Genomic DNA, 62,661 nt, shown 5'->3' with positions numbered 1-62,661 from the left:
ATTTTGTAAATAAAAAAGGGACAAAACAGCTGATATTCCTCAAAGTAAGGTATCGGCCTGTATAGCGGCACTGTAGCCGGGATTTTAAAGTCATGAGCCACCCCTTATTTTTCACCAGCCGTTTATTCTTTTCCCTACATTCACTTATTCACCTGCTGAATGTGCAGATATCTAAAACTTTGTATTAAAAAACATATCATGAAACCACAGATAGAGAGAGGTTCCTGCGCTTTGTGATCAATAACTCATGAAACCAAAAAGTACCGAGGCACATTACTTTGCAAAAATGTAAAAAGCCTTTAATAATTTGAAACAGCTACAAGTCACAGTCTTCTTCAGGTCAGGGCCAAACCTCTCTCTGTAGGTTTGGTTTCATTACTTAGGCCTGGACTTTAATTTTCAAGAGTCTGTATTCTGTTTCAAAGCTCTCAACACTCTCCAAGAAATATATAACTGTGGAGGAAAAATAATAAACCTGTAATTTTTCATTTCATTCACCTTGTTACCTAAACCTCTGAAATTTAGAGATACTGTCAGAATCTGTTATTGTGTATTTTCGTCTCCTCAGGTCGATAAAACCAGAGAAATTCCCAGAGAAAATACTGATGCCATGTTCTCAGTGATAAAAACGGTCTTATATGTAGACAGCAGAGCTCAAAATACACCCCTAGTTCTTTATTTATTTAATTTTTGTTGACATAAAAACAGTCAAATTCAAGTATAATGACTATTAAGATACTAAAACCAGCCTGTGACACATCCACCATGTGTAAGTTTTCCATTGCAGGATTTATATGCAAGTGAATCAGGTGAGATGATTAAAGATTAAATCCAGAGGAAAAAGTCGTCCACACTCTGTCTTCATCACCTGCATAAAAAAACAATGTTCTCCTCCTTTGCTTCACCCTGAAGTTAAATGGTTGCATGTGTCCCTCTGTCATGTATATGGACTCTAAATCATTGCTGCTGAATAGAGCTGAGGTGTAGCAAAGGTTGAGGGCAGACCAGGTGATGGATCACAGCGGGGCTTGTCATGCACTGCCTTACACTGCTCTCATTAAGCTGTAAATCTTTCACAACAACACCCACTCAGACAATGCCACAGAGGCTTTTCCTTGTTGCTCCACCTTGTCATTGGTGTAACAATGAAATTGCCGACTGAATCACTTTGTCAGGACGCACAATGGCCTCGGTACTTCAAGCAGCCAGTAAAAATGTTGGACAAGACATCAGGGGATAGATACAGTACAGGTGGTGTGAAATACAGCTCTAAATAAAAATATCAATATATATAAGAGACTTCTAGGGGTGTAAATCAGAGATAGTAAGATAATGACACATTTCAAACAAATGAACGTACAGCAGGTGATTTTTTCCGCCTGTTTAAGTGGTGAAAACACAGAAAATGTTGATTACCACATGAATATAATGTAATTAAAATGTACAAAAGCAGTAAAAGTGCAGGATTAAGCATGCCACTGCTGTTGTAGTTGTCATAGATCCTAGATTTAGCATTGTTTTGACTCACAAGTAGACAAAAACAAGTTTAAAAAGATGTACAGCAACATATATTGTTATCATAACAACATGTTGGAAGGAAGAGGTGGAGGTGTAAAGAGTGTCCACATTATTTGTGTTTGATAAAATTGTGCAGCACAACACAACTTTCATCATTATGTCCAGAATAACAACAGACAGGTCTCCCAGACACTCATCTGGCTCAGCTCTAGTGTGTCTTCACATGAACAAAAGATGTAAACAAGCTAAACACTTACATCTGCTGGATCCCCTCAGCTACTGCAACTAATGACATGATGTGGTGGGAATGTGCTGCCCTGTGTTCTGCCTCTCAGGTCGTCCTGCCCACCCAGAGTGAGTATCAGTCCAGCAGGATGACCCCTGTCAGTGTCACACTATGTTAATGCATTATCATTTTTTACAGATGCATTACTGTGTAGTATTTATGTTGTAGCTGGTAAAAGTTAGGTGCATTTCAACTACCTTTGGGTAGTTGGGTATTGTGTATAATCAAATATGTAACAATTAATCTGTAGCAAATCTTTCAAGTATTATATTTTATGAACTGAAAATGTAGTTATTTGAGTTTGTGTTGAAAATGCAGAGCAAATCAACCGAGAGTCAAAGGCTTTACATGAGGCATAAACTCCACTAAAATGTTTAAATGAAAGCAGAAAGGAAAACAAAACAGAGTCAAAAGCCAACAAAAGACAAATGAAAGAGAACATTTAACCTCAAGTTAAAGTATTTAAGCATTTGTGAGCTAAATGTACTTAAAGTATGATAAGTAAAAGTACTCATTGTGCAGTAAAATGCTCCCTGTCAGTGTTTTACTATTAAATATGATTTATTTTCTTCTGCATTAATGTATATGTTGCATTTTACTGCTGTAGATTATGAGGATTGATCTTATTTATATACTGTTGGGTAGTTTGATCTCTAAAATATGTTGATTCAAAATCAACAAATGATTTTAAAGGGTTTGGATTATTGTAATCTGAAAAGTTACAAGTAACTAAAGATAGTGGAGTAAAAAAGTAGCATTACCTGCCTCTGAAATATAGTGGAGTAGAAGAATAAAGTAGCATAAAATGGACATATTCAAATAAAGTAAAAGTACCTCAGATGTGTACTTGAGTAGAGTACTTGGCAGGAGCAGGTTGTGGGCTGAGCCTGACAGACAAGCCTCAGGGCCAAACAGCCCACGGCTAATCCTCCGTCACTTGCTGACGTCATCTTCCTACTAGTGACTGCTGTTATCAAGATGGCGCTGCGGCCAGGATCTGGGGGAGGCAGCAGGTATTATAGCCTTTTAAAACCAACTCTGTCGCTAGGCTGTGAACATTTTGAGACATATCCGCCTCTGAGCGCCGGTTGGGAGCACATTAATCCCACAGGAGGAGCTCAGAGACGGCGGTGAAGGCTGGTTTTGTTGTCGAGGCAGGCTGATGAGATGAGATGGCTGGTTGTCAGGTGTCACAGCTAACGCTAGGTTACTGGGGAAGCTAATGGTAGCTAGCTAGCTGTTTGTGCTGCCTCTTCGTGCTCAGAGTGGACCAAAATAATGCGAACAGTGTACGTGTACGAGCAAATTTCACGTGTCATGTCGTCTTTAGTCGTTATTGTGTCTACAGCTCATGGATACAGTCAGAAAAATCTAATATTTATTGAGAAGAAATGGCTCTGTTTTAGCATTGTTAGAAAACAGCTAGCATCTGTGCAGACAGGCCTTTGGAGGGTTGATATTGTTGATATTTGGCCTCATCAGCGTTGGCTTTCTGGCTAATATATTATCCGCCATGGGGGTATTTAATGTCATGTTGATGCAGTGCTGAGTATTTAAGAAAATGAAGCAGATCAAAACAGAAAATCTTACAAAAGGTGCCAGATTAGTCAAGTTTTTCTCCTCTAATGCAACAGCTGCAGAAGGGCTTGCTCTCTTTTAACTCCTCCTCAGGTGTCAGACTGCTCTGCTTTTATTTTAAACTCACAATCATACACTGAATCACACAGTAAACCCTGTCACACATGCATACTCCACATCTCTACCCAGTAAACAGTTCAGCTATCTTATTAGAGCAGTGTGATGGTGGTCTACAGAGGAGATGAAAAGGCCGGACTCATGATTCTTTCATTAACTGAACTCGAGCAGCTTGAATAATGAATATGATCTGGGTACAAGCATCTCGACTAGCCAGGTGATACTGATCTGACAGGTGAAACCAAAGCCCTCAAGACTCTAGATGAGTGTGGGCAGCAGCAGTAGGAAAAAGCAGATGTAACGTGACGACCTGGAGATAATTGTAGGTCTCTTTTATTCGCTCATCATTCTGCTGACATCTGAAAGACAGTTATTGACGTGTGCTGTCATGTCTTAGTTTTGTTTACTTGTGTTATGTCCACTTGATTGTACCATACTTTCACCATGCCAGTTGTTTCCATGGAGGGAACTACGTTTTGGATGGTGTTAGTGCAGTGTGTGTTAGGCTGCCAGACATGATTATACAGCAATAATAAAGTAAAATGTGTCAGGAGTGCCAGAGTGGAAATCCAGGAGGTGGAGCAGTAGTGCAGCTTAAAAAACTACCTGACAGTTGAAACAGCTTTTGTAAGTGTTGAATACAGTTTATAATGATGCAAAGCTGTTTAGTCAAAGATGCAGTGGCTGTATATCCCCCGTGGATACGGTGACAGAGATGCATAACATCAATCCTTTTAGCGTACAATGGCTCCATGCAAATTTCTCTGTCTCCAGCGAGCCATGTGATCACACCATATGTCAGACATTTGACTTCATGAGTGTCAGATGATGTCCTATTGCCTGTCTGTCAAAAGTGTATGGATGCAGGGTGGTGTGTTTTGTAACTGTTGGTATTTCCAGCTGGAAATATAATTTCTCCCTCACTGGTTTGGAGGACGTGAGTAATGCATTTAATGTAATTTACTGTATGGCAGCCAGAATTGAGTTTATGTCAGGTCACAATGTTTGTAGTGGGACTGCAGCAATCAGTTATCTTCATTATTGATCAGTTTGCTAATTGTTTTCACGATTAATCGTTTAGTGTATAAAATGTCAGAAAAATGTGGAAAATGCTGATCACTGACACGAGTGGCGTGTTTAAGTTGCTTCTTTTGTTTAACCAACAGTCCAAAACCCAAAGACTTTTCATTTACTTTCATAAAAGACAAAGAAAAAGGCAAATCTTCTCATTTAAGAAGCTGGAATTTTCACTTGAAAAATTACTGAAAAGATTAATCGATTATTAAAGTAGTTGGCAATTAATTGTTCTTTTGACTGACTGATTGGTTAATCTAGTAATGGTTGCAGCTCTAGTTTCAAGGTAGGGCAGTTTGTCTTTGCCATTTTAGTGTACAGTAGCAGGAAAGGGGCCTTTAGATCTCGTGCCCATGGTGGACTAAGAGGGTCACTTAACTTGACCTGGTCCCTGGATTGATTCTGGCAAAAAGAAAAGTGATAAACATGAATCCAAGCAGATAATTTATGGTGGTTGGGACCACAAACAACTATTCTAATTATCAATTATCTTTAGATTAATCTTTGTGGTCAATTATTTTGCAGGTTATTTTCTCAATTCAGTCGAACACACACTAAAACGTCCCATTTTCCCAAAGACATTTTATTTACCAATATAAATGACAGAAATACAGCAATTCGTTTAATTTTGCAAAACTGGACCATGCATACTATTTATTAATATAAAGGATTAATCAGTTATCAAATAGTCAATAGTTGTTCATTAACTTTGTTATGATTGGCTGATCAATCAAGCAACATATTAAATGTCAGAAAAAAGTGAACAATACACATCAAAATTTCTCACAACTCTTCGTGACTTCCTTATATTTCTTTATACAAGATATTCAATTTACAATGATAATAAACAGAGAAAAACAGCAAAACATTTAATTTGAGCAGCTAAAACCAGTGAATCTTTGCATATCTTTCTTGATTGATGACTTAAAGATGAATAGATGATCACAATTTTTGATAGTCAAGCATGAAATTAAATATGGTTCAATTCAGTTAATCAGCTGATTGAGTTGTATTATTTGATGCTACTGCAGAAAACAGATTCAGTGACTGTCAATAACTTTATATGTAACCTGTATTTCTTGTGATTGTATGTCTCCTGTATATTCACTATAAGAGCAGCTTGTGGACTATCTAAAACATTTTTAGTTTTAGCTCCTCAGTGATGATGACATTGACTGAAACTCCTCACCCTGCCGTCTGCCTCACAGCGTTCAAAACAGTTTGATGATAGCTGTTGGATGATTACAGGCCTTTTACAAGGCACTGGTCTGCCCTGGTCCACAGCTGCTATTACTGCTTATCTCCCTCTATATTAATCTGCCCAGCCATGACCTGTTATTTGCTGCAGGATGGTGGGCAGCACTGCTGTGGTGCTCCTATAAAAGCTTTTTAAGCTGCAAATCTTACAGGGAGCAGATGTGAGAGTCCCTCCAAGTCAAGCATCATCACTGAAGATAACAGCCAGTCGTATTACATCAGTACTCTGTGAAGGACAGCTTATTTTCTTAAAGGTTAAATGTTTTTAAATTATGACTTAGCAAAACAAAATAACTGAATTTAAACATTAGAGATGACACTGCAAAGTCTTTCAAATCATCTTATATGATATCAGAAAGCTTTATTGACAACAGGACACATACATTGACATCAGAAGGATGATAGTTTTTATCAGCAGATCCAGGGCAGGATCAGTAAAAGGACAAACAACCACAGAACAGAGTACAGTCGCTCTGGTGATCAAAGCTTTATTTTGTGAGGGCGTCACCGCACTCTCTTTGAAAATGTTGCCCACCTTTCTTTCTGTTATTACACCTGCTATTAAGGCAATTAAACCTGTTTTTTTTCCAGTTGGGGGCATCAGAAACAAGCTGTAAACACAACACTGACTTATTATCACTCTACAGAAAACTGTCGCTTTGTTACACACCTATCAGACACGGAGCAACATTAGCATTGATTTAGATTCGTGAATATGACAACTGGTTGTATCTCAGTCCAATATTTATTCTACTTTTAGCTCAGTTTTGCTCTTGATGATGGCGGGAAAAAATAGATTCTTGAATGCATTGTGATTCTCTCTTAAAAAGATTATGTCTCGATGCAGAAGAGTCGATAACTGGAAATTTAAACCAAATTCTTGACATTTTGATCACTTCTAACAATTTAATGAGACCACAAGAGCTGCAACGATTAATCAATTAATTGACTGTTAAATGAATCATCAGCTATTTTGATAATTGATCAGTTCATGTAAAAAACAAAAGTACAAACTCTGATTCCAGTTTCTTAAATGTGAATGTTTTCTGGTTTCTTTGCTCCTCTCTGACAGTAAACTGAATATGTTTGGATTGTGGTCAAAACAAGACATTTTAGGACGTCACCTTGGGTTGTGGGAAACAGTGGTTGGCTTTTTTCACCATTTTCTGACATTTTATATATTAAAAAACAAATTGATTAATCGAGAAAATTATCAACAATGAAAATGATCATCAGACTACAAGCCTGGATGTAAACGTGTGCATGGTGTTTAGGTTTTGAACTCGGCTACTTCTTGAGTTTTGACGAGGGTGGTTCCCACCTCTGCTTGCTCTCCTCACTTTCTCCTGAGAGGAATACCTGTCTCTTTAGCCTCACCAGCTAGTTGCTGTATGTGTTTTTAGAGATTCTTCACAAAAAAATAGCTGCCGGTTGCTGCTGAAAACTGGCGAGGGAGTTGAGACTGAACCAGAACAGTTAAGTTTTTGGCCAGAAAACAAAACAACACTTTGAAAGACACCATGAAACTCTGCAGAGTCTGGTAATAATTCACTTCGACAGCCTCCTTCCTCATTACACAGTCATTTGATCCATTGTTAATCTTAAATTATTGAGCCCTGGTGTACAGTTTCTAAAACTCACACTGTACAAAAATACACATCCTCTTTATAATGATGAATTATCAAAGCTGCCAAAAGTTAATTTGCATTTAGGAGTCAAACTCAAGTCAAAATTATTCCATGTTTGCCATCGGGAGTTGATAATTGCATTGGTAAACGCTTTAAACTGTGTTACAATGAGTTCCCTGCCTCCCTTTAGTTAGCACAGTTGTGTTGGTACTGAAGTTATCGGTATGATAATGTCACTCACCCACTGGATTCGTTAGAAGCTCAAATTTAGCTCTGAGTCAGTTGGGGAAGCAGAGACCCGGCTGGCTCTTTCTTCTGTTTGTTTCTGCATCATCAGTTCCAGCCTGAAAAACTGAGATGTAATAAGTTATTCGACAAATAGCTGAAGGCTTGTTTGGGTTGGCTCTGGTGATGAGAGACTTGGCCGACTCGTGGTGGCTTCCTCTGATTATTTCTTAAAGGCCTGTTTCTCAGCACAGACAGACCCAGTGACAGTGAGTCCAAGTCGCCTGTGGAAATTAAACTGCACTAAGTGTGCTTCTTTGAGGCGTAAATGATCAGAAAAGTCACCTTGAATCTAGTCTTTGTGGATTAGCTGAAACTACTTTAAGTTTGCAGAACAAAAGGCTCATTGCGAGGCTTGTTCTGTACCTGCTGCTGACAGCAAACTGAGAATCAATGTTTCCTTTTACCTGCCAGATTTAGTGCTTATCGTGAAAGCAGCTTTTATTTACCTGGTGTTTGGGGAATGACGTCAATTGCACAATAAAATACAGCATGAATTCAAAGCAGTCTGTGATGAAAAAGACACATCAAGAACGGAACAAGTTGTTCTCAACTGGGTCAACAGCTATGAATAACAAATAAGGCTTTTGTTTACTAAATGCAGTCATAGCTCTCACATTACAAAGGGTTCTTGAACTGATTGTACTGGATGTTTGATTATTATGGTCTTAGATCTTCCCTGTAGCTGTTTTACACTTTTCTTTAATGTGTGTTGAGTGTGGATGCAGTGATCGTGGAAGTCCGATCCAAATTTCCTGTATAAGATAGTTTGTTGAGTCTCATTCCCAGGTTGTCAAATCCTGATGCTTTGTGTCGGTGATGTTGTCTCTGTAAATTGTTTTTAAGCACAATAAACTAAGATCATTTTCAACCTGAATTTCTACCATTTGGTCAGGACATTGAAATCTTCCAGGACGTGTTCACATAATGAAGTTACAGCTGCTAAGCTAAAGTATTAGGCTATTATCTTTATGTTTCTTTACTGTAGCCTTTGTGTGAATGTCATAACCTTCATTTCTTCTTTTTCTTTCTCTTTAGTTTTATGTATCCTGTTGGAGGGGGTCTAGGACCGCCACAAGGTGAGTCAGTCAACAATCAACATTATCAGTCTATTCCTCCAAACTCTTTACTTGAAATATATTTAACCAGTTTCATTATCAGAATTAGGTTTGTTATGATATCTACTTTTGGTTCTTCCCAGAAGTAATCGTGATAAACACAATTATTGTCATATTAAGACCATTATATGCCACTGATTTAATAGTAATAAAATTGCATAATAATTTAGATACACCCTACAAAGAACAACAAACTTTTGAATTGAAAAAATACTAAAATGTCCTAAATAAATACAACACAAATAAAATATAACCATGTAACCAAAACAATAAATATAACATGGAAAAACACTCAAGCTAGTTAATTTGGCATCATGTTGGCTAAAAGACATTCTTATGTAAACTAACACATGTAACAGCGACGGGCAACATCAAGGTCTGAAAAAATGATTAAGAGACTGTACAAACATCAGCAGTCCATAAAATAAGATACTGTAACGTAAGATATATATGCTATGTCGATGATGTAATCATTTAATTTGATCAGGTACTGAGGATTTTGCTTTTTTAAACTTAGAGATGTAATCCTTGTGAAACGTGTCATGAACATTTCTTGATGTTGCAACATGTTTAAATGTGATTGACTTAATGCAACAAGATAATGAAAAAGTGGTTTCCAAACGAGTGAATAGTTAACTTTTGATAAATTTAGATGCAGCTACTTTCACTGATCAGGCACAAATGCAGAACGTGTTCAGCTGTTGTCGTACTGGGTTCTCTCATTAAAGATTAAGAATAGATGTCTATAAAACTCCAGCCAGATTGTTTCTATTTTGCTTCTCATTAGTGTTTCCTGTTAACAATTGGCTTGCCATTTAAGATCACTTTAAGTCATTAGGTAGAAGTAAATAGCAGCAAGGATCTGGCACACTGGAGCTCATAGCTTTTGTTAACCATGCCCAGAATGGTGCATTTCAAGCCTCAGATATACTATCATTTAGCTGTGTGTGTTTGTCATATTTAGGCTGTTGACTTTGCAGTAACACTCCTGATAAACCATCCGCAGACCATCGGGATAAGCGTCTCTCAGGGGTCATTACATGCTCCCATTAGCCGTGTCATTTTAGACAAAGTAGATTGTGTGCAGCCTCCTAAACAAGCCACTTATTCAGCCCTGTTGAGCCCTAACACGGTGAATCATCTGGAGGCTGCAGGAGGAGCTGGCTGCTCAGCTCTGGCTGTCAGCTCACACAGCATCTGTGAAAACAAACAGACACTTTTCCATTTTTTCTCCCCTCACTGCTCTTGTTTTGCTGCAAGCTGTCACAGTAGTCACCAGAAAAACAGATTTGGTTGTTGCTGAGCCCCTGTCTTTTTCCAGCTGTCCAAGAAATTGATTTGCAATAGTGAATTATGTCCAGACTCTGGAGGCTTTTTTCAGACTCCAGACTTGTATTAAGTTTTCTTCAGTGTACTTTAAATTGGGGTTACTTTTCATGCTTCAAACAGTAATTGAATGCTCTATTCTTTCTCATGTCTACAGTACATCATAACAGTGTGTGTGTGTGTGTGTGTTTCTGCAGGCATGGTACCCATGCAGCAACAGCAGCAGCAGCAACAGCAGGGCTTCCCCATGGTTCCTGTCATGCAGCCGAACATGCAGGGCATGATGGGAATGAACTTTGGGGGACAGATGCCCCCAGGAGCCATGCCAATGCAGGTGAGATTGTGTATCTGCAGTGGGTGTGCTGTATTTATTTATCCTCGTGATTCTTTGTTTATCAGTTTGTTTGTTTTTTTAGGTGAAATTGTCCTTTTTCTGTCCTTTTTCCTCATTTGTAGTATTTGTGTGGGCTTCCATTAATGAATACATGATACTGAAGCAGTTCTGTATTGATTTAACAGATTTCATTCAAGTGGAAGCCTGGGACCTCTTAACTATATTAGCTTTCGAATCAATCTTCTCGCAGACTGTTTTAAACATCAGCACATTAACAGGAATTTATCGCAGCCTGGTGATTTTTAAGTCCATTAACATCTTTCTGAATTGCATTGCTGTCCCCTGGTGTGAGCATTTAATATCAAGTGAAAAGGAGTGTGACAGTAAGAATCCTAATAAGGTTTCTAAGCTGCTGTTTGTGTGTTTTTTTGTGTCTGACAGGGTGGCATGGCTATCGGGATGCAGACCCCTGGGATGCAGTTCTTGGGTCAGCCACAGTTTATGGGTATGAGACCAGCTGGACCCCAGTACACTGCTGACATGCAGAAACAAATGGCAGAGGAGCACCAGTAAGACATCACGGTTCATCTTTGTGTTTGTTTGAGTGGAGTCTGTGTGTAAGCTTGAATGCTCACTACCGCATTTGTACATTTTAACCAGCTGAGTAAGTCTACGGTAGATTTTTAAAACAAACACAAAAAAACTGGCAAACTCATCTAACGGCAATGTAAAAAAGTCAAAAGCCTACTTTTTGCACTAATTTTGGTGTAAAAGTGGTACAAGTGTTTTTGTTCTCACCCTCAAAAATGACACTTTATGGTACATTATTTTGTAGTGAGGAAAATTAAACAAATAAAGAGACTTGTTGGCACAACTGGCAGAGTGTTGGCCGAACAAAAACAAAGGAGAAGAAGAAGACTTGCTTTCATAAAGTACAGAGATATTACATTTTTTCCGTTTTGGGTTCAGCTAAGCCAAGTGATGCATGCTGTTATTATTTTCTACTGTGTTATTTGTTTACTGTATTATTTATACAAACATTTATTTATAATTTTAAATATTTACATAAAGGAAAAAGTTTACAACAAAAGCACACAAACCAGTGACCAAAGTAAAACTACATTGTCATTGTAGTTATAAAACAGACCAGAGTTATGATTATTTTATTGACGGGAGCCAGAAGAACCCACTGTTTTTGAAGAGCCTCCTTTTTACAATTTTGCTACTCCATTTATTTATGTAATGATGAAACTGCATACAGTTTTCCCCCTGCATTTTCCCGATGCGCAGTCTGCCCTCAAAACCCTTCAGTTCTTCAGTTTTGATCTTTTCACGTCTGGATTTCTGTATACAGAAAATTGTGTGTGCCCCTGTCTTGCCCCGTTCCTAACCTGTTGAAGAATATTATTTACTCAGCTCTACATATAATGTCTGTACTCGTCCTGCCCTTTTAGAAAACGTCTGGAGCAGCAGCAGAAGATGCTGGAGGAGGACAGGAAAAGAAGACAGTTTGAGGAGCAGAAACAAAAGCTGAGGCTGCTCAGCAGTGTCAAACCCAAGGTGAGTTTCTCTACCCGTCCTATTCATTTTATCATTTTTCTGGCATGTTCAACTCTCATCTGTGTTACCCTCTGGGCTCTTAATACTCTATTGTTCTGTACTCAGACAGGAGAAAAGAGCCGCGATGATGCCTTGGAGGCAATCAAAGGCAACCTGGATGGCTTCAGCAGAGACGCAAAGATGCACCCCACTCCATCATCACAGACCAAGAAGCCAGGTACCTTCACCTCAACGCCTTTAGATGTAACCCCTGGGTTTTTACTGTCGTGCCTCTCCATCAGCAGATCAGCTTTGTGTAGCTCCTTGCTGAGAATAATAGGAGGATCAGAGGCAGGTCAGCGTGACGACGGCCCAGCTGGCAGCAAAATGAGCCAAAATTGGGATTATCTTTCTGAGTACATAACATGCAACACACAATCTTAATCACATTTCTTTTATTACATTGTTTTTCACATCTGTTGCTTCGTCTGGTCACCTGTCAGTATTGTCATTATCACTTAATCACTTATAAGTAAATATAAGTAAGTTTTTATAAGTAAAAACAACTTGAAGTAACGCTTTACCACAAAACATCCCGGACTTTTTGTTCTGTCAGACCTTAAGATGAAGCAGTGTCTTGTTAGCAGCTCCTTGTCATAACTTTTATACATCTATGAGTCATGAAGATTGATTTTTACCTTTAAACCTGTCAAATCTGGTTTAATTTGAATGATTATTAGCAACTAGACAAGCAAGAACTGTCTAGTATTTCCCCAGAAAAAAAAGCTTCATGTCGCAGAACAGTGTTTTTTATTCTTTTTTATCGTGTTAATCATCTCAGGACCCCTCAGATTGATATTGTGATCCATTGAAGGGGTCCCGACTAGTGCTGCAACAAATGATTATTTTCGTTACTGATTAATCTTCTGATTATTTTTATGAATAATTGGTTAGTCTATAAAGTATAAAAAATGCTCAAGTGCTCCTCAGTATTTCCCAGAGCCCAACATGACACCTTCAAATGGCTTATTTTGCCCAACCACCAGTCCAAAACCAAAAGATTTTAATTTACTATCACAAATAACAAAGAAAAGCTGTAAATCTTTACATTTAAGAAGCTGAACGGATTGATCGATTATCAAAATATTTTCTTTTGATCAACTAATCAAATAATCCTTGCAGCTCTAGTCCTGACCCACAGGTCAACATTCTGGTGTTGTTCGTTTAAATTTTAAAAGTTTATTTTCATTAGTTCAGTTAAATACATTTTATTTAATCAAAATATTAATTGATCACTGTATGTCAAGAGATTTTGGTTTAATTAGCAGCTCTACAATTTCTGGTCGTGCACAAAATAGTCTTATCTCACTCTTGCAATGTGAGACGCTTGATTCATTCTCCATTGTAGTGTGTGTGTCACGTGTTGTGCCATCATCATTATTTCTTCATTTTTGCAGACTCATCGCCATCACACCCGTCTGTCACCACTCACTCCCTCCCCCCGGCTTTGTCCGAGGACAATGACGAGTTTAGTGACTTTCAGGGGCCTTTAGACGCCCCCGCCTCCTTCCCTCCACCCTCGTCCACTTCCTCCACCTTTGGCCTCTCCTCTCACACCCACGTCCAGCCTTCGTCCTCTGCCCCCAACACAGGTTTCACTGAGGACGATGATGACTTTAGTGACTTTGTTCAGGGTCCTGTAAACGCTTTCCCTTCCTCCAGCCTCCACCTCTCCTCTCAGGCCCAAGTCCAGCCTTCACCCCCTCCCCTGAGGGCAGGCCTGTCCTCCTCTTCCTCCTCCCTCCCTCAGTCCCTCCCTGCCTCTGTGTCCATCCCCACTGTCACCCAACACTCTGCTGTCAACACCAGCTCCCAATCTACATTTCAAGGTAACTCTTCTTCTGCTTTGTTGACACCTCCCCTCCCGTCCTCATAATTTATACTCACCCATTTAAACTTTGAATGAATCTGGAGGATTTTTTTTTTACTTGTGGTGCTGTTTTTTTTATTGCTGATGCTGAATATTTTTACTGGTACGTCTGGATTTTGGGTTGTTTTTGGCCTGTGTTGCAGTGTTAAAGCATGCAGTCAGCACAGCAGATGGCCTCATTACCTACACCTTTAAAGCTACCAGACAAACAAGGATGCAAAATAAATAAGAAATCCAATTTAAGACTGTTTACTGCCACTAAATGGTTAAATCTACTGATTTAACCATTTAGTGGCTGAATCAGCCACTAATGCTGAATTGGTTTATGGTCTGTGCACTAATAGAAGACTGTCACTCTCACGTGTCATCTGCCGTCTAATCTCTGGGATGAGCAGCTGCTCTGTGACAGCTCTTGGCCTCTAGACTATGAATGACAGGACAGAGAGATCACCTGCTGTCCAGAGAAATGCAACAGCTCGCCCTCCATCGAGTGTCATCCCCCAATCCTCTGAGACATTTTTGACCTAGTTGTTTAGCATCTGGAATAAGCAGATTAGATGGCCTTGGGATCGCTTGCCTCGGATAAAAGAGAAGAAAGACCACAGGAATACATTTTTTTAGCTTAAATTTATCTTGTTCAGATACTGTAGATTCAAAAATAGCAGAAATTAGACATGGTTAATTGGCCCTGACAAAATCTACGCAGTGGTGATACAGGATAAATAAATTATGTGTAGGCAGGAATGTACGATGCAAAAATAAAAAAATACAAACTGTGTGACAGTAAACCAAATATAAACACACTTAGGGGGATATTTAGGGGATAAAATTTTAAATCACAGCTTTTTTTCTTTTTAGTGGTATTTACTACAGATGGATGTTAATGAGTCCTCCCGCAGTTCATCTGATTTTCATACATGGCTGTTTTTAAACTAATGTGCAGCGATAAAAGCTCACCAAAGAAAGTTTTTCTCTGCTGCTGAATAGGGCTGCAACTAACAATCATTTTTTCGATTAATTAAATGAATCTTTTAATCTTTAAAATGTCAAACTAGGACCAAAAAAAAAGCATCCTCAGACTTTCTGTCTGAGACTTTCTTCGAGGTTTGAACAGGCAGCAAGAGGTTGCTGTAATAAAACGGGTTAAAAGAACAATTTCTATATAATGTCGAAAATTCTGAAAAATGGTCATCAGGATTTCCCAGAGCCCAAAGGGACATCTTTAAATTGCTTCTTTTGTCCAGCCAACAAGTCAAAACCCAAAGACTCTGCGTTCTCTTCAGACTCCACGGCCAATGTTGCCATTTTAAAAGTTAATAAACTATCAAAATAGTTGATGAGTAATTTTCTTTCGATCAACTAATCGATTGAATTGTTGCCACTCTACTGCAGAACTTAACGTAACAGTGTTTGAAGATAAGACACTGGCATGTATTCATACCAGATAAGCCTGGTAAAACTTCTAAACTCCTCTGATGATTATTTCTGTAAACTGATAAAGAAAAAATAATTGCAGAGCTGATTAAGTAATTATTACTGGCAGCTTCAATTGTATCAAACTGTACTGGACCTGCTATGATTAAGTAAAAGTCAGTCTCTCACTCATTAGTTGGACCTGGCTTTAATCTCTTCCTCTTCTCTCAGTATCTGATAAAACAGTGCAGTAGATTTTACCCCTAGGTTTTTCATATGTTAAATTTCAGATGCAATTTCCTCTGCCGCAGTGATAAATCAGGTGCAGCAGCTGTGAATTTCCATTCCCTCCTCCCATATTTTGCACCTCTGAACGGGAACACCTCTAAATACATATTACATGAGACCAAACACACAATTTTTATTGATGCTGTTTTCTCATTTAAGCCTTTAGTAAATAACTGTTATGTGTGTAAAAAGGGCTACAAACACATTAAATATCCCCCTGAATGTATAGCAACAAGTGTATTTGTCAGTTTAGCTTCTGAGAAATAGGAAACTTCAGTTCCTGTCTGTAAAGCAAGTGTGTGTTATCAAGAAACCTGTTCCTCATTCACCCCTCTAGGCCCGTCCCTGGAAGAGAAGCTATTCTCCTCATGTGACCTCACTGCTGATAAGACTGCGCAGGTTAGCTTTAAGTCCAAGCAGAGTTTGGCTAAAATGGGTTCTAGATCTAAAGTGGCAGCCCAGTTTCAATCCAGTACTAAATCCAGGAACTGGGCTGCGGCCCCTGAGGACTTGGGTTCTGTCTTCGCCACAGAGGCCCCGGTGTCAGCACCCAGCGTCCCCACATCAGCTGCTGACTCGTCTCCTCAAACCAGTAGTGACAGTGGTGAGAGAAGTGCCTGTTTATTAGACTTTATAGCTTCTTCTTCTCTCTCTTGCTTTGCTGCGGTATTAACACACAATCAAGGTGGTAGTTTTCTGTCTGTCCCGGGGAAATATTTTCACTCTTCATCTATTATAACGGCTTAATCCTTTCTATCTCTTTGGGTCACAATACCAGATTCTGGACTGGGCTTCAAACTATTGTCGCCTCTGTGCTGTTAAATGAAATCCCTCTGACATTTCCTTCACCTCTGAGATTATTATTGAGTGGCGGTGTCTGTCAGGTACCCTCCCTGGTGTCTTTACATCTCCTAAGCCATGTCTCTGCTCTTATTTCTGCCTGCTTTATACCTGTCACTTCAGGCCAAATCTTATTAGAGGGTCCTTTTCATGTTGGCGCTCTTTGCACACAATGTGGAAATGGACTGTGTATATCGCGGTCCTGGTGTAATACATGCTGACTCAATAAGCTGCCGTCTGTTCCCTCGCTGTGTAACACCCTCTCAGAGAACGACCTCTGGCGCATGCTGACTGCTTTGGTTTAACAGGGATGCGCATGGATTGGCAGGTGCCACTGGGGTCCAAACATAATCCAAGGCTGATTGTGCATGCAGTTCGGCTACTCCTTTGTGCTGTTATTTGTTTGTCTGCGTCCGTGTCATCGAGGGAAATATAGAGGCTCATCACAGAGACCGGGGAGATTTGTAATAAGATTCATTTAACTGCCCAAGACTGATTATGTGGCTGCCTGAACAAACAGATGCCCTGCAGTGTTATGGGCTCAAAGCGAGCCATACCTTTTTTTTTTCAAAATGTTTGTTAGTATATTTGCAGGAAAAATAAAGCTTATTTAGGTCAGCGCCAGCAGTTAAATTGGATTTTTAGTTATGTTATTCTTACAAGGCAGTCTCCTCTCTCCCCTCTCCTTGAAACTGGAAATGGCTCACGGACTGATTTATAGATGTCTGACGCTTGTGATTCAGTGCAGGGGAGCGTTACATCTGCACCGAGCCTTCCAGACATCAGGTGTATGATTTTGTTGAGTTCGATACAAGCAGGGCTCAGCTGCCAAAAGGGCTTGGCAGATCGTATGCCTGGACAAGGCTTTTTGCTATAACAACTAACTCTGTGTGCGTGTGCGTGTGCGTGTGTGTGCGTGTGTGTGTGTGTGTGTGCTTGTGACAGCAGGTGTTGGTGTGTACCCACAGCAAGAGCACATCCAGCCCATGGTGCCAGCCTGGGTTTACAATGACAGCCTCGTCCCAGGTAAACATTTATACACAGATATGTCCCGTATAGGGATGCACATTTTAAGCTTTTAAGTTTCTTTCATTGATGGTCAGAAGAACAGATAAAGTAAACATCAAGTTACTTGAATAATTTCCAAAATTACACAAAATAATGACTTAATTTTAATTGCAGCGCTCCCGTCTGTCGCTATTCAATAACTAGCCTAGCAAAATAAAAATAAAAAGTATATTGAGGCTACTAAATGACTAAAATGTAATGTCAGTTTTTATTGAACGTTTTTTGTATTTTTTAGATTACAAGTTACTTTTATTTTAATCAAATACTTTTTCAAACAAGTGTTTGTAATTTGTAACAAGATACTTTGATGTATCCGTCTGTAATTGTTTACTAATAATTTTTTAATTAGTTCAATTCTTAACAACGTTTTATCAATTAATCATTAACATCCCTTGTCCAGTATAGTATTTCAAATATTTATATGTGACATTACACTGTGTTTTATAAAAAGAAATTGACCTACACTCTATTAAAATTTTCATTTTAATTACGAATTTAGTTGTCCAACTCTCAATTTCTTGCATAGTTAAATATTTTCCTTTCTCTATTTTTTCCTTAGAAATGTTCAAGAAGGTTCTTGAATACACCATGACTCCGGCAGGGATCGACACAGCCAAACTTTACCCAATACTAATGTCATCAGGTCTTCCCAGGGAAGCACTGGGGCAAATCTGGGCGTCAGCCAACCGCACAACACCTGGCATGCTGACCAAGGAGGAGCTCTACACTGTACTTGCACTAATTGGTGTGGCGCAGGTAAACACTGAAGTCAAGACAAATTATCCACTTAGAATGACTTCACTAATCATCCCCCATGGCTGCCACAGAGCTTCGCCACAAAATCCACGCTGAAATTAGGCTTAGCTAGAAATAGGGAGAAAGATGCAGCACTGTGAATCAGCCCAGGGCTCGTGAAGCATTGTAAGCCGCATATACGTCTGAGTGCCCATCAGCCGAGTTTGGCAGGAGGTTTCTTATCATCCTTAGCCTGGGCCTGTCACCTCCACCCCTGGGAGGATGCAAATCTGCAGGCAGCTCACGAAACACCGCATGCCACCGCTTCCATGCGAGGAATAATAAGACACCTTCGGTGATGTAAATCTTCAAGAGCTTTAAAACACAAGCACAACAACTGTGAGGGGAAAAGTCTGAGTCTGCCAGTGACATCTGTTCAAAAGGAGCTTGACTTCATTGAATAATTTATATGCAAACATTGGCCTTTTTTCCCCCCGTTCAGTGAATACATGTTGGCATCAAATAAAATAGTTTCAGAGTAGCCAAAGGGTCCTGACACACTGAGTGAAATCAAAAACTGTGTTTTATTTGCAGCTTGCAACAGAACGAAATGAACAGTAAAACTTCCTCTTCAGGAATAAGTTGGTGGTGTTCAAGGTTTTTTTCTCAACAACCCCATGAAAAGACCAAAAACAGTGTGTTTATCTCTCCCTCTCAATTCATGCTCACTTCCTCACCGGCTCTCTGGCTTTTAATGGGGGCCATTTTTTCCCAAAAAAAAACTTTCAATTAAATCTTTAGCTCAATGTGTTTTTAATTGCTTTTGGACATTGAGCTCTACGGCACAGAGGAATAGAGAGGTGCAGTCCCTCCCCTTCCAGTGTTACAACCATGGGACCTTATTTCCAAAAAAATCTGCACAATTGTACATGGCGATAGATGTACAATTTTATCTTTTAAATTGACAAACATCATATGTGTAATTCGTGGCATAATTCAAACTGGATAAAAAAAATATTTGTCTCTCGCCATTAACCTCCAACATCAGGTCCCATTGGCAGATACTGGAAGGGGATGGACTTTGCCTCTCTTTAAGCTATATCACGCATTCCATATAGTTTCTGTCTTTTCACTGGATTTGTTAACAATAAAAAAAACATTAAATATAAACAGTTGTATTCTTTGTTTCAGAGTGGCCTCCCAGCAATGAATGTGGAAATCCTCAGTCAGTTCCCCTCTCCACCAGTGCCCAACCTGCCGGCCCTGGCTATGGCCATGGCCTCCGTCATGCCCCAGCACCAGCAGACCATGATGGCCACGCCCCCTGTCTCCATGGCCATGCCCACACAAGCACCACCAGTCATGGCCATGGCACCCTCAGTACCGGCTCAACCACCCACAAACTCTAATTTCATCGCCAGTTTCCCTCCTGCACAGGTAACAATGCCTTCAGTTCTGCATTCTCCTTTACTTGATCATAATTCGCATCATACTAACCAACATGTTCTCAACTCAGGCGACTAAAGCCGATGACGATGACTTCCAGGATTTCCAAGAGGCCCCAAAGGCAGGAGCAGGAGACCAGGCCTTCACTGAGTTCCAGGGGGATTCAGGTGGAAGTTTTCCCACCACCATCGCACCCCAGCACCAAAACAGGTACAGTGCAGTGGAGATGCTCAGCAGGCAAAAACTATTAATTATTTTTCAACTTTTAATTCTAGCCAAATAATAAGCAATGTCTTAAAAAGCTGAAAGTTTTAGTTTCATAGATATTCACTGGCTGACCCTCATGCTGAGTTTACCACACCATAAATCTTTATCTTCTGTGTTCCTCATTATTTCTGTGTCCTTTTGCACTTCAACTACTTCTGCTTTTGTGAGGCAATGTTTGCAGTGATGAGGGTCTAATATTCAGCCCTCGTTGGTTATTTATAACCGAGTGAATCTGCATAATATTTGCGCTTGCATCGTCTATCTTGGAAACCGTACAGTCAGACACACTGTCTTAGTAGCTCGTAATAACCTCCCCAGAATAACAATGAGTTTGGGTCATCTATTAATGAATTCATTTCAGTGGACAGTAGATAAGCTCATTTCTTTATATCACTTTCCAAACCCATATGGAGAGGCCGTCCTTTTCGCAGAGAGGAAGCTGAAAGGCAATTATCCGTTGAAAGACAAAGAGAAAGCAGAACTAAAGTATCTCACATCTAAGTGGCAGAGACGTTTTATAATTCCCTCCTATTTCTCCGCTGAAAACATACAATTTGACTGTTTCAGAAATGTAACAAGAATTCCCCGCAGACTTAGATCGCTGTCTGATTCAGTGAGAGGCTGAAAAGCCCATGTTGGTTGGCAGGCATAACTTACTGTCAGATGTCTCGCAGAGAAAGAGCTTTGAAGAAACTGATATTCGCTGGAAAGTGGTCTTAATGATTTCCCTCGATGTTTGATTCTAGTCATCAGATCAGCTACTTTTGCAATGTAAAGTGGGATTTTTATACATTTCAAGCTTTGTTTTTTGCATTTCACAGGTGCATTCAAATAAAAGACAAATGGTCATTATATCATTTTATTTGCTCTTTATGCATATATACTGAGACAACATTTGTTTAAAGGAATAGTCGAACATTTTGGGAGTATGCTCCTTTGAAGATTGATACCATTTTCACATTTGTATTTTTAATATGAAGCAACCGTCAATAACCAGTTAGCTTAGCTTAACACAAACACTGAAAAAGAGGGAAACAGATAGCCTGACTCTGTCCTAAGGTAACAAAATTTGCCTACCAGAACCTCTAAAGCTCACTAATTATCTGCTTCATTACATCTCTGACTAATTTGTAGGGTCGCTCTGATACTGAGATACTGGTATCAGTATTGGAAATGCCTCTGTGAGACAGCAGTATCAGCCAGTACACCGATCTGATCGCACATGATTAATTTATTTGAAACGGGACCGTGCTACTTCCCACCAACATCCTGTGCACGTTTGCAATTAACTGATTTTTTTACTGCTAAAAAACCCAATATTAATAAACAGCGAGGGACAGCTGATGAGAAAATGTTTATATATGTTTTTTAGCACACTATCAGCTAATAAAGAGTACCGATCTGATACCAAAGTTCAGGTATCAGAAGATTCTAGATACAATACTTTATTGCGATGTTAACATGATTGATTGCAACTTGTCTTGCTGAGCTTATCCAAACACAGAAAAGATAATTATACATAAAATACATTAACACATTAATTAAATTCAAGCCATTAAAGAAACAAGACAAAACAAAAACAACCTGTGGCAGTGCTTCAAGTGCATAATAAAAACATCTGTTAGTAGCCTACAGTGCTAAATTAAGAGTGTTAAAGAGGTGGACGGCTTCGGGATATGTGCTTTTCTAAACTCTGGTTGTTCTTGTCTTGTGAGAAGAGGAAATATTCAAAAGGCTGTTAGCTGTGTGGGAGAGGTCCTTAAAGATTTCCACTAGGGGTAGGAGATCACACCAAGTAAATCTTTGTTGCTGTACGCACCATAGAAACGTTAATGGAAGGGATTAATGGTGTTGGATCATCTCTACTAATTTGTACAAAATCAGTAATTTGTGGTTTTATGAGGGCTTCTGTGTCAGACTTTTTCTTGACCAGGGACCAGTAACTTCAAGACTTTTGCTAAGCTAAGCTAACCAGCTGCCGGCTGTAGCCTCATATTTAACAGACAGATGAGACTGTCAGCACATCTCCAAGAATGTCAGAATGTTCCTTTAAATTCAACTGTGTTTGAGGCAATTTAAGTAAAAAAGTTCACAAAACTGACTTTAAATTTGATAAACTAAATTGCAAACGCTGCAATAAAGATGTTTTTTTATTGGGCTGGAAGCTTTTTGGCAGCAATATAACTTTAAAGCAGCCCAGTCATCTGCGTCCACATTAGAGGAGCTTTGGTTTAAGAAACAGCAAAGATATTGAATATGTCAAGGAGATATTTCTTAAAATCATAACAGCATACTGCCAAACACTGACAGACTGCAAAGATAATTGGACAAAACGTCACATTTTTTACGGCAGATATGATCCACCTCTGTAGCACTCTCTGCAAGTGTGATTTCGTCTTTCATTCAGTATGAATAACCCAAAGATATTGATGAAAGTACCTTCAGCTTGCATCAGCCAGTCACCATAATGGTTAGGACGATTTAGAATGAAAAAGCTTTTAACAAAAAAAAAACCTCTTTCACTCTCCAAACTTTTTGAGCCCTGGGCGAATGTTCAATCAGCTCAGGCAGCTTATGGGGATTAAACTCAACTGTTGAACCTCACTCACTCCTGATGTCTGACTATAGCCATTGTGTCCCTGCAGCACGCCTGCCATGCTCACTCCTGTCTCTGGTTCCTCCTCCGCCTCCGTCACGTCCTCCGATAAGTACGCTGCCTTCAAGCAGCTGTCTGTGGATCAGCCTGCAGAGCCTACACCCCCTGCCTCAGGTACCCTCTATAGGAACATTGTTCTCTTTCCTAAATGCTCCAGCCTGGGTAAACCACAGAAAGAAGAGATAAAGTAGGTCAGAGAAGGAAAAAAGATCTTCAGATGTTTAAACCAACACAGATAATGACATACCTCCCACTCCTCACCTCAGATGTCTCCACACTCATTCGGGCTTCCACGCATTTCACCATGACACAGCAGAGGAGTAGTGCAACCTCCTTTTCCTGTCCTCCTCACACAGCATTTTTATTACTTGTTAACACAGTATTGATCCCTGAATGTTGAAACTGTAAGTCAAATTAAATCATAATGCAGAGGAAATAGTTTCCAAAGCAGCTTAAATGAGGGCACCTTCAGTTTCATGGAAACGCTTTTAACTTCTCCTTGAACGATACTTTGTGTACAATTTCTTGCATAGCAAACTTTACTAAGGCAACACCCGGCTGCCTTTTGAATGTGATTGAATTTTCTGTTCATACTTTCCCCTTTCTTCTTCATTTGTTCCGATCCAGATATAGGGGACAAATACAGTGTGTTCAGACAGCTCGAGCAACCTGCTGACAAGAAACCAGTCGGTAAGAAACTTAATAAAAACCCTCTCTTACACATTGTATTCCCTTTCTGTCTCCAAACACAGATACTAACATCTTTTTTATACATTAATAAGCGTTCCTGAGTCAGATCCTTTTGCACTCTTCAGCAAACAAGAGATCATATTAAGCTCTGAGATGGTCCCTGCAAGCACATGACTAGAAGACAGGACATACCCTCAAAAACAATGTCACACCCTCCGTAGAGAACAAATCTTTGTGTAATTTTGGTTGGAGTTTGTAGTGTTTTTTTAAGTGTTGTCCTACAACATTGTTTCATAACATGTATAAAGCTGTCAGGTCACTACTTTGTTCCATGTTTACACTGTTTTGCAAGCCCTGCAGTGTTGATACCGGTGTGTTTCCCGTCCCTGTTTCATTAGAACAGTTTCCGATGGGGACAGCTCTTACAACTCCAGTAAGTCATGCTTTGCGGTGACCTTTCCTTGGCATTGTCAGGCTCCATCTCCTTAATGAGCCCATTAGTTATATCTTCTTCACCGTGCACCGGCAGTGTGAACAGATTCTCTGTTTTAGTCAATGCATATATAATACCACAACCGCTGAAACTCAAGAATGCATTCTGACTTTTTTCTGTGTGGTTTATAAAAACGACGTGTTTCAAAGATCTGAGACAAAAAGATTCTGTTCCAAAAAAATGTTTCTGCTGCTCTTTTTGTAGCATATAAGGAGTTTTGTCATTGCACAAAATGCCCATCCTAACTGGTCGGTGTAGCTTCTGTTGAGTTTTAAAATGTTGTCTTTCTTCAGAAAGAAAAATCCCATCGTCTTATTCAGCATGGGATTATGAAAAATTAATTTAAAAAGCTGTATGTGTGAACACAAATGTCTGCATCATTTCCCCCGGAAATAGCCACGTATGTGAATAGAGCAGACAATTGTCCAGAGTGAATTCACAGCAAGCGCGTGGTGATGACGTGTAATCCTCCTTGTCAGTGCTGGTTTAATCAGTGTAACACAAACGTACACGGGGACATGTCAAAATGGCATTTAAGCTGTTCGTCGTCAAAGTTCTGCCAAAATGCTGCAGCTTTCTTTCTACGGTGGGATCTTCGGGCACAGAGTGTAGCTGCTGATATTACAGATACGTCCAAATACATGTAGTCTTGAGTTGATGCAAAAGTCATCGTTACAGCCCTCGCCCAGACCAAACGAAGTATTTCCAACATATGTGAACACGTCTGATACGGACAATCTCCTGTTGTGTGCTGCTGTGTGAACAAGCAAATGTGGACAATGTCCCGATCTGATTCTCTGGATATTGTCCAGAGTTTATAAGTGAAAGGGGCAAAACAAACCAGTATTACATCTCACTCAATGCTGTTTCCTGTTATACCAGAAGAAAGACAACATTTACAGATACATTAAAGCTATCTAGATATTACTTTGCACTTGTATCTGATAGTTGTAGACAACAGTTCCTTATTCTGCTTAATTCAAATATACTTCCAAACCAAAAATGCTGAAGTTGCACTGGCAGCAAGTTGGCTTTTATTACTTCACTGAGAAAAATTTTAATTTGCAAAGTTGAAGGAATTTTCAGACACGGGCAGACATAATAACTTGTTAAGATGGACATTTTTTGCCAGAATTGCTTTCAGAATTGCTATCATTTCCTGTTCCAGTTCGAACAATTCATTGCATGTTAGTGTGTCTTTAGATGATGTAGCTTTTTTGTGCAGTGATGTGTGCTCTTCTTTGAAGCCCACAGTTCATCAGAAGACTGGAACTTGCTCCACCGAAGAGCTCTATAACTAATCCACACACTTCCTTTCTTGCAGAGTTGTAAAATCGCAGAATCGTCGCCGGTGCAGCTTAATCGTCTCATGTCAGTTTCCCATTATGTCTCTGCCATGATATATATTCTTTTAATGATCTTAAATTGTTCTCTTTGGTTTGCAGGGGAAGGATTTGCAGATTTCAAGTCTGTCAGCGCTGATGATGGCTTCACAGACTTTAAAACCGCCGACAGCGTCTCTCCACTAGACCCTTCAGAACAGGCCAAGATCTTTCAACCTGCCTTCCCTTCTGCTTTCCCGAACTCTCAGTCTCTACAGCATCTACCGCAGCAGCAACAGCCAGCAGCGTCTCTTTCTCAGCCCAAAAATCCTCTCAACATGGCCGACCTGGACCTTTTCTCATCTATAGCTCCCTCTGTTCCTGCCCCCACTGAGACAAAACCCAGCACATTCCCCTCGGTGGCCGTTCCTCCCTCTTTAGTGCTCCTTCCCGGAGGAGCCAAACCTCCAGGGGGAGGTGCAGATGATTTTGGTGACTTTGCCCTTTTCGGCTCCTCCTCTGAAGCTGCTCAGGCTTCAGCAGCAGGAGGAGCTGTAGCGGCATCTCAGGACGACTTTGCAGACTTCATGGCGTTTGGCAGTTCTGGTGGGGAGCCTAAAGGGGAGAGCATCGTGGGGGTCCAAGGGGAGACCTCCACTCAGCAGCGGCCTCAGCAGAGCTCAGACAAGTACGACGTATTCAAACAGCTGTCTCTGGAGGGCGGCCTGGCCTACGATGACACTAAGGAGAGTGGCGGCGGCTCCTTCTCTTCTCTCAAGAGTGACACGGATGACTTTGCCGACTTTCAGTCCTCGAAGTTCTGCACGGCGCTCGGGGCTTCGGAAAAGACTCTGGTGGACAAGGTGGCCGCTTTCAAACAGGCCAAAGAGGACTCAGCCTCAGTCAAGTCCCTCGACCTCCCGTCCATCGGCGGGAGCAGCGTAGGAAAGGACGACTCCGAGGACGCACTGTCAGTGCAGCTGGACATGAAGCTCTCGGACATGGGCGGAGACCTGAAACATGTGATGTCGGACAGCTCTCTGGATTTGCCGGGTCTCTCGGCCCACCAACCCCCCGCTACAGGTGAGGAACTAGTGAGATTGCTCTGGTGAGGCCCCGTCCAGTCACACACAGTATTAATTCCAAGGCCAGCAGTGGCCTCTCCTCCTCAGTGCCCAGGGTTCAAAGGGCAAAGTAATGGGGGTCCTAATCGAATTGAATATGCTCAAATACTGACGACACTACATGAAAAACATATCAGATTAGACGCATCACATCGTTCATTCTACATTTCATCATTCATTTCATCTTATTTATTTATTTATGTATTTATTCAGATCCTTAGTTTTTTCTCCCCTCTCTTTTTATTTACATATTCCCCTCCTCGCTCCCTTCATATATTGTTATTGTACTGACAGAAAGGTCCTGGCCCATATCTCTATTTATGTACAAATGATGATGAGAGTCTGGTTTTGATGTGTTGGCAGTCATAGTTCATAGACGAGCTCTCCGGCTGCCGTCTGTGTGACTCGGATAAGGTCCCTGTTTGTTGTGTCCATGCCACAGCGGCACACATCTCGCTTCCCTTCAGTGTACCTTTTGTCTCCACAGGCCAATCTCTATGTGTGTGTGTGTGTCTGTGTGTGAGTGTCGGTGTGTGTGAGAGGTTGACTTGAATACAGACAAGTACAGGAGGGCGTTGCGCTGATGATCCTCTTGTTTATTCTAATCACAGGTTTCACACAATAGGCTGCAGCTTACCAAAGGCATTATCTGTAAGCCATCACCTTTTTAACTGTTGACATTTTGGTTTGTGCTGAATGCGCACCAGATGATATAATTTTAATTAGCTGCCTGCAAATGAAATGTTTCAGTTAATGTGGCATTTTGCACGCAACAACAGGAAACAAGCTATTTTGAAATGTTTGGCACATCATAGCTGAATGCACTATGAGTGTCTGAAGGTGAGAGTGTGTGTTGACGTCTTTATGTATGTCAGCTTTCGTATTACCCGGCAGTATTTCAGACTTGCCATGCAGTATTATTTAGGTCCTCCATGAATGAGATATTTGACTTTTCCTCCCCTACCTCACGTCCATGAAAGTTAAAGTTTACTTATATATGACTAGTTGTTTTTGGGTCATTTAATAAAAGGAAATGACCCATTATTATGTCTTTATGTCCACGCCAGCGCTCCCTCTTCCTCCCCCTCCTCCTCCTCCTCCTCTCCAGTGCTCATCATTTATTCATCGAGCATCTCACCTTCCATGTCATGGCTCATGTTTCACAGAAACCATTCAAGACTAATTCTTAATGTAACCAGAGACGTGTAATTGTTGTCAGGCGAAAGCCTTTGTGATTTTTCATTTTTTTAAATGTTTTGAAGGCTCAGACAATTTGAGAAAGTTGACAAAGTCTCCACCTGACAACAGTGACAGTTGTTTCTAAGCTCAACATATCAGTTAATTGTGAGATAAACAACCATATCGTTTCATCCGTGAATTGTTAATTCTTCTTCCCGATCAGAAGAAATCATAAATGTAAACATCCCTTTTGCCTTATTTCAGTTTCTGTACAGTGGTCGAACTTTGGTTTAACCCCAGACAGGCCCGTCTGTACTGACAGAGTAAGATGATGTGTTCAAACAGTCCATGGAGCTGCAGCAAAAACACTTACACCACTGCTAATCGGGCGAGTACAGAGCCCAGTTTAACATCTATACATTCCTAAGAAGCTTTTACACTTCTGTAACAGCTGCTCCACCTGTCCCCTCCACCCTTACTTATCTAAAGTTCTTGTTTTCTGAGAGCTCTGGGACTAACCTGTTGTTAAAGTGTAGCAGGCCGAGCAGTTTGAGCACCTCACCATGCTTTGCACTGTGTTTCTGGACATGTATCTTAAAGAGACAGTATTTCTTTTGTGAGGTTCCTTTTGAGTCTGGAGCACAAAAGGAATCTGAGTTTCTTTTTTTTTTTCTTTCTTTATCTTTTCAACCGTTATCTGTGATACCGCAGCATGAATAATCACGTGTGGCTCTACGGTCTGGCTCTCTGAGAACATAATGAAGTTAGTATTACCCTTCCTGCCTTGCTTTTTGCTGCAGTGTGCCTGCCTTTTCAATTTGTGAAATTGACAAGAACATAATAACAAGATACCATTTTATGCATAACAGTATTGCAAGTTGTTTTTATCAAAGAAAAGAAGTGTATACATACAGATTTAATAGTGTATTTTTATTACAGGAATATGAGCTCTGAAAAACTCCTTGATCTTGTGGTGATTTGCCAGCTATGTTAATTAAATGTAGCTTAACAGTATTTAGTAAGATTAAAATGTTAATTAAAATATTTTAGGTTTACATTCCAAACTAAACATTGTTGTCTTGAGTAATAATGATGTGCGATTATTTAGGGGATCATAAATTAGCCTGCTTTGACAAACAATCACTGTAGCAAGAGAAAAAGGATACTGTCTCTTTAAATCTGTTTCTGCCTCTGTGATTGGATGTAAATGAAGGCTCTTTCTGGGATGTCAGGTGTAAGGATGGCCCTCTTTGTTTTCTGTAACCCTTTGAGTGCTTGAATGAAGATCACTTCACTATTTTACGTGCAGATATTGTGATCACATGCTCTTATTTTGCTATTAGAACAAACACCAGGACTAAAACTCATAATTGTAAATGTATAAAGACGGCAGCCGCTTAAAGTGCTGCCCCCAAAGTGCAGTTTGTACACAGCCTTTCCAAACAAGCATTGATTTTTGCGATGCTCAACCTATTTCCCCCCCTCAGGTCCTCAAAGGGTTAATGCTTCCTGCCTTGAGCTTGTTCTTTGAAATATCTTTTCAACCTGGCTTTTCAAATGTTCTGTATTCATATCTTTTCCAAAAAAAAAACACCTGTTCTTTACATCCTAATAGTAAAACAAAAGTGTCATCTCCCCAGAATTACTGATTTTTAGTCTGTGAATGTGCCTTCTCATTCTGGTTTCTGCTTCTATATCCTCGGATTATCTTTGTTTTTCCTACTCGCTGTTTGTTTTCTTCTCTTTTCTCCTGACTCTGCATGCCCTTGTATTCTAAATGACTGAAATCTAATTTTACAAGTGTTAGTTTGACAAACCTCTTGTAATGATAGACCTCTTTCACAGTACTTTGTGACCTTTCTCTCTTTCTCTCTACTCATGTTGTCGTAATAAATATTACTGTTGGTATTGCTGAAATGCGTACCGTCTTATTTTCTCCCTTCCTTTCCTGAGAAGCCGTAAAGTGATCTAATGACACGAGGCTAACAGCACTAGGTCCTTGTCAATTTCACAAATTGCTTTTTGTATCTGAGGGTTCTGTCTTGCAAAATAGGAAGGGTTCAACAAGGTTGATTTGTGTGTTTGTGAGTGTGTGAGAAGGAGACCTGAATACTAAAGTGTTGACAAATGACTGCAAGCTGCGTAGCTCTGTCAGTTCATATTAGTCATAAAGAAACTGATCACAAACTCCCGCTCTGTCAACACAACACAGCGTAAGAACCGGAGCCGACGATGTGACAGGAAAGATCTTTTATTGATGCTGTTTGTCACCACTGAGCACAGCACGTGTCAACACATAGCCAGAGGAGAGGAATTGTCCACTATAAAAAAAAAATCAGCGTTAGTGTTCATTGTGTTTCAGTAAAATGATGGCAGTAATTTTCTGCTCATAAACATGATTCAGCTCAGGCATCAGAACAGCTTGTTTGTTTACCCGTCACTAGATAATTTATTAAACAGAACTCTCAAAAATGTGGGCGAGAGTATGTATCACTCCAACGTAGTAGTTATTATTACTGTTGCAGCAACAAGAATTAGTCAAGTGCTGGTACAATATGAAGCAGTCTGCATCATAAATGTGCCGAATTACAATGCATGGGATTGCCTGTGTACTGCAGAATTTGTTTTCACGTCTTTAAAGTGTAAAATACATTCGATCTTTTTCTTGCAGTATGGAGTTCTGCAGAAATGAGCGGTAAAACCTGGAAATAAGTTAGTATTTTTGGACTTGAGGTTCCCTCGCCTCAACGTCAGTGTGTTTAAGTGCGTGAAATATAGTCTATAGCTTTTTACGTCTTGCAAATGCATGTACGCTTCAAAAATCAGAAATGCCACCAATCTAATGTTTTTGCAGTAATCCAAAATCCAATAAAAAGTCCCAGAGGCTTTGTGTCGAGGGAACCGGGGCAACGCTAACTTCTGGGTTGGCCTTCATAAATACGTCATCCCTGCAGCACTCTATTGACTATGCAGCATAGGTGATGCTACACAGGATGATGTTGAAGTTCCCCCAAATAACTTGTTTTCTCTCTTACCTGTCGTGTTGTGTAGCCGTATTGAAGATAGTTGAGGTTCTATCTGCACATACGTTTTTTCCTCCATCCCAGCATCTGTGGTGCGTACAGGATTGAAAAAAAATATTTTCAGAAGCAATGTTCCGGTTACTCTAGATAACTCACAGAGATGTGTTGTTTTCTTTGGTAAAAAAGAAATGCAAAATGTACCTTTCCTACTAGATTGCAAGATCTGTCCAAAATAATTGCGATATGATTTCTTGTATATGGTTCACTGTACTTGGGTGGAGGCAAAAATGTCAAAAATGTATCAAAACCAGGGCAAATAAAAGTAAAACCATCTGCCTGGGCATTACAGGAATTTGAGATATTATGTTTTGTAATGTTGGGGAACGGACCCTTTAAGATTAATTTAATACATGAGTTTTATTCCGAGTAGTACAGAAGAGTTATCACTTAAACCGTAGATGAATGACAAGGTGATAATCCAACACACATCTCACCCAGGCTCGTTAATCTACCGTCTGTCATGACAGCATTTGTGCTACTCCTAGGAACCACTGGTATGTCTGTGTTGTCATTACAGAAGGAGACGACATGAAATTTGATCCCTTTGGGACGTCGGCCCTCAGCACCCTGGCCAGCTATGACTGGTCAGACCGGGAGGAATGTCTGCCCGGTGAGGTCAGAAAGCTTCAGGGCTCAGAAGCAGCGTCCCTTCCATCTTTAGTGCCAACACAGAGGAAAGAGCTGACCTTCGGCAGCACTGAAAACATCACAGGCAGCTCCGTAGCGAAGATCACCACCTCCTTCCCCACCGAGGACAGCTCATCGACAGATGACAAGTTTGAAGCCTTTGCTGATTTTGGCTCCAGCGACCCCTGCGGTGTCGACGCCGAGGACGACTTTGGTGACTTTGCGAGTACTGTTTCTGAAAAGTCAGACTCGCCTGCGGCCACGGCTGAGGCAGGCTCCGAGGGAAACCAAAGTGAGGCGTCTGATGAGTTTGGAGCCTTCCAGGGAGACAAGCCCAAGTTTGGCAAGTCTGACTTCCTCAAAGCGAGCGCTCAGGCCAACGTCAAGTCCAGCGAGGAGATGATCAAGAACGAGCTGGCAACCTTTGACTTGTCTGTTCAAGGTGAGTCACAATCATCGTGTTGATCATAATATGTGACAGAAATACACATTTGATTTTCATAATTCATTGTTGCCATGTTTGTAAGGACCCAAGGAAGACTTGTGCCCACTTTATGTAAGCTAATGGGGATCCTATAAAGGAAAGAAAGAAAGAAAGAAATGATCACTTAATCAAGGGAATGATTAGCAGCCCTAACTTGTTTGTTAAAAAATTTACACAATTGTACATGTTTTTAATGAAGACCGTGACTCTGCTGGCCCTCGGCCCTAAAATGGTGAAACGACACTCTCCTCCAGCTTCCTCTCCCTCCCCATCTCCACTTGTTAGCCCCGTCTGATCTGTAATAAAGCTGTCAGACATTAGATGGCAGTGTTGAGATGACAGCCCTGCTCTAATGGTAGCGACTGGTGAGATGGATGAGAGGAGGCCAACAAATCCATGAGCAGAAATTAACCGTATCCACTGAAAGGCTGTTCGTTTTTTAACCACTGTTTGCTGGTGTCATGTTCCGCCAATAATTTATTAGTGTTTCCTGCGCTGTGATAAAAGCCCATTAGCCTCACAGATTTATCTCCCTGTGCTGGATTTAATTCGTGTGAAGAAGAGAAGAGCTTTACTTTACTCCTCATCGCCCCGTGGAACAGTAATCTGATCATGGTGGGGCTTCTGGGTTGTGGGGAGGATGACGCATGGCTCTGTGGGTGGTGGAGTGAGTCCGGGGGGGGGGGGGGCGCAGGATTACCTGTGTCTTGGACAACACACACACACACACACACACTAAAAGCCAGCCCCACTGGAGAAGTCTGGGTTTAGCATGTATTTGTTGTGGTACCCTGCCAGGATTTGTCCGTCTGTGAGTCCCTATGAATAATTCATACCTGCATATTTGTGCCTCTGTTTTGTAAGTAATTATTGTTTGTCACAAATTAAGTATTTACTCATGCTGTCCTTGTCCTGGAGGAATTAGCTGCAACAGAATGGAAGTATAATGATTGCAAACAAACAGGTGCATATCTCAAAATGACTCCCCGCCATGGGCTGCTGAATTGCTAAAAAGCAAGAAAATAAAAAATACTTTATATATGTGTTTGTGGTTCTCGCTGACATTATTCATTTCCATCTTCTCTCCCGTCTTTGCCTCAGGCTCCCACAAACGCAGCCACAGTTTGGGCGACAAGGAGATTGGGCGTTCGCCCCCGTCTCCTGCTCCAGAGCAGCCCTTTAGAGACCGCTCGAACACGCTGAGCGAGAAGCCCGCCCTGCCTGTCATCAGGGACAAGTACAAGGACCTGACCGGGGAGGTGGAGGTGAGGAGGGCCTGGTGTTAACTGCACCACATGTTAACGCCGTTATTAAACGCCACAATTCAGCACAATACTCTGAACTGCCGAAGACCACAGAACAGAGAAGTGTTCCTTTGTTCTGCTCTGCTCTGTTCTGCCTTTGTGTTTACTTGAGATAATTTTGTGCTGTGTTGTTGCAGGAGAGCGAGCGCTACGCATACGAGTGGCAGAGGTGTCTGGAAAATGCTCTTGAGGTTTGTATTTGTTTGTTTTCCTGTGTGCGACCTCGTGCCATGGCGAAACTTAATTGTGAGAGCGGCTGTACAAATGTAGTAGAATAATTAAGATAACCAAAATGGCACTGAAATGCTTTTTTCAACCTGCTGACATTTTTCTTATCACTCATTTTGGGAAAAATGATTTTCTTTACCCCTGCAAACAAAAGTTTTATTACAGAAGAATCAAAAAGTGATGAATGAATGTGACCGGTGTGTCAGAGGGAATTACAACTTGTAGAAAGTAATTACATTCAATTACATCAATAATAATTTATTTTTTTTATAGAATACAGTCGTAAAGTGCTTCACATACAGGATAAAGTGCAGTATTGAGTTTTCATTAGCCGTTTCACACGGACCACTGATTTGGCAGATCTGAGGGACCCGTGAAGGCTGCTCCAAAGTTTCCTTCCCTCTGGTTTTGAAATGTGAATGTGTCGCCTGCTGCTGGAGTTTTCATTAATTCAAGATGTTTCAGTCTGTTCAACCTTATAATTGACCAAAACATCATCCATTTAAAAACATTTTCATTTACATACTAGTTTTTTAGTGACAAATAACACGTGTGGTGATGGTGTCAATCCCAGAAAAAAATTTGCAGTTATCTCTTAGCCTCTTAGATGTAGACTGTTGGTATAAGCCTGCCAATGGGCACCTATTTCAGGCAGCATTCTCGTCCCTTCCGCTGTCTGTCTGTTATCTTTTTCAAAAATCCCTGCCTCTACGGGAAAAGACATCAACAACCTCCGAGCTGCATGCTGAAAATGACAACTAACTCTGACCTTGTCACTGAAGGCAAAACCAAAACAAGCTAGCAGCTCTTACCTTTTCTTTTGCGTGGGTTGAATAATAGTAACAATAATAATAATAATAATAAACTTTATTTATATAGCACTTTGCCAAGTGATTGCCCAAAACAGTATAAATGTCACAACGCTGACTTCTCTCTCGCCCTTTTCACATTAAGGTCATCAACAAAGCCAACAACATCCTGAACGGCATCAGCAGCTCGTCTGTCTGCACCGAGGTCATCCAGTCTGCTCAGGGCATGGAGTACCTGCTAGGTGAGGAGTCATCCACACACACTCATGCACACACACACACGCCACTATAAACAAGCCTGGACTGTTAAAGAACCCTGTGTGTGGCCTTACACCCTCTGAAGGACAGAGAGGTGAAGATTAAAACAACTCTGGTGTGATGGTTTATCTCTGCTTGCTCTCTTATTGTGTTTCTGTGCTTTTAATGAGCTGTGAGGGAAAAACATGTCACTGTGCAGGACTGAGCGCTGAACAAAAACAGCAACGAAACCTGTTTTTGTGAATTGTGTGCTTGTGTTTTTTCCTCTCTCAGGTGTGGTGGAAGTATATCGCGTCACCAGGCGCGTGGAGCTGGGCATCAAGGCGACGGCCGTGTGCTCTGAGAAGCTGCAGCAGCTGCTGAAGGACATCAGCCGAGTGTGGAACAACCTCATGGGCTTCATGTCGCTGGCCAAGCTCGCCGTAAGATGCTTCAAAAAATATAAACAGTTTAAACGTACAGATTTATGTACGCAGCTGCTGTCAGTTCCTTCTATTATCAACCAGACACAAGATACACAAACACACATGATAATAGAGCATTGTGGTTCAATTTGCAATAAAAAGGCTGCCGATAACATAATGAAATGTTAGTGTATCCAGTATTGTCGGTCCATTAGTTTAAAATCAATGATTCATTGATTTGGTTGCGGGAGCCTTTTGGTCGGCCGGTGCTCGGATCAACGGGGATGACAAGGACTTTATAGATTTATTTATCCAGCTGTCTGCTCCTGTCAGCGGAGGAGGAATATTGTTTTTCATACAGCACAGAACTGACCGAATATCTCGAGGGGGGAGAGAGAAAACAAAAAGGGAACTCATGTTTAATTGAAGCACGCAGGTAGCTTTTGTTGTTGAAAGATGAAAGATGCATAGTGTTTGTTTTTACGCCACATAGTTGAAGTCAAGCAGAGTGTTTTTAGAAAGTTGATGATGCTCAGAGATGTTTACTGTAAGCAGACTTGTTCTGACTGCTGTTATTATAAGAATAGAAATGACTACATTTTGCCCTGCGGCAGCAAGTTAAATGTGTGTTTGTGTTGGTGTGTTTTGTGTGTGTGTGTAGCCTGATGAGAGCTCCCTCGATTTCTCCTCCTGCATTCTGAGGCACGGCATCAAGAATGCCAAGGAGTTGGCATGTGGGGTGTGTCTGCTCAACGTCGACGCTCGCAGCAAGGTTTGTACAAACACGCACACACACAGAACAACTGTTTGTGGACACATTCTTTAACAACAATGTTATTGTGCTCATCCGCAGCGGATAACCACTGACATTTCTTTGACTTTGAAACATTTTGCAGAACAAAGAAGAAAGCGCTATTGGACGTCTGTTTAAACGAGTATGAGACAGTCGACTGTCAACTAAATCTCATTCCACTCTTTCCCACTGGGGTCCTCGGGGGGCCAATTCTCCTCTTACCAACGAGCCCGGCGGGGGGCCAAAGTGACAGGATTCACTTCTCTCCACTGCCTCTCTCGCAGGCAAACAGTTGTCTGCCTAAACTGTAACAGATAGAAAGAATCAGCCATAATGCGTTTGCTAAGCCCCGTCCCTCTTGGTGTTGCGCCGCCTGTCGTCCTTTTCGTTCTCGTGCGGCACAAACTGCTCAAAATTTATAGTATTTTTTAAACAACTTGTCTCTGATTTCAGACAGCGGCAGACCAAAGCAGTCTTCGCATTTCTCAACGCTGACCATTGATTTTATCAACTGAAACGACAACTGTCGCTAGCAGATTTTAGCATCTGTAGCTAGCTTTGCTTATTAAGCTTAAGTTAGCTGAGGTTGTTGAAAACACCATCCCCAGCTGACTTTTGAATGATTTTAATGTTTCTCATTCTCTTGTTTGATAACTTCATACACGATAATACTGCAGCTAAAGCTCAATGTCCCAGACATAAAAATCTGACTTATAAATAGGAGCCAGATAGTCCTCAAATTAAAAGTATAATAAGAGAAAATAGAAAAAAAAACAGTTATTTCGTTCTAGCATAACTCTGTATGGCTGCTGAGTTTACCTAGATGTTTGTTACTAGAGCTGCAACTTTTAATCGATAAATCCAGCAGTCGATTAAAGAAAAAAGATGTGAATTATTGAATAATAGTAATAAATATGTTGCTGCACTATTTGTAACATACTTTTAGGATGAGGACTAACTTAACTAATGTGTTTGGCTCATGTTACTCTTTCTTAAGTAACACTGGCTGGAGTTGCTGGAGTGTAAACTTCTTTAAATCCAATAAAGAGCAGAACAGAGCCTTAAACGTTACCCTAAACTCTTACAGCTTCCAAGAAAAGGGATTTTTTTTAACAACAACATGTAACTGCACAAAGTGAGCGAGTTAGTTATAGAAATGCTCCTTGGTCTCGGAAGTAGTAATGCTGTCTTACCACTCGGGCTGGACCTGAATATTCGACTATTTGGATATTCATTAGTTGAGAAGGTGTTCGGATTACAATTGTATTTATTTATTTATTTTAGCTAAATGCAGGGGAACTGCAAAATTGCTGTTATTTTATTATAAAAAGTGCATAAATATAGTAAATAAGACCTCATTTAACCAAACCCCTCGGGATAAAAAACACTGCAAACCTTTTGGAAAATGTCTTTTTATTCAATACAAATAGGCAAACAAAAAACAATACTGCAGGATCGTAATAAAAATATTGCCTTTATTCAAACCGAAAGACACATTTTACAACGCTATGCCGTCCGTGTTGGCCGAGAACAGAGTCATTTCTGGCTGACTGAAGCTTTAAATATTCGCTGTCGAGTAGTACGGAAACTCCGGAGCTCAAAAACTGGTTACCGGTGTAGGAAGTAAGCTAGTTAGCCTGATTTATTAACCTTAGAGCAGACAACTCTTTGATCCATTCTTGAAACTTTAGCTTTTTGAAAGGCTAGAAAGAAATACACCACCGTCCGTACTCTTTAAATACTGGGTGTCGCTCGTATCATAGCCTCATTAGCACCACTTCAAAATGTGGAGAAATCCATCTTGCCCGGCCTGACGTGCCCAGTCATCAGCTAAGACGTGACTGGACCATCACCGTTCGGAGGAGGGGTTTAGCGAACGTTCAATATGGGTCGTTGCTGTCTTCCGGCTTTCATCCTGAAGAATGACTAAAAAAAGTGTCCAAGGATAAATATGTGCGCTCCAGAAATAAGTGAGAGAGGAGAACTGTCACTTTGGCCCCTCGGGGTGAGTTTTCACACTCTGGGATTGGTTCTTCAAGGTCGCGCAGGTCGTCACTTTGTCTTGGAAGGGTTTCATTTTCTATTCTGTCGCCTGCTCACCTCGCCACTCTCATCTAACAACCATTGGCGTTTCTGATAACTGTTCGGTTATTAACTCCAACTGGGGCACTATGTGCAGAATTGCTGCATGTCGACCTCCTTGCCCACGGTGCTAGTGATTTTCATCGACGTGGGCCATTAATGGTCTTCTCGGACCCTGCGGTTTGGAGGGCAGGATGGTGGCGCTGATTGTTTCTCACGTTCCCTCTGTTGCTCAGCCAGAGCCAGATGGATGGCCCGGGCAAGATATGGCTGACTGAGAGGCATCTAGGACGCGAGCAGATGTGGCTTACACATTAGTCATAAGCAGGGAGTACAGCTGATAATAGACCTGCACACACAGACACACTCTCTCACTCCTGTGTGCACAGAGGCAGGCTGAAAATTAATGCAGTTTTATTTTGTCTCCGTGCCACTAGCATGAGATTAATAACCCATCTTTTAATTACATTTTTGGCAGAGCCACACTGGTAAGAATGCATAAAAGCCAAGTGGAGAATGGCATCCCCTCAGAGTATAATGAAGTGAAAGAACGGCTTTGGCTGCAGCAGAGAGCGCTGATTGTTGCATTGTCCTTTAGTGAAGACGTACTGATTTGTTCCTCAACCAAAGGTTCAGAAGGGTGGAGATGTTGTGGTGGCATCAAAGAAACGATGAGCTTTAATGGCTCCTGCTGAATTCATGCTGTGAATTTCACTCTTTCACATTTTTGAGCTTATTTGTTGACAAAAATAGAGCCAGAAACACTTTCTTTCAAATTCAGAGTTGAAATTGTCCAAAATAATGGGCCGGTAATTATGGGATGCAGCAGTTTTGTTGTTGTTCTTCGGCTCAGGAGGCAGGGACGGGCAACCTGCAGCAGCTTCATCTCATCTGAGTTCGTCAGTGAAACGCGGCAGCAGTTTTAGTTTTAATCATAAGTGATAGTTTTCAGCTAATGATGCTCAGGCGTTGCTGCTAAATGATGAATGCTAATTTGAGCAATTACAGTGAGAAACACTGGAAAGGGTTTTAAGTTGAATAATTAAGCATTTCTGGCTATTTATTTTAATGCAGCTTTCTGAAGTGCCTGCAGGATTTGGATTGATTATTCTGTGTAGCTTTTACTTGGGGATGTTTGACAGCAGTGCTAACAGAAGTTTGGCTCCACACTGTGTCTTTAAATGTTCTCATCTCCTCAGAGTTTGTTTGTGAATCTGTTTTTTGGTTGCCCATCTCTGACTCAGCATGATTTATTGTGCCTCAGGTTTAGCAGGGTTCCTACACAGCTCGAGAAAGTCTTGCGTGGATAATACCACACATAAGACAGTTGTGAATTGACAAAATGCCTGTCTGGAGAAATGCAAAAATAACGAACAAAGATTTGTAGATTTTCTGGCTGTAAAGGATATTTCTTCCATCGTCTCAAGCACCTCCACCATCACTGCTACACTGACAGTGAAAGCAGAGGGATGTTTAGGTTATTCGCAGTCGGATGAAGACGGTCTGTGTGAATGTGGAAGTTATTCAGTCTCAAAGCACCAGTCTGAAATTGGTTTTGACACAACCTTTGGAGAAAAAAAAGGCCATTAATGTGCTGCCGCTGTACAGCCAGAACAGCCTGGATGTGACGGTGCTGTGTGGAGGCACATTAGCTAATGAAACACAGCAGGAACTCTTTGCTAGCTTCTGATTTAAATCACCAAACACCAGTGTAGTCAGAAGAAATGCATAACTTTGTAAGAATTGGGAACAGGAAACTGTAAAAGATGACTTTATGTCAGGAAACGATCTGATATTGCCGTGTTGGTGTTGTTCCCAGAACCTCGTTATCAGCGTTGTTCCAGGACCATCGTTGAAACTGACCACTTACATTTTTCTGACGTCATAGCAAGTTAGCATTTCAAACGCGGTCAACGTGATGAAAGGCTCTATTTTAACTAGGTCAACCAATATGGCTTTTTTCAGGGCCAGTACCAATTATTAGAAATTGAAAACCGATATTTGGGACAGATATTAATTTGCAGTAAAAATGAAAATCTTTGTTTCGAATAACCAGTGATGGAATAAACCTCAGTTCAATTTACTAAAGTACTTAAGTACAATTTTCAGGTACTTTACTTGAGTACTTCGATTTTCTGCTACTTTATACCTCCTATCCTACATTTTTTTCGGACAGTCAGACAGAAAAAATGCTAAATATCTGCCTCGAGAATCGGTCCACCCCTAATTTTAAACCAAACCATGTTTTCCTAAACCTAACTGAAGTATTTTAGTACCCTAAACCGAACCGAACAGTGTAGGTACTGTAGGTTTTGATCCTCGGCGGCGTCGCTGTTTTCCATAAGTTGAAATGATGCTCCTGGAAGAACATTAATGACGATGTTCTGGAAACGAGACCTTCAGAGATGTATTAACATCTAGCAAGCCGGCGAGAGATGTGCAGGGTAGCGCTCACATCGGTGGCATACATCAGTTTTAGCTGCTGGTTTACAGGTGAGGCAGCTCGTCTGCTGCAACATTCTCGACACCGACTGAAACCTTCAACCAACATTTTAAACCAATCAAAACAAAATCTCTTGAATTCTGAGATATAAAATGTGTAGGAGCCCTGAGGGTAATAACTTGGATCCTTTCATGTTTTCACTCACTGGTGTACTTTTGGGAGGAGGGAGCTCTGTCCTGGTGAAACAGCTGATCTGAATGTTTGCCTGCTGCTCAGTCTGTCCACACTTTTCTTTGCTCTGGGCATCTCATAAATGTGCTTCAACATGCTGACTCCTCTTGTGCTTACAGGCAGTGAATAAAGACAATGACAGGAGGTTAAGGGTAATTATGCCTCATTTATTAATTTATTTCTTTAAAAGCAGATATAACCTAAGCACGCTCTCTAACCTTTACATGCATCTACAAAGGTCAGGTGAATCAGCAGAGAGAGTCACCGTCTTATCCGACCAGCTCCAGCTCTCATTCTTGTTTCAGAGTAGGGTTTCCAGTGGCTGCCTGCCTAAAAGCTTTAATCACGTAGAGCATCTGTCTCGTTAAAACGGACTAAATTGGCCCACATTCGCCGCCGCACAGATGAAGTCTTAGGAGGAGTTGGAGTGTGAAAGAGTGAATGGAAAAAGTGCAGGTTTGAGAGGGAGAGGCTCTGCAGTGAACGGAGGAGGTATAACAGTGTGTATATTGTGTGACCACCCTTTCATTTCGCATCCTCTCCCTCCAACATTTTCAGCTTTTGGCAGTCGTAAGTGCAGGTTTGTGCAAACAAGTAGGCCAGGGCACAAAAGAGCCCTGAAAGGAAATCGCTCCGCTGGTGAAATCTGAAGCGTGTGAGAAAAAAGCCGAGAGTAGAAATGTGTCATTCAGCGTGCGTGAGAGCGTCTGTGCTTGCAGACTGCGTTCGGAGCAGGTGTGGAGATGTATCCGACTTCAAGGTGTGTTGCTGCGGTGTGCTTTGTATGCAGTTGTTGCTTTCTGCATGCGTCTCCCCTCTCCTTCTGCGTGGGAGGCTATGATTCACAGCACATGACTCATTCCTCTCTCCGGCTTCAGCTCCCAGTATTTCACCAGGGATGCAAACTCTTAAGCTACACGTCACACACATTAGCATCTCCCGATGGCACACACGGTGCTACAGCTGGGCCCGGTGAAAATGCAAAAAAAAAAAACGCACGTCAAGGCGCTCAAGTGGGGGTCCGGTTGCCACGTTTCATTTTCTGAACAGCCACAGTACATTCAGCTGTCACATGGAGGAGGGTTTATAAAGTTTAAACAAGTCTTGAGCTTTTCAGAAGATGATTTTTTGGGATGCAACAGGTTTTCCCTGAACGCCTATGAATAGATTTATTAGCAGGATGTTGTTTTAACTTAGCAGAACTTCCTAGACAGTTTTGAGATATAAGTTAAGCAGATATTTATTTCTATAGACAGATATCTGCATGTGAATGCTGAATCTGTCAACGGACAAGATTTTGATGTCAGCACACACTCGTTTGAGGAGGAGACGGGTGCTTGTGACGGGCTGGCCGCAGTCGCGAGACATCACCACAGCCCATAGGAAAACGTAAAGTGTCAAAGGCAGCGTTGCTAACTGACTTAACAATGGAGTAACAAAATGGATGAAATAAACTGCTGACAGATGAACTGTTTCACTTAAAGGCCAGATTAGTTATTAAATGTCTTTAAAAAACCTTCGCAACATCCAGCTTTTTTTGAAAATAGTAGCAGCCACCGTCTCATCCGGCGTAATCAAAGAGAACGAAGCGATAAAGAAACCTGCATCAAAATGGCTTTTAACTTAGTGAAAGATTTGATCTATAATTTCTGGTTAAAGCATCTTCTGCATCTTGATGTACGAGCCCAATTAAGTGTTTTTATATTAGATACTACAAACATGTTTGGTAATGAGACAATTTAGTGTACAGCTGCTTCACCTCGCTGCTCCAACACACACGTCAGCTGTGAAACACTGAGTCTTGAATACATACAAACTGCTTCTCTTCTGTAGATGCATATCTGCTCTTTCCAGTTGTACCTATTCGCGGTTATGTTTTATTTATACGCAGTGGATTTTTTCTTTTCCTCCCGTAAATACTCGCATACAATTTCATGCAGGCTGTTTTAAACAGTTGAACAAACCCGTGTGTATTGAAATCCTTTTCTTGCCAGAGGCGGATTTCCTCCCATGTTACTTGGTTGGAAAATGTACAGCAGGGTCACGAGCTGAACTTTGCACCGCAGCGCTGTAAATGAACATCTGTGCCTATGTTTAGTATTCAAGCTTTAAACCGTAGGATGTTGCACACAGCGTCTGATCCCAGTTGTGTATTAGTCTAGATTCCTTGTCTGTGTCTGCCCCTCTTCCTCCTGTGAGCACAGATGGCTTTATTGTCTCCGTCACTCAGGTGTGTAATATATCTCACCCTTTCACGTTGACAGGCGTTCAACTCGGAGACGGACAACTTCAAGCTGCTGTACGGGGGCCACCAGTACCACGCCAGCTGTGCCAATTTCTGGATTAACTGTGTGGAGCCCAAACCCCCGGGCCTCATACTGCCCGACCTGCTCTGAGCTTTTCTCCTGCAGCTGTCATGGCAACGGGGCACGAGGCTAATCAACATCAGATAGGTGGAGCGACGACACACCTCGCGCTGCACGGGCGCTCACCTTGGACTGAGAAGGAGGACGTTTAAAGTCACTGGATCCCTCTTATTTATTTCTTACTCTGCTGTCACTCAGAGTTTATGTGTAGATCTGGTAGTTTGTTCGAATTTAAATCTTTTCTGTAAAACATCTACGGTGTTATCGTTTCCCCCTTACGTTCTTCCACATTAATTTCCTAAACACATGTAGGTCAGCTGTACAGGTCGTATTTAAATCGGTTTCTAATTATGCTTTTAAGATGATTTCCACCGCAGAAAAGAGTCTGTATCACTAAATAATCTCCTGACAGTGATTTAAATTATTAGGTGTGCAATATCATTAAAAACACTGGCGTCTGTAAACATGTTGAGTTTTTAATGTCACTTGTTGCTTTGCTTCTGTTTTGAGAGGAATTTATTCATGACTCACTTTATTCCCACTGAACCAGAGCTGTTGAATCATGAGCCTATTATCGTACTTGAATTACATTTGTTGGTCGGGTCTGTTTCATGAAAAACTCTGTGGCTGTACAGGTTTTTAATAAGTTTCCAAAACCTTTAACATTCAAACCATTGTGTTGCTTTGAATTCTGTTGCACTGTTGAGATTTCTGCACCTCATGGGGTATTTAAATTGTGTATTTTATTGGGGAAAAAAAGTTGTGATTCGGGGACTTGAAGGGAACGATGGTAAAGGTTTTGTTTTTCTCTGTGTTGTGTGCAACCACGGCTGGAGGTCTGGAAGAAGTTGACTGTGATTCTGAACTTAAATTGCAGCAGCACTTTTTGTATATCGCAGTGTGACGCTGTAGCATCGTAACGATGACTAACTGTAATGTGAATGTGCTGTAAATAAACAAATATGCATACGGTTTATTTAAAGTGTCACAGATCCTGTCTGTTTTTAAACACTACTCGCATGCTCATACGTACATTAAGATTAACACTGGTCACAATAATTGATTATTATCCGCTCATAGCTCAGCAACTGTTGAAACAGTCATCAGACTTCTTTAAATATATTCCCAAAACTAAAAACACAAAAGTGCAAAGAATGGACTGAACTCTCAGCCAAAAAAAGAAAATTCATGCTGAAATCTTCACTGTAGCTGCTAGGCTCAAAGTGTTGAGGGTGTAAATAAAGGCTTTTCAATCAATTTGGTATCTTGGGGCTGATTTGGATTACGCCGGGTAATTTTCATTATTGGGTGAACCTCCAAAGGGACAAGGGATTAGCGCACTATATTATTACTTGGGGTTAAATTAAGACTGGAAGAGCCTCTGTGATGGAGCTAAGGTGCCATTATGTCAAAGTTTAGAGAGATCTGTCCTGTTCTTCATCTGGTGTGTTTGAACTGAAAGAGCCGCAGCCAAACTCCTACTAGCGTGATGTTAAAGGGAGAAAAAAACATTTTCTGGATCTCTTATTGTTCTAAATGTAGGCTAGCATTTGAACCTGTTTAGGCTACTTTATGTTTCTTGCAGTGTTATCAGTCTTGTATCCACATGGTTGAACGCACTTACTATGAGTCACTATGGGAGAAAAGCTTTAAATAAAAAACAAAAACAAAAAATAACAAAACTAGTCCTGGGAAAAGCTAACCAGCTCAAAGCTAACTAGCCTAGTTTAGCAGATTAGCATCTGAGTCTAGCAGAATTTTCATGATTCAATGTGTTAAGATACGTTTGAATCACATAATTTAATATATTTAACTAAAGAGATAAATGAGTTAAACTAGTATACAAACATTAATATATTTAGTTTTCATGAAACTTCCTGTAAGTTAAGTTGCTATGTGTTTTCTTCCATTTCCAGTCTTCGTGCTAAGCTAAGCTAACAGGCAGCCTGGTCGTTGCTTCATATTTGTGTTCTTTTCCTATTACAACAAGCGTTAGTGTTGGTTTTCTGGCTTTTTACCCCGAATTTGTGTTTAACTGCGAGCATATTACAGCTTTGAAATGAGACGGCCTTATTTTGCCCGCTTTCCCGCGAAGCTTCCTCGTCCAAATACACATTTTCCCTCCGTCGTTTCACTCAATAATGTACTTTCTCTGCGGCCAGAGAGGCCTCATCTCCGTCACTTTGCTACAAAATGGAATAAATTTTCCTTCGACGAGTCTGCCGGGCCGTCGCTGGCGGTTGAGCTTCAGCCAATCAAACTAGACGTCTGGGGGGGCTCTGTGAAACCGGCCTCATTACCATTCACACACTTGTGTTCAGGTGTGTTCCCCGACATCCATTTTATCTCTCACTGTTCCCTAATTCATTTCCTGCAGAAAATGAATTCCTCTCCTCTCACAGTGAACACCGGGATTACAGAAAATTACAAGCGTTGAAATCAATTACTGAGTAAGACGGTGTAATTCAAAATGCAGAGCGTCTCTCTCGTTCCTGCGCCTGTCATCTTCACGCCTATTGTCTGCCGTGCCGTCCTGAAATGATCACTCTGGGAGAGAAGAGAGATTGAAGTGATACTGTGCTGTATTGATTGCTGCTCTTTGCTATTTCATGGGCAGAGTCAATCATATTATTGATTAAAAAACAGCTGCTTCTGCACATTCAGTTCATCTGATTGTCTTCACCCGTGTGAATAGAGACGCTTCCTGCTTTACTTTCTACTGATAACATTTCAATTTATCCAGAGAGAAAAAAAAAGGTGATTTAAAAAGAAAAAGCTGCTTTTTTAAGATGTTACTGGATTAAAGTGTGGTGACAGAGGAAGAGCTTAAACATATTAATAGTGAAGAGTAATTTACCACTAATTCTGGATTTGTGACACTGATAGTGATTCAGTTTTTAAAGAAATCTACAGGCTGTGTCTTTTTTCAACAAACACAAAGAATTTAGAGTTAAAACAACTTGGCAATTAATTAGACGAGAGTAAAAATTGACCATCAACAATTTGGATAATCAGAAGAAAAACCTTTTTTTCAATGTGTGAATTTTTTCTGGAAAAATCTTTTCTTTTTTTTTCATGTGTGAAACCGAGTGAAAACATTTTTGTTCAGGAGTAAAAAAAAAAAAATTTGAGGTTTTGAATGAAACTGAGTGAAAATAAAATTTCCGGGAGAAAATAAATAAAAATTCCAGTGGAAGATATTTTTTTGTGAGAGAAAAAAAATGTGTGAAACCAAGTGGAAAATTACAGAAGAAAAAATTGTATTTTTTCATGTGTGAATCAGAGTGAAAAAAATAAATCAGGAAAAAACTTTTTTTTTTCACATGTGAAAATGACTGGGAAAACGTTTTTCAGGAGAAAAAGAAAACAACTTTGTCAGTGTACATTTTTTTAAGGAGGTTTTGTGTGAAACAAAGTATAAAAGAAATTCAGGAGAAGAGTTTGTGGGTTTTTTCCCGTACTTTTTTTTCAATGTGTGAATTTTTTCAGGAAAAATCTTTTTTTTCTTCCCTGTGTGAAACCAAAAGGAAAAAAAAAACTTCAGGAGAAGAAAACAATCATGTGTCAGTAAATTTAAGGACGTTCTGAGTGAAACTGAGTGAAAACAAATTTCCAGGAAAAAAAATATTTTTTTCAATTTGTATTTTTTTCAAATCTCTTTTTTCTTTCATGTGTGAAACCAAAAGGAAAAGAAAATCCAGAGAAAAAGTTTTTTTTTCACGTGTGAATCTGAGTGAAAAAAATGTTTTTCAGGAGAAAAAAAGCGATTGTGTCAGAGTGTAATTTGTTTTGAGGAGGTTTTGTGTAAAACTGAGTGAATTTTTTTTTTCCATGTGTGAATTTTTTCAGAAGAAAAAAAAGAAACTGATTGAAATATAATTTCAGGAACAAAAAATTAATGTGTGAAAAATGAATTTTTCCAGGAGAAAAAAAAAAGAGATTTTTTTTGTGTGAAACCGTGTACAAGAAATTCAGAAGAAAACATTCATAACATACATTTTTTTAAGGAGGTTTTGTGTTTTTTTCCCCCAATCTTTTTTTCAATGTGTGAATTTTTTCAGGAAAAATCCATTTTTTTCTTTCCTGTGTGAAACCAAAAGGAAAAAAAACAATCATGTGTCAGAGTAGGGAAAAAATTAAGGACATTTTGTGTGAAACTGAGTGAAAACAAATTTCCGGGAAAAGAAAAAAGATTTTTCAATGTGTGAATTTTTTCTGGAAAAATCTTTTTTTTTCATGTGTGAAACCGAGTGAAAACATTTTTGTTCAGGAATAAATAAAAATTGGAGGTTTTGAGTGAAACTGAGTGAAAATAAAATTTCCGGGAGAAAAAAAAAAAAAAAAATTCCAGTGGAAAGAATTTTTTGGGGAAAAAAAAATGTGTGAAACCAAGTGGAAAATTACAGAAGAAAAACATTTATTTTTTCATGTGTGAATCAGAGTGAAAAAAAATAAATCATGAAAAAAAATTTTTTTCACATGTGAAAATGACCGGGAAAAAAATGTTTTTCAGGAGAAAAAGAAAACAACTTTGTCAGTGTACATCTTTTTAAGGAGGTTTTGTGTGAAACAAAGTGTAAAAGAAATTCAGGAGAAGAGTTTGTGGGTTTTTTCCCGTACTTTTTTTTCAATGTGTGAATTTTTTCAGGAAATATCTTTTTTTTTCTTCCCTGTGTGAAACCAAAAGGAAAAAAATAAATTTTTCAGGAGAAGAAAACTACAGAAGCCCTAAAGGGCCATGCATTCATACATTTTATTTCCTCCGTTTTCCTGTGATAACGAGTTAATTTCAGATGTATTTCGAGATCTCGAGTTATTATCCCGAAATAACAACTGCCGTTTTCCCGAGATAACGGGATAATTTTCTCGAGATCTCGAGATAACGAAACTTTGTTTTCCCGAGATAACGATATAATTAATTTGAGATCTCCTCATTAACTACATAGCTGGTCAGCTATGCAGTGAATGACGACATCAGGCTCACTTAGATTGCGCCGCCTTGCTAACCGTCTTTTTAGATTATGCACACTAATGTGTATATTATCTGTAATAGCAAGGAATAATGCTATTTCAGCCTGTGTCAGGCCTTGATTGAAAACATATGTGACGTGGTGATCGATATGCTCCTGCTCCTCTGACATTGCTACACTGAATGATGTTTCCTGCAATGATTTAATATACTACACTATCGTTTTGTTTTCTCAAGATCTCGAGAAAATTATCTCGTTATCTCGGGAAAACGGCAGTTGTTATTTCGAGATAAAAACAAATGAAATTAACTCGTTATCACGGGAAAACGGAGGAAATAAAATGTATGAATGCATGGCCCTTTAGGGCTTCCGTAGAAACCAAAAGGAAAAGAAAAAGAAGATCCAGAGAAAAAGTTTTTTTTTTTTTTCATGTGTGAATCTGAGTGAATAAAACGTTTTTCAGGAGAAAAAAAGCAATTGTGTCAGAGTGTAATTTGTTTTGAGGAGATTTTGTATAAAACTGAGTGAAATTCTTTTTTCCATGTGTGAATTTTTTCAGAAGAAGAAAAAAAAACTGATTGAAATATAATTTCAGGAACAAAAAATTAATGCGTGAAACCAGGTGGAAAATTCAGAAGAAAAACTGTGAAAAATGAATTTCTCTAGGAGAAAAAAAACAATCGTGAGAATTTTTTTTTGTGTGAAACAGTGTACAAGAAATTCAGAAGAAAACATTCATAACGTAATTTTTTCAATGTGTGAATTTTTTCAGAAAATTTTTTTTTTCTTTTCTTTCATGTGTGAATCCAAGTGAAAAATTTCAGAAGAAATTAATTTTTTTTCATCTGAGTGAAACATTTTTGGGTTTTTTTCAGGAGAAAAAAACATTCATGTGTGTGAAACAGTAAAAAAAAATTCAGTAGAAAAAGTAATAATTTTTTCATGTGTGAATCCGGGTGAAAAAACATTTTCAGGAGAAAAAAAACAATCATGTGTCAGATAATAAATTTTTCTTTGTGTGAAACTGAGAGACAAAAAAATTCCGAAAAAATAAAAAATTTATGTGTGAAACCGAGTGGGGACAAAATTCAGGAGAAAACTTTTTTTTTTTCACGTGTGCAACTGAATGAAAAATGTTTTCAGGTGAAAAGAAATTAATGTGTGTGAATCCAAGTGAAAGTTTGTTTTTGTTTTTTTCAGGAGTGTAAAAAAAATTTTAAGGAGGTTTTGTGTGAAACAGGGATTTTTTTTTTTGGAAAACTTTTTTTAATGTGTACATTTTTTCAGGAGAAATTTTTTTTTTTTCCAGGAGAAAAAAAAAATCATAAAAAATTAAGGAGGTTTTGTGTGAAACTGAGTGAAAAAAAAATCCATGTGTGAATTTCGGGAACAAAAAATTCACGTGGAAAATTACAGAAGAAAAGTTTTTTGTTTATGTGTGAATCCAAGTGAAAATAAAAATTCCAGAGAAACCTATTTTTTTATGTGTGAACTGACTGAAAAATGTTTTCGGGAGAAAAAAAATGATTTTGTGTGAAAAAAGATTCGAGATATTTTAGGTTGTTGATGCATTTTCCAGGGAAATTATTCTAATATTCTTTTAAGGGCTAAAATACTTCAATTTACCTTAATAAACTGGCAACACAGTGACTTTGAGATGAAGTACAATTGGTCAATTTATCAGTCGGGCTCAACTTAAAGGAACAGACTTCAATATTTTATATTTTTCTGACAATCATTCTCACAAAAAGACAAAAACCAACACCATGTTAATCTTTTCTCAACCCTGCCCTGTCGGTGGCACTCAGCCTGTTTGTTCTCACCTAAGACGTCCGTCTTAAAGATATATAATTTTAGTTTACTGAAAAAAAACTTATTAAAACAGCTGGGCACTGTAGTTTTCAGCAAAAGTTACTTGAATAGGAGTAAATACTGCACATGTGAGGGGGACTATTTTCAGCAGCGGATTAATACACGTTTGTTGTTTAGTATTTACAGCAGCAGGACGGTGTTTGTAGGACTGAGTGAGAATAAACTACAGTGCCCAGGTTCATCGTATGCAGCGGTGTGGCTCATTTATGTGTTTTTAATAGTTTTAATGGAGCTGACATGAAGTAAATTATAGGTTATTGTAACACTAGTTCTCTGTCTAAAGAAAGCAGTGACTGGTGATAAAGATTTATGTCTACAGTAGATTTATGAGGCCTCAGTTTCACCATTAATGACACAAATATGAGTGTTGAGACGTTCAGTCCGTGGCTCGCAGTCGTTCGCCTCAGTGTCCGCTCTATCAATCAGTTCAGACAGTCGAGGTTTCAAAAGGAGCCGCTGTTACACCACAGAGACGACTCATTCAGCTGCTCGCTGAGCAACAAACAATCACACGTTTCACTACAGACTGAACTGTGTATCAGCCAAGTTGTGGATTCTTCTACATTTTCATTATCTGTGCACGAAGCTCCAGCAGCATTTGAAAGCCGTCCTCGGGGACTGCTACTGAGGTTTCCATGTGCTGTTGGCAGCCATATAAGCACATTTTCCATATGGCCGTTCCCTTTATTCCTGCAACTGTTCAGTGCTGCACATTTTGAACCACGTCCAACACTTAAAGCATACGCTGGCGTGTGGCTACATCAGGTTGACGCTATTATGACTGTAACGAGGGTGGCGAGCCTGAAATGGAAGCAGCGGCGAAGGCAGCGTGTTTATATTAATAACCGGCCTCGTGTGTACGGCCTTGTTAAAATGTAAATGCGAGATTTACACACATCGATGTTGGAGTCGCGCCGCAGCTCATGCCGATTATAGAGAATTATTAAAGGCCGTATAATTTGAAGCCCGGCGAAGCCATGATACAGTAATTCATCGCAGCTGCAGCAGATGTTCATGTTTGCTTTGTGTGGTTGTAATAAAACCTGCAGACAGATATGAAAGACTGGAGTCGTGGTGGAAGTAAGTCAGGAACCAAAACAAAAGACATTTTCCACTTTCCCCGCCCTTTTTATTCATGAATTTAACAGTTTGGTTGTATTGTTTTGTACATTTTATCTTCTTTAATGCCGTTTCGCAGCTCTGCACACACCGTTAGAACAGGAGCCGTCAAATTGTTATTGAATTTTATGATTTATGATTTCTAAAAACAATCTAATTTAAAAATCTGAATCGGCCTTAAAAAGCTGTTATTAGCCGTAATTTGTATACAAATGTAGAACGTGAACTCTTCACCGTCTGGTAAAATAAACGACAAATACTGAGAACATGTCCTCAAAAGTCATTTTAAAAATGAATACCGTTGTTTATAAAGCAACCGGAAAAACTTTGTATGATAGTAAACGTAGAGACAAATAATTTTTTGATCTCGCTTGAGTTGTGCCATGAATCACACATGATTTAAAAGATCATTTTTCAAGTTAAGGAAGTCGCAGTTTGTCGTAATTAAAGTAAAACATCATCTAGTTTTGTGTGAAACCGCTCAGTGAACTACTTCGTCCCGCTCAACACACGACACCAACGCCAACATGGCCGCCGGCTCGGCACAGAAAAGATGCTAAAAAAGATGAAAATCACAATAAATCTGGTCATATTGACGACTGCAGTCTTCTGTTTCATTAGTTTTAAAACAAACTGCGACTTTCTTGACTTGGAAAATTATCTTTTCTTTCATCTTAATTTACAAACGTGTGATTCATGACAATTTAAACAGGATAAAAAAATATTATATATTTGTCTGTCTCCGTTCACCACTGAAGACTTTTATTATTTTATGTCTGTAGGTAGTTTTTGTTAGCTAGCAGCTGTGTGAGGCTGTAGGCCACTTAAAGGCACAGCGGTGCTTTGAGCTTAATGCGTTCGTTAGCATGCTAACATGCTCGGAGTGACAATCCTAACACGTTAAAGTGAAAAAGGTTTATGGGTCGCCGTATACAAATGTAAAGAACTGATCGATGTTTTGAAGTTGTTTGCTCACGTGTTGTAATAAGGTACGTTTAAAACAATAGTTGCTGTTCTCAGAGATTAGTTAGAAAACAACAGACACATCTTCTTTAAGGCATCCATGTTGTTTCCACATTACAATTAAAAGCTCGTGAACACACCGACGTCGGAGGGATGACTTCCCAAATTGTGGAAACCATCTGACTGCTGATGCTTTATTCTGTCTGACATCATTGTAAACTGAATATATTTACATTTTAAACTGCTGGTCAGCTGAAACAAGCCATTCGAACGTTTCACCTTGGCATCGAGGATGTCGTGACATTTTATAAACCAATCAGAAACCCAACAAATGACTAAATACTGAAGATAACAGCGGCACGTTGCAGCTCTCCGGTGTCCGATGTGTCTGAATGTCATCTCCTCAAACTTCATCAGCGCCGTTCGTTCTGCATGGCCCGCACCGCCGGAGGCTGGCCTGCCTCTGACGCCCGGGATGATGCAAATGGCTCTGCTCTCTGCTTTAATGATAGATGATAATATCCTGCTGCTGCTGGTGAAGGATGTGTTTACTTTAAACGCTTCACTATGCCCTGAAAACCTCGTGCATGTACTCGCATTAACGCAGCAGAGTCGGGGGGAGGGAGCAGGAGGAGAAAAAGATGATTTTTTTTTTTTGTTGCTGTGAGAAAATAGTGTGCGCAGTGTATAATTTGTGCCCATCACTCGTGCATCTCGGCGGTGGTCGGCCTGTCAGGAGACGGGCCTTGTCTCTCTGGGTAATGGAATTCATTGTTGGAGACCACTCCGGAGGTCCCTCAGAAGTGTGGGCACAAGACAAATGGCGCTCATCAATATCTGCCTGCTGCAGCAAATGAAAATGAATGACACAACGCTTCTTGGGCATCTGAAGACATCTCTTGGGGAAAAATGGCTGCGCAGAACGAACATCAAGAGGCCTTCGGAGGAGGAAACGCTGCCGTCTGTTCATGCGGAAACATCTCGGAGACGCAGCTTTTAGGTACGCGTCGAGATTTCAGGGAAAAAGCCTGAAATGTTCTGTCTGATACATGTAAACACGAACAGTGACATGAATGTTTTAGTTACTTTAATTTGACTCTCTTGGGGCATAAAAAACGTGGAAGTCAGATTACAGATTATGCATCTTTCTCCTGCTAACAATTATTTACCCCCTTCACCGTTAGTCTTTTTTCTTTTTTTTAAATAGTAATATCACACTTAATCTTTTATGGCATTGTTGAAAAGCATCAGTGGCACTGATCTCTGTGGGTTTGAAATGTTAGCTCTGTTGCACTTGTGACCACATCCAGCAGAGGTATTACACTGCGCTGTAGTGTTGGAGTGAGAGTCAGGGCGTCACAAGACAAAACTAACAGGATACATTCTCTGCGTGTGGGCGATTCTCCGACACATAATGTCCTCATTCACGTCACATCGCATCATCTGAGGCTTCAGCGCCACACAGGGCCGTACAGACAGAAGAAGAAGTTGTACGGTAGCCATAAAGTGCCAAACCTAGAAAGTCGTTGTCTATGTTTCCAGCAGGGTCTACAGCTCGTAGATTAGGGAAATTACTCCGCTGACGTATAAAAAAGCAACGGCGACGACAACGATGATCTCTAACTCCATGGTAAAACTGATTTGTGGCTGCAATTTTTAAAATGCTCTGAGTTTTTTCATGATTTTATCCTGTTCTGAAGAATCAATTAAAGGTAACGTGCAGTTTTTGCACAGATCTGAACCCACGGGCAACATGATCAATAATCCTGCGTGAAGAAGGACACTGCTCGCATGTAAAGATAAAATATTTAACATTTCTACTCCGCCTGTCGCTATTACTTACGGGAAAACATCAGACGAGACGTCAGGCAGTGAGGAAGGAAGTCGGAGAACCTGACTAAATATAACGTGAATTAAACTTTAAAAGCTTACTTTGTCCGTGAGCGAGTCACATAGATACTACTTTTCTGACACCTAGTGGCAGAAATTACATACTGTGCATTTAATAACAAACACAGGCATGTAAATCTAACGTTTGTTTACAAGAAAGGGGACCTTTGAGTACCTTTAAGTGGTCCAACCTGAAGAAAACAACAAGCAGAGATCTGTGATAGCGATGTGATAATATTGGCAGTCTTGATGATAGTTTGTTTTGTGATTTTTTTTGTCTCACCCAACAACTACTGAGTGCTGAGCTACCTTTGGAGTGTGGACAGCACGTGCAGCAAAGTTAATATTAAAAACCAGCAGGAGACGGCAGAAGTAGGACTCTGAGCCTGCGTGGCGTCGCTCTTCAGCCGACTGAAGTAGGCTGGTTCACACAGAGAAGTAAATGTGTTTCTGATCTCGTTGCAACCTTACCTGAATATGGACACAAGGCAAAAACAGCTGGATAGAAAATACTCTTCCAAGTATCTATCACAGAGCTACCGCTTCCCTTTGGGCGGCAGATTTTTTTTTTTCATTTTTCTTTGTTGAATACAGCATCCAATAGCACTACAATAACATAGTGTGGTCACAGGATGGAACAGTCGACCCTGTGTTACACAGGAACTTTCCCTAAACCTTGACTTTTAGCTTACATCTTCTAGATTTTCACCTTGAAAAAGGCAGATATACTAACATCTTTAAAGTGTGCCATAACTATTTTTTGCTCACTATCAGTACATTCGGATAAAATAATTTGTCTATTTTTTTTTTGTTGTTCTGTACACTTATCTTAAATGCTACCATAAATTCAGAGCATGCTGCTGCCCCTCACACTAAAGACTACTGCAAAACTGGCACAATACCACCACATGACATCACGTCAGGAAAAGGACTTCAGTCACATCGCTGTCAGAGCGCGCTCGTCCTCCACTGGAGCCGCAAACACACACCAGGAGATAGACAGCACCGACCTCCACACTCTGAGCGCTTCATCTTGTTTTTGGTGTCTGACATCATTGTGGTCCAAACTGGTCCTTTGGTCCTAAAGGTTCTGGGCTTGAAGTCGCCTTGCTCCCACTCAAAGACTAAATCAACTGGTTGGACGAACAGCAGCAGCATCAACAACCAGTGATTGGTTCCACTCCTTCTGTCCACCAGTAATCGTTAAATAAGCTTCACACAGACGTACAATCACACGCGTCTCACTTCGCCTCTCCTGAACCCGCAGTCCAGGAGGGCAAGAGGGCTCATCTTCCTCCTCGATCCCTCGCGTGGACGGTTGGCACGGCCTCTCCATCACAGGCCCCAGTACGGAGCCAGGCTCCTGCGGTCCCTCTCATAAACATCAGGTATGACCCCGTAGGGCGTCTGCACCATCTTAACAGAGTTTCTACCGAACAGCTTCCTCTCGTACTCGATGAGCTGGCGCCAGAAGCCGCCGTTGGGCCTGATGACGGGGCGGCGGGCTTTGACCCAGGCGTGAGCCTCGGCCAGAGACACGCGGTGATACTTCATGAGGTACGCCAGACACAGAGAGGCTGAGCGGCTCACGCCGGCCGCACAGTGCACCAGCACCGCCCCTCGCTTTCGTCCCACGCTGTGGATCTTATCGGCCACGCTGTCGAAGTACAAGGAGATGGGGGAGTGAGGCATGTCCGCCAGAGGGACCTTCACGTACTCCATGTGAGGCCAGTTGAAGTTGGGGAGCTCGATGGTGGCGTTGACCACGCAGGTGATGCCTTTGGACAGCAGCAGGCTGCGGTTGGACGCCACGTTCCCTCTGCTGAGGAAGAGGTTGGGGGTGATTTGCGCGATGCCCCCCAGCAGGCTGCTGCTCTCAGGCAGCAGCCTCGGCACCGCAGTGGGCGCCATGGAGCTACGGTGGTGGTGGTGGTGGTGGTGGTGGAAGAAGCCTTGGCTGCGGGAACCCATCGTGGAATCAAGAAGGACGGCGAATCGTTTTTAAAAGAGAGAAATCTTCAGGAGCTCACAGTCATAGTAGTGCAGCAGGACCAGGCGGACAGCTCCTGAAACACACAAACAGATTTCACTTCAATCTAAATTAAACATTTGTCGGTTTCACTGAAGGCTGAGCACTCAGGCTGACAAACACCTCTCAAGGACGAGTAACATCACTGCTGTTTGCAGAGACTCCAGAACAAGAGTGTTACAATCCTTTTTATTGGATGGCATTGTGCTGAGACAGACGTTTCTGGGAAATCCTGCAATCTTTAAACTTTAAAAACACCACATAGACAAAACAATTAAGCATCAGTCAGTCTGTAGTTGATTCATTCAAGTCAGTTTGCGTCTCGGCTCCAGAGCTCGGTCCATCTCTGCTGTACGTTTCTCTACATTCAGGTCAAATGGCCTCCGTGCTGCACACTGAGACGTGACTCCCTCTGCCATGTGAGCACAGACCCCCCCTGAGGCATACACTCACCTCATCTCATGTTCATCCATCCACAGCCCTCACATACAGATTACATCTCTCGTCTCTCTGGCTATTGCTGCTGTTAATGTCGTTTTGGATCGCACCACACGGCAGGGTGGAAAATAATCGTATACTGCACGATCATACCAAAGTGTGCTGATAAAACACTTGATTTTAAGCACAAAATTCTCCAAAGTTTCCAAAATTACCGTCCATTAATGAGTTGTAACGTGAACATGAGGTTGCACAATGCAGATATTACAGGAGCCGTACTGTGACATTTCTGGCTGCACTGTATATGATAGAAATAGCCTCCTGCGTTTATACTTTATCAGCAGAGAGCCCACAGCTCGAGGCGCTACTGCATACACTGTTGCACTTGTCGTGCGTCATCCACACAGTGTGCCGGCAGGTCTTTTTCTTTCATTTTCTGCTACAGTCTGGTTAACAAGACACACGGGTCAACTGCTTTCAACTGGAAATCAACCTGCAGAAAAAAAGTCACCTGCTGTCACCTGGGAGCAGACAGCAGAGACACACTCTGATTTTTCTTGTTAACTGAATTGTAATCACAAACACGAGTGGAAAGACGTACATTTTAAATCATCTGCATGACAGACAACACAAAATTAATTAATTAAAACACGACATGTCACAGTTGACATGATGGACTGTAGTGCTACTGTCAGTCATGAGGCAAGAGGGTGGAGCTCAAGGACACACCTTGGTAGGGACTTGTCAATCACAAGGTAGCCACACCCTAAAGCATACCCTGCGTTATCATCTATTCATCTCTAAATGGGACCTTAATTTACAAAATGAACATCATGCTGTGTTGAAGAAGACTTAAAACTAGAGATTGAGACATGAGCTTATTAAAAAATGCAGGTTAAAGTCACTTCCTTATCGGCACCAGCTGGCCCGGTTTGGTTGTTTAAACATTTAAAATCGTGTTTCTGTTTCTGTCCAGAGATATTTTGTAAAAGGAAGGTTGTGTGGACAGAAAGGGAAAATATCAGGTATATCTATGGGTCACAAGACACAAAGGTCGGGAATCACTGCTTTAAATGTTACATCACAAAAGGAAAAAATTAAAAAACGTCAGCAGTCAAATCTTTTTTTTTTCCCTACAAGACATCCACTACTCTGTTTTTTAAGGATTTTATTGGCATGAAAAAGAAAAGAAGTTATCCAGTACAAACAGAAATACTGTTTTTCTACACATTAATCCTCATCTCCCAGAGGGTTTGGAGCTTCCTTGCTTCTTCGTCACCTTCTAAGTGTAAAAAATAAAGAAATTCACCCATCTCCTCTACACCCTCTCCTCCTATCGATCACAGCTTTGCCACCTCAGCGTGGTCTGCTTCTCTTTCCGAAGAAAAAAAAAAAACGGAGAAAAAAAAAGGATCAAAGGCTAAAAACAACACTCTCCTCCCTCCCTGTTCAGTCTGGCTCGCTCCCGGTTGCCAATCATGCTGCACTTTGCCTCTGAAATGGTTGCCATGATTCCACCTTCCTCCACGCCGGTCGCCGCTGGTAACGAGACAACACACGCAGATATCCAGACTCTGGAAAACGAGTCTGACCGTCGAACCACATCAGGAGGCGGTCAGAGAAACACCGTGAACAGATTGTCTGCACGATGCATCAAATACAACATATAAACTCAGCAGGAGAAACATCTCCCACTCTCTTTGTCTGCGTTGAACGCTTTTGTCTAACTTGACTCAAACCGTGACAACCGATCAATTAAATGATTGACAGAATAATATTAGTGATGATCTTTGTCGAGCCAAAATACCAAACATTCGCTTTTTTCAGTGAAGATTTGCTGGTTTTTCTTCATGTGACAATAAATTAATAATATTGGAGTATTTGAAGACGTCAACTTGAGCGGATGATTAACTCAGCAGGTTAATTGATCGTGAAAATAATTATTAGTTAGTAGTTTCCACTTCATTACTCGCGCTCGCATGGCCTTTATAGTGGCCATTTCCTGTTTGTTCAGGGGCTTGTCGCCGTGAAACAAAATAAGAAGAGCGATTTTTAAATCCTTGATTTAACTGCAACACTGCGAGTAGCCACCGGGCCGGATTGAAAGCAAAGCTGAGCGACACCGAAGAAAACGCAGCTGGAAGACGAAACATCATCGACACGAAAGTCCAAAACAAGTGTTGATATTCCAGCTTAAGAGTCAAACATGTTTTTCTATTAGTGTGTGAATACATGGATGAATGCACTATTAGTTTTTATTGATAAACACAAAGAAATATCACCCAAGTCTGCAGTTCAGCATCTTTCAGCTTATTGTTTTGGTTTTATCTCCCAAAACTTGACTGTTTTTCTATTTCCAGCAAAACAAAGCTCGAAAACACCCATTTCACACTTTAGTTAAGTGATTTTAAAGCATGTCGTGCTCCTAAAAGTGACCAACAAATTTATTTCAACAATCTATGTCGGTTTAAATCACCTTTCTAATCCCATCTAAAGAACTCAACTCTGTTGTTTTTGCGATCAATGAGCAAACACCAGAGTTATCCAAGCAGTGATTCAGAGTCTGGTACCGTCTATAAGAACTGTGACATCTTGCCAAAACTAAAAAAAACTACGCACAGAAGACATTTTCTGTTTCAGTGGGACGCTCAGCTGATGCATTAATTCATGGAGACAGATAATATATATACCACCAGCTGAGACGAGTACCAACTACTGACCACGGGGGTAAGACAGAAGCATGAACGGAGACATGAGGGAAGATAAGAGCACCAAATAATCCCTGGCACTCTCCAAAGTGCTGATGTACCACAGCGCCGGGCTTTGCTGAGATTTGCTCCATCCACATGGTTATTTATACCCCGGGCAGGGCAGGAGTGAGGCTGCAGAGAGCGGAGGAGGGAGAATTATGCAGAGGCTGTCGCCACAGAGAGATCTAATGTAATGTCGGAGATAGTGGGAATACTGCGGCTTCCTGTCAATCAAATTTAATCTGAGGATTCAAAAAAAAATAGCCACAGAGGAGGGTCAGTGGAGCAACCTCTCACTGTGTTACTGCACATCCTGACTCTTACTAACACAAACTACATTTCTTCTTGGTGTTCAGCCGTCTCCCTCCTCTCAGTCAGTCTGTCAACAGGTGGTCCCGCCTCACAAATCTTCTTACGCACGTCTCCGTTAGTCTCTCAGCAGGGAGATTCCTCGGGGGTCCGGTTCCACCTTCGCTAACGCAAATTGGAAACGTGACCCACCCGCGGGAAAAACTAGAGCGGCAAATCTGACGGCGACCGCGCTCTCATGACACTTAATCAGATTCCTGCCCGAGACTCCCTCGCACCACAGAATGAGATGAATGAATGAAACCACTGAGATAACTGGGGAAGAAATTCATGTATTCAGCCTGAGAGATCTCTGAAAGTCACCCTGCAGCAGGAGAAAACGAGGAGCAATGATGGACACGGCTTCTCAAATTCATCCAAACACACCTGAGTGCAGCTTTTGCAGCCCTCAAACCACAAGAATGTTTTTCAATGTCAGCTGCAGAGAGGTAGATTCAGGGACGGATTCCTCTTGAGGACAGGGCTCGGCTTTAGCGCCTTCCTGCGACAGCAGCGACTGGGTGCCGCTCGCTCGGCTCACAATGTTACACCTCACCATGTCGCACACCGACACGTGTAAACTCACATGAACAGCCTGAGGCGAGGCCACATGTCAGGCAGCGAGCGTGCGTACTGTACGTTCCCGACACCGCACATACATCTTTCCTTTCAGGTCTTCAGACATATTTCACACAGAAACCTCCCGTGTGCAGCCGTGGGAGTCATCTTTCCTTGAAAAGAGACATTTGTAGGAACATCCATCACTACAGTCGATGGATGAGGCAGATAAACCGACTCTGCTTTAGTTTTAAACAATGAAAAGATGACACACGGCTGAACAATCTAATGAGACAGACTCATCATTACACATAATTGCTGCTACAAGCGGTGAATATCTAATAGAGCCGAAACGATTAGTACATTTGAAAATTAATCTGCAACTATTTTGAAAACTAATTAATAGCGGCGCTCCACGCTAACTTTTTTTACACTGGCTGCACTGGTGCGCCTATTCTTTCCATTCAGGTGCACCCAACAGTAGCCTACATTTTAATTTCATCTCTTAACTCATTATGTAAATGATTGTAAACAGGAATGAGTTCACATAACTGTTTTTCGCAACAAGAATTTGCAATATCGTCAACTGTTTAATAAAAAGTTAGTAAGTTCTGATATTTTTAAGTGCTTGACCAACTCGAATAACTCTTTAAACCCCTGTCTTACTGCGATACTGGGATCTGTTTGCTTTGTTTTTGTTGTTTTGTTGGCTATAAAGTATTTAAGTGCTTAAGTATTGTATATATCTGACCTGCTTTTTAGGGAGTTTATGTGCAACTAAATGTTTAGTTGCACACCTAAAAGACTTTTGGGCTCATGTACAACCGAAATGGTCGCACCGTAGAGCCGCGTGTCATTTTTCAAGCAAAAATGCAGAAAAATTGACACCTCAAGCCTCTTAAATGTGAGACTGGATGCTTTTTTTTGTCGACTCTGACACGAAAACTGAACATCTTTGAGTTTTGAAGAAATGTTTTCAATAAATAAATGTATTGTTAGTTGCAGCCCTGACGATTTTCGGAGTATGCGGTCTCGGCGTATATGTTGCCCGATACGCTCGTATATTAAAACTCTTGATTTTAGAGATCATCATGCAGAGAAATGTGTCATTTTGTCATTTTAGCAAATAAAGTTAATTGTTCAACTGTAAGTTTCCTTGTTACAAGTGTTTGATAACCACATTAGAGGGATTATTGCAGAAAATGTGCGCTATCGGCCGATATCAGAATCAGATATCAGAATCAGACAACAATTTTGAATAAAGCTGAATCTAAAGGAGGATCAAGTGATCATTAGACCATTACTACCCACATCAGGCTACACATCCAGGTAGGCGGGAAGTCAGTCACAGTTGGGGGTGTGGAGGGGTCAGTCTATATGATGACGTCATAGTAAATGGTGCACAACATTCATGTTTTTTGCATTCATTTGAATGATTTGACAACATGTATCTGATTCAACGCAACATCAAAACCACACCAACTACAGTCAAGGAGATGAAGAGGGAGAGGAATTCACCAGACTCCCTTGTAAAATCGCTCAATTTATGAGTTGTTGAGTTTGGAAAAAATTTACAAGCTGTGTGAAGCGATGTTTCTGACAAATCCTGAATAATTTGGGCTTCCTTGTAAATTCGGCATATGTTATAGCCTCCTTCTAGGGTTTTATTTCTCGCATCCACGCACACATCCCTGGATTATTTCAACCCTTAACATATATTTTTGTTGTTTTCAGGAACTTTAAATATTCCACACAGCCTCCTCAGTTTGTCACCTGCTGTGTAGCTTTCAGTGGATGACTCCACAAGTTTAAATCATTTATGCTCGAGCCGTGAAAGCTGGTGGTGGCGCTCCTCTGCGCACGCGCCGCTCGCCCTCGTGCGCGTGACGCGAGATGTGCGTGCGTGAACAAGTTGAGGTGTCGGAAATAGAAATGGCTCGTAATAAGTGTGAAATACATTTAAATAAAGCAGAGTCCTGGCAGGAGCGCAGTCAGCAACGCGTCCTCTGTGAGGCGGCAGGTGCGCTCCTTCTCCTCAGCTTCACCCACATTACATCAGAAAGCCTGCACATAAATCTCTTTACAACACACCCATGCTTTGTTTGATTTCAAGTTTAAAATCATTTTTCGGGGTCGCAATGACGCCGACAAACTGCCTCCATCACATGTAAATAAAACTCAACTTACCTTCGAGTCTGGGTCGGGCAGGGATGGAGGTTTCCAGAGCGCCTTCGCCGCCTGCACCAAGCCGCCGGGCTGCTCTCACACTCCGGACATCAACCCTTCAGTCGGTCCGAGCGCACACGCGGCCAAGAGGGGAGGATGGCGACGGGCCAGGTGGTGGGAGACAAACCGCGACACGCAACAACATACTGTGAAAGTCAACAGAAAGACGAGCCATCGGTGCATCCGCCCGCTTCTCCGCTGGCAGGAGCGGCGCGTCCAGGGCAGCGCTGCCTCAGTATGAGGGGTGATCAGTGCCACACAGCAGAGGAGGAGGAGGAGGAGGAGGGGGCACTGATGGAGGAGAGTGGAGGCTTTTATACTGAGAATGCAAGTCACATTTATTTACTTGTTTTAGACAGAAAGAAAAGAGAAGGGAGACATCTGTATAGGTTGAATCAGACCAACTAGTTAGTCCTCATCCTCGAAGGTTTCTCTCTTTTTTCGACTGAAACATGAAAATAATAAAGCATAAATCTTCATCCTCGTGCAGCTTGTCAAAGTAGTTTCCCAATGTGGCGTCTTCCTCGTGGATCTATAAAGGGAAATCTGGATACAGCGTCATCAAGGTGTCCGTAGGATCTCCATGGGATCCGGTCACTACCAGACGTTGTACGCTAGTGAACGGAGAGAGAGACAAATTATTTTCTTTATTATTTTTTTCAACTTGAGGAAGTCGCAGTGCCACACGGAGGAGGAGCAGGCACTCCTGGAGGAGAGTGGAGGCTTTTATACTGAGGATGCAAGTTACATTTCTGTTTTTTCTTTTTTACAACCAACTGTCTTTTCAAGTAATCTTTAGTCAGAAAGAAAAGTGGGGAAACATCTACAGAGGTTGAATCAGACCAAGCAGTTAGTCCTCATCCTCGAAGGTTTCT

General features: G+C 40.9%; 2 protein-coding genes across 8 annotated transcripts; one reads left to right on the top strand and one right to left on the bottom strand.

The window, feature by feature from the left end:
• Positions 1–2,744: 2,744 nt before the first annotated feature.
• synrg (synergin, gamma) lies at positions 2,745–43,599 on the top strand. Of its 7 annotated transcripts, none has more exons than XM_073482220.1 (24): positions 2,745–2,817; positions 8,782–8,822; positions 10,385–10,521; positions 10,963–11,090; positions 11,976–12,081; positions 12,187–12,298; positions 13,518–13,949; positions 16,029–16,295; positions 17,480–17,557; positions 18,159–18,355; positions 19,526–19,771; positions 19,851–19,990; positions 22,693–22,817; positions 23,331–23,393; positions 25,332–26,291; positions 31,112–31,663; positions 32,807–32,970; positions 33,147–33,200; positions 34,192–34,288; positions 34,578–34,726; positions 35,370–35,480; positions 35,605–35,643; positions 40,377–40,409; positions 42,522–43,599. In XM_073482220.1, exons 1-24 carry the CDS (start codon positions 2,783–2,785, stop codon positions 42,651–42,653), a joined length of 4,398 nt encoding a protein of 1,465 aa, XP_073338321.1. In that variant the 5' UTR covers positions 2,745–2,782; the 3' UTR covers positions 42,654–43,599. The 7 variants fall into 7 exon arrangements, with proteins under 7 accessions (XP_073338321.1, XP_073338312.1, XP_073338362.1 ...); XM_073482211.1 differs by having other exon boundaries at positions 17,477–17,557; XM_073482261.1 differs by lacking the exon at positions 16,029–16,295.
• An 11,173-nt stretch (positions 43,600–54,772) lies between these two features.
• Positions 54,773–55,408, bottom strand: dusp14 (dual specificity phosphatase 14). Its single transcript, XM_073492797.1, has one exon. The coding sequence runs from the start codon at positions 55,406–55,408 to the stop codon at positions 54,773–54,775; it is 636 nt and encodes a 211-aa protein (XP_073348898.1).
• Between the last annotated feature and the right edge of the window lie 7,253 nt (positions 55,409–62,661).

The sequence above is a fragment of the Pagrus major genome, chromosome 2 (assembly GCF_040436345.1).
Source record: "Pagrus major chromosome 2, Pma_NU_1.0".
Classification (NCBI taxonomy): Eukaryota; Metazoa; Chordata; class Actinopteri; order Spariformes; family Sparidae; genus Pagrus; species Pagrus major.
Note: the sequence above shows the minus strand (reverse complement) of the source record. Positions and strands in the feature narration are given on the sequence as shown.

Bases quoted from the DNA above. Each gene is read 5' to 3' on its own strand.
- synrg (XM_073482211.1), top strand. From the start codon at position 2,783: ATGGCGCTGCGGCCAGGATCTGGGGGAGGCAGCAG. The intron at 16,296-17,476 runs GTGAGAGAAGTG...TGCTTGTGACAG, and splicing joins TCAAACCAGTAGTGACAGTG to CAGGTGTTGGTGTGTACCCA. The intron at 17,558-18,158 runs GTAAACATTTAT...TTTTTTCCTTAG, and splicing joins CAATGACAGCCTCGTCCCAG to AAATGTTCAAGAAGGTTCTT.
- dusp14 (XM_073492797.1), bottom strand. From the start codon at position 55,408: ATGGGTTCCCGCAGCCAAGGCTTCTTCCACCACCACCACCACCACCAC.